Source organism: Oreochromis aureus, linkage group 3 (genome assembly GCF_013358895.1).
Source record: "Oreochromis aureus strain Israel breed Guangdong linkage group 3, ZZ_aureus, whole genome shotgun sequence".
Lineage (NCBI taxonomy): Eukaryota > Metazoa > Chordata > Actinopteri > Cichliformes > Cichlidae > Oreochromis > Oreochromis aureus.
The window spans coordinates 10,200,937-10,273,025 of NC_052944.1; the positions used below are offsets into that span (position 1 = coordinate 10,200,937).

Below are 72,089 nucleotides of genomic sequence, written 5' to 3' on the forward strand. Positions count from 1 at the left end.
AGCACTTTTATAAATATTGCTGAGGGAGTTGTTTCTTGTACCACGGACCAAGAGGAGAATTCACTGTTCGAAAGTTGGGAGATTGTCACGGAGGAAACCATGTTATTCGAACTGTTTTTGCACATCTTTGCTTGTTTGTTCACTATAAAAATAAATAAATAAATAAATAATTAACTCTCACCTATCCAGTCCTGTTTGGGTCTCGTTTTCTCTATTGCATATGACTTTGTTGTTTGCAAAACTTGTGCGTAACTTTTTAAAATTATAAGCAAATATAATTACAAAAAATTACACTCCAAATTGACACCAAGGTTACTCACTGTTGGTTTCACATAGCTGTAGGGGTCCCAGCTTCAAGCGTGTGGGTTTTTTTTCAGTCGGTTTTGTATCTTTCGATTCACTATTTTTCTTTTTTGCATGCAAGCTCTGTCCTAAGAGGTCTTTCTGGTCCATCATGAGTTTTGGTTTGCCCTCATGGATAAGGTGTTAGGACAGAGGCTTTCTACCAGGACTCCAGTCCTAATGACCTACATCCAGGAAGACACTTCAGGGCCTAGTTCAGCAGTGGGCAACCAAGTCCAAGCTCACGAAGAGCAGGAAGATGAGGGCCAGCTGGAGCCAAGAGCAGAAAGAAGGACAGGGATGATGCATTTTTTTTTTTAATTGATAAGAGAGGCACTAGATTATTGGTAATTAAGGTCCAGTATGCACAGGCACTTTTAATCAGGCCTGATACTTGGCTCAGTATGAAGTCTCAAGCAGTGCTGCTGAATCTGCTGGACCAGGACCAAAAAGATGAAGGAGGTGCCACAACTGAGACCCTTGGTTTGCGTTTCCAGCTACTGAGTGGAGCATCACACAGGGTGGTCTCCACAAGGTGTTCAGGGATGCTCTTTTCCATTGTCCACTGCATCATGTATCTCTTGGGTTTGCAGGGCTGATGTAACTAATGGCTGCCATGTCACTAAAATGTATTCAGAACGATGCAAGACCAAAGTGGTGCAAACAAGCCTGTTAATAAAGATATGACACGTAACATTCTAGCACTTCAAAAAAGCACTATTAAAGAATACCTGCATGTTCACAACAATTGTGGTCGAGGGGTACCTCCTCCAGGGCAGACACCTCAGCAGATAGCTGGTCCTGCCAGAGAGCACCACTGACTGCCTCCAAACCAGTCTCCCCTTCATCTTGCACATCAATCTTGGGCTCATCCCCGGGGCCACAATGTCACCAACACCGAGGCAGATGTTATGCAATGTCACCAACACCGAGGCAGATGTTATGCAGAACAGCACATGCTGCTATGACCTGAAACAGATATTTCGTTCTGTAAATAAAGTGTTTATACATGCACATACACTAAAAACAATGACAATTTATTCTAATGACTTACATATGGTACAAAGGTGTGGTGCACCTCCAGCGCTTGGAGGAAGATGGCATGGAACCTCGTCTTCATCATTCCAAAAGCATGCTCTATAATAGACCGTGCCCTGGAATGATGAGAGTTGAAGCGCTGGGCACCCACATCTTGGACTGGCCTCTTGTAGGGAGTGATGAGAGGGAGTGGATGTTGGAGACATGGGTACCCTCTATCTGTGAGGATGAAATGCACTGGAGGTGGGTAAATGGCCTGCCGGTACTGTGGGCTGTTGTGGAGCACCCTGGAGTCATGCATTGACATATGTATTGATGAAGCGGCCCTGATGGTCACAAATCGCCTGCTGGAGTATGGACGGGAACAATTTCCTATTCCTGTAGCACTGACCAATCAGGGCCGCTGGGAGGCTTGATCCGGACATAGCAGCAGTCAATTGCACCAGCAGCTTTCAAAAAGGCTATGTGTCTTGCCAACCCTGCAACCTATGAGCCATGGCATCTAGATCTTCACGGGTCCGAGAGAGGTGGATGACCTGATGGCGAATGGCCACCACCTCCTCTGTGACCCTGTGGACAATGTGTTGAACAGTGCAATGAGGTATTGCAAAAACAACTCTGAAGGATGCTCTGCTGGCCAGCCAGAAAGGAAACACAAGGACCTCAATTGTGGCACCCCAATCGTGTCTCCGATCCTGGTTAAGTAGATTCAGCAGCACTTTCAGAGACACCCTGCTCAGGCAAAAATCAGGCATAGTGTTTTCAATATTAAAAAACTTGTCCAGGACTTGAACACTCAGGTTAATCCTGCAGTAGTGTAGTCTGGTCTGGTGAAGGAAAATATTTTTGTCATTATTATGAATCTTGCTGTTGTTGTTCTTTAGAGAAATGATTTTACATGTGAAAACATTATTGCACTTGAGTAGAATGTACTAAAATGTGCTGGTTCACTGTAAGGTATAAAAGAGCAAATACTCCTATAGTAAAATCAAGTCTACAGTGGTAAATATTGGAGTTTTAAGCTAGTAAACAAATACACATGTCAAATATATGAATGAAAAAAAAAATGACGACATGCATTTTTCAATGTACCTGAAAGTGGTTATCTCTTAGTCGCAACAAAATCACTCGTCTGTGATGAGTGATTTGTTGTAGCCCTTCAATTACGACAAAGATAAGACAAGCGAGAAGGTTGTCCGAATCCATTTCACCGATCGGGAGAAATGGTAAATGGCCTGCATTTGTATAGCGCTTTACTCAGTCCCTAAGGACCCCAAAGCGCTTTACACTACATTCAGTCATTCACCCATTCACACACACATTCACTCACTGGCAATGGCAAGCTACATTGTAGCCACAGCTGCCCTGGGGCGCACTGACAGAGGCGAGACTGCCGGACACTGGCGCCACCAGGCCCTCTGACCACCACCAGTAGGCAAACATGGGGTTAGTATCTTGCCCAAGGATATTTGGCATGCAGCCAAGAGGCAGCCTGGGATCGAACCACCAACCTTCTGATTGGTGGCTGACCTGCTCTGCCACCTGAGCTACAGCCACCCCTACAAGTCACTTGGATGAGTGACGAAACGTTTCTCCCACAAAACGCTACGTCCAGATGAACAGATTCAACTTTTGGAGACATTTACTAAGGAAAAGGAAAGCGACCTGGTGGTGAGGATAGTTGTGATAGTAATGATGGTGTCGGTGGTGATAGAGGTGGTGGTGTTGGCTTTGACGATAGCAAAACACTTCAAATGTCTCCTGTGGCACAGTAGCAGGATATAAAAAGCACCCATCTCACCTATTCTTAACAACAGCATTCAGTACATCTGCATTTCCACAGCAGCCAGGTATACAACCTAATGGCCTTATGTGAAAGTCAAGAGGCTGAAATGCTCACACCAGCCACAATATTTAAACCCCAACGATGTGTACAAGTCCTGCTGGGGTGTGGACACTGGAGCCCTGGGCTCTAGGATGTTGAGAGTGGATCCTTTGGAAGCTGATGTTGGTGGTGAGGCGTGGGTCCTCAGTGGATCAGGGTTGGTCTGGTGTCAGAGTAGTGAATGCAAGACCCAAATGCAGGACTTCCTGTGTGATGAATATGTTTGGCAGGAGAAAACCAAAGAAGTAAGTGAGTTTTGCAGTGTTAAAAAAAAAGTTTAACCTATGGTAAATATGGTTTTACATATGTTCATGTATCAGACCAGGCGACACCAGCAGACTGAAAAACCAGTGAGTAAAATAAGAAATGTACAAAGTGTTATGGAAGACATTTTGTGTAGTTGCCCATCCCTGTAGTACAAAAAACACTCTTAGATTATGTGTCCACAGACTGTGTCCACAACATGACAATGTTGAGCCTTGAAGATAAAATGTAAAGTTCAAAACTAATTGGTGACATCACAATGCATTCATCTACCTTCAATAAAGAGTCAATGGTGCTGCAGTTGTGCATGACTCTAAATTTTTCCAGAGGGAAACAACACAGAGACAACTGGAGTTTGAAAGATTTTAATAAATGAACCATCAAAGAAGCTTTTTATTATTAAAAAATTAGAATAGAAGTGTTGCTGCATAAGAGTTGTTGGTGTTAGACTGCTGCACACAGATGTTGATGTAAAGATAAAGCAGCTGTGTGAGTCTTACGAACTTACGAGCCCGTCCTTCTATTTCTCTCATCAGAGTCCACATTCTGTAAACATAAAACACACAGTCACAAATGTCCAACAGTGACAACAGCCTGTCCTCTATTAATAAAGCAGTCATATCAGATATCTGAGTGTGCAAAGGGAAAATAGGATTCACAGACTATAGACTAAGTGTAAGATAAAATGTAAACAGGTCTTCCTTTTAGCGATTCTGTTCTTTGATGGCAGGTTTAGAAAGAGTGTGTGTGTGTGTGTGTGTGTGTGTGTGTGTGTTTACATATGTGTCCATATCTGTAATTGTGTGTATCTGCTCGCTCTTCTATCTTGTTGGTTTTTTTTACTTCTGCCAATTTTTGACAGTTGAACAACAAGTAGTTTTGTAACCTAACCATGTTCAGGTTTTTTTCATTTTGTTTTTCCAACATTTCTATGTAAGTTATTACTATTCTGCTAAATCATAGTTTTTCTGTTAAGTTATAATATTTCTGCCACTTTTAAGTTTGTGCTAAATATAGTATTTCTGCTATTTTATAGTATTTGTGCTAAAACATAGTATTTCTACTAAATGTAGTATTTCTGCTTAATCATAGTATTTCTATATATTTCTGCCAGGTCCCCAGGCAGCCAATCCTCTGTGAGGGCTGAGACATTCAAATTTGCATATCTGGGCCTTCCTGGCTTCTAAGCCAACCAATCATCCATGTCATATATCTCTAAAAATTTATATTTTTATTTCAAATAGACAACACTTGACGATTCCCCCATCTCTTCTGAACAAAACGGTATAAGAATGACCGCTCTAGCCCCTGCGGTTAGGAAATTATGACCATTTGTTTGAAGGGAATCCTCAATATGAGAAATAGACTGCAAAAACCGGTCTCTCTCTCTCTGTTCCTGCGTGTGTAAGGGTGCACCTATTTTGGCGGGAAAAAGTACACAGCCTCTCTGATTGGTGGATTCAAATCTAGCAGCTCACAGCTGTTTGACTAACCTAGAAACATACAGGCAGCACTATTAACAGCCCCTGTTCACTTCCTACTGTGTGTGTGTGTGTGTGTGTGTGACAGGGAGAGAGAGAGAGACCCTTTTTTGGCAGCATGTCATTGTAGGAATGACATTGAATATATTCAGACTGGTACAGCCAGGATATATTTTTACTTACCTTTCACTAAAATCGCAGTTTCCCTGCTGACTCCAATTATGGAATCAGATGGGGAAGCACAGAGTTTTAGTTGTTGAATAGTGGGTTTGTGTATGCATTTGGTGACATGTGAACAGGATTACTTTGCTTACTTGTAAATAGTCTGTTTCAGTTACATATAAATGGGAAAAAAACATGTATAATTAATATGCAAAATATTGTTGGGTTAATGAGCATGCTGACTGCATCAAAACATCTTCTGACTACACACACGTTTTTCCTCCCTCACCTGGCAGGAGGAGTTTATGAAAGAAGGACACAACAACTCTTCAGTAATTTCCCATTTCCACTTTCTTCACAACACCTCAGTCTTTGTAAGGAGGAAGTCTATCAGATCAAATGGTTGTAGATTGTTGTTACTCTGTCCATCTCTTCTTTCTCTTTATATACAGACCGGGAAAATGCAAAGAAGACCTCACCATAAGAAGGGGGTAGATTCAATTGAAGAACAGCTGGATCTACGCACAAAAGTTCACACCAAACGATACCTCTGTGAGCAGTGTGGGAAAATGTTCAAAACACTATTAAGTTTGAAGGTCCATCAGCGTCTGCACACTGAACAAAAACCCTATTCTTGTGATCAGTGTGGCCAGAGCTTTGCCCAGTTAGTTCATCTTCAGGTGCATCAGTTTAGGCACAGTGGGGAAAAAAAACATTCCTCTGTGAAGAGTGTGGAAAGACCTTCACTCACCGAAGCCCTTTGAAAAGACACCAATACACCCACACAGGAGAAAAACCATTCCCCTGTGATGAGTATGGAAAAAGGTTCTCTCACTCAGGGAACTTGAAAATGCACCAGCGTATTCACACGGGAGAAAAACCCTTCCCCTGTAATAACTGTGGAAAAAGCTTCGTCCAAGCAATTCATTTACAGAAACACAAGTGCATGACACAGGTGTAGGAGGCATCCTGCCCTACATCGGCACTTCCACAAATGTTTATCAACCCATTAAAATAATTTGCAAGCATATTAAAATGTTGTCATTCTAATTTAATTTTCAAATGAAAGCCAATGACATGGAGATATTTTCTTTCTTTTCTAAGTGCATGTCTCATGTGTCTTAGTTATTGCTTCTTTTGATAGAGTTTTCAGATGCACTGATCAAAGCTTCACTCTCTGCAACTTGGCAGAATTGCGAGGATTTTGTTTGACGAGAGGATTTTCTGCTGCAATTCTGGATGAGGTGCTGACAAATTAATTACCAGACAACTAACTGAACCAACTGTTTACATTTTCCCTCTACACTGTCTCTGCTCTGCTCCAAATGACGATGCTCTAATCCTTTTTTTTTTTTCATTAAACCTGACTCGAGTCAACACTAACAGCCTGATAACTGGCTTTTCAAGCTCTGAAGTTTGGTGTTGCAGATCTCTCGGCACACCTCAGCCTGGGAGAAAAGATTTGCATTCCTCAGGTGAAACCATCCCTGTTTATTCTAGTAACATCTAATTTTCTGCTGAAGGATGGCCTCAAGAAGTGCAAAGGTATTAAAACTGCACCAGTGGAATTAGTGTGTTACAGGTGCCAGATATCCTTACAGCTGTTTCTGTTCAGACGTTTACTGTAAGCCACGAACGTCCCAAACCACAAACATGGATGCCTAAATATGATTGAAGATTGTGCTCGTACATGAAAGCATACTCTCTGAATATTACAACATCAATCTCATAACTGTCATGGAAACAGCACAGGGGCTATTATTCATATGATTACTGAGCTGGAGCAGATCGGTGGATGCTTAGACAATAATAATAATAGTAATAATAATAATACATTTTATTTGAGGGCGCCTTTCAGAAACCCAAGGTCACCTTACAAAAATACAATTAATAAATGGAAGAGTAGTCATAAAATACATAAAATAAGTTAAAATGACAAAACAGCGTGACAACAGATAAAATCAGCATTAAAGCGAATAAGCCAGTTTAAACAGATGTGTTTTGAGCTGTGACTTAAATACGGAGAGGGAGTCAATATTTCTTAGTGCAGGAGGAAGAGAGTTCCAGAGCCGGGGAGCAGAGCGACTGAAAGCTCTGTTCCCCATAGTAATAAGGTGAGAGGACGGAACAGTAAGTTGAATAGCAGATGATGATCTGAGAGAGCGGGAAACAGTGGCGATATGGAGCAGGTCACAAATATGAAGGAGCAGATTTATGGATACACTTGTATGTAAGAAGTAAGATTTTAAAATTTATCCTGGCTTCTATGGGCAACCAGTGAAGGTGCTGAAGAACTGGGGTAATATGAGCACTTAACGGAGTACGGGTTATGACCCGAGCTGCAGAATTTTGAAGAAGTTGGAGTTTATGGAGGGACCGTTTAGGGAGACCAAAATAGGAGGGAATTACAGTAATCAATACGGGATGTAATAAGACTATGGACAAGGATGGCAGCAGCATGGGGGGTAAGGAAGGGACGGAGTCGGTTAATATTACGTAAATGGAAGTAAGCAGACCGGGTTATGTAATTAATGTGAGACTGGAATGAAAGAGTATTATCAAGTATGACACCCAGACTCTTAACCTGAGGGGAGGGAAGGGTGGGAGAATTTTCAATGTTAATGGAGAAACTGTGGGATTTGGTTAAGATAGATGTTGTACCAACAAGTAAAACTTCAGTTTTATTACTGTTAAGTTTGAGGAAATTGGAGGAGAACCAGGATCTAATCTCAATAAGACAGTCTGAGAGGGAGGTAGGTGGGAGGGATGAATTGGGTTTAGAAGAAAGGTAGAGCTGGGTGTCATCGGCATAACAGTGAAAATTTATATTATATTTTCGGAATATATAACCAAGAGGGAGCATATAGATAATGAATAGAAGAGGCCCTAATACTGAACCCTGGGGCACACCAGCAGAAACAGGAAAGAGAGTAGAAGAATGGGATTTAAATTGGATAAACTGAGTGCGGTCTGAGAGATAGGAGGTAAACCAGGCAAGGGGGGTATGACTAATACCAATGGAAGCTAACCGGTTCAGGAGAATATTGTGAGAAATGGTATCAAACGCCGCACTAAGATCAAGAAGGATGAGAATGGATAGGAGACCAGAATCAGCTGCCATCAGAAGGTCATTGGTCATTTTTAACAGAGCAGTTTCTGTGCTATGAGTGGGGCGGAAACCAGATTGAAATTGCTCATAGAGATTATGGTCAATGAGATGTAAATGAAGCTGGGCGGCGACAAATTTCTCAAGGATTTTTGAAATGAAGGGGAGATTTGATATAGGGCGAAGATTATCAAAGTTATTGGGGTCTGCACCAGGCTTTTTGAGAATTGGGATAACAGAAGCCTTTTTCAGTGCTTCAGGAACAATTCCAGTGTTCAGGGAGGAATGAATAATATTGGTTATAAGAGGTGCTAACGAGGGAAGACAGGCTTTAACTAACACAGTAGGGAGAGGGTCAAGTTGACAGGTGGATGACTTAGATTTTTTAATGAGATTAGATACGTCAGTTATGGAGGGAAGAGTAAAGCTTGAGAATAACTGACAGGAAGACAATGGACGAACCAGGAAATCTACTTCAGAGTCAGGAGCTCCTAAAGAGTTAAGTTGACGGTGAATGTCTGAGATTTTACAAGTGAAAAAAGAGATAAGAGAGTTGCAAAAATCAACAGAATACATGTGGGAGGGGAATGTGTCTGGAGGTTTTGTAATTTTACTGAACAATGAATAGAGGGACCTGGAGTTACCTTCATTAGAACTAATTAAACCAGAGTAGTAAGCAGATTTGGCTGAGGCAATGCAGTCCTTATAAAACAAAACATGATCATTGTGCATGGGCAAGATGAATGGGCAAGTAGAAGGATGAATGGTGTATTATATGTCTAGTGGGTGTGTGTTAACAGATGGCATTGCAAAGCTTAGATGAGTTCCTTGAATTGGTTTGTCATAATATCGATAGCTGAGGATAGGCACAGTGATGCTGTTTATTGATTGGTTTTGGCTAGATCAGGGGTCGGCAACCTTTCTGATGATGGGTGCCATCTAAAATTTCCTCAGAAGTCAATGTGCCATATGATGTATTAGCAATAAATTTAATAATGCTTTATATTAACATTCACACACTATATAAAACAACTTTATAGAATTATATTTGTTCGTAGATGTTGGCAGCTATCAGCGAATAGTTATCAGCTATTTTGAAACAAAAAAAGACACTTTTTATCCATAACAAGAAATCTATAACAGCAAATGAACTATACAGCAGAAAATGCAAATGCTATATATGGTCTCCTCACAATAATGATAAGAAAAATAAACTGGGCCAATATGACACATGTTAATGTGATCTCTGGTCTCCCACTCAGAGACACAGGTCTCCAAGTGTCCAGCATTGAGACGGCTGCCTAAGGACACTCTTCGTGTGAGAGAAAATCTGCTCACATAGATATGTAGAGCCAAATACTGTCAATAAGGCCTCTGCAATATTCTAAAGCCAGTTAAGCTTGTCAGGTAGTGATGTCCAGCAGGTGAAAATGCAAACTCCATGAACACACACAGCTATGGATTCCAGCTGCGTTCGTAGTTCTGCAAACTTTGACCCCCACAGAGTCGAGCTCTTCAGTTCAGTCAGCCGCATTAATGCCAGCCAGTTAATGCGAGACAAATCCAGCTGCTCATTAAAGCTTTCTGATGTCATTAGAGAAGAAAACATTGGTCCATACACCTGAAAGTCCCGAAAACACATTTTGAATTCTGTCTCGAGTCTACAGATGTATCCGTGTATTTCCGTGGTGCTGATGCTGCGCTGAGCTAAAAGCTCCTGAAGCATTTGAAGTGTCAGAATGTGGAAATTTCAACATTGCTTGAAAAAACTGCCAGCTAGCAACGTCCCTCTTATTTTTAGCCAATTACAAGTTGAACCTGGTAGTTGAGGTTGTTAGCTAAGATACCGTCATTAAGAAGCGGCACAACTAATGTGTCTATGCGAGCTAATTTGCGATGTGCACCACTGGCCCGGCCATTTATTTTTTAATGCACCTTCTCAGATTAATTCACTGCGTGTCGTGCTCAAGGCTGGACTGGGACAAAAAAAATCGGCCCTGGCATTTTGACTAGAGACCAGCCCACCAGGTATTAACGCTATAAAGCCTTTGAATGAAAACAAACGCTGTTGTGAAAATGATGTACACTGTCTGTTGGTATGTGTATGATATCTATACATTTGACATTAGATAAAAACTTTGATTATCTTAAAGCTAGACATTTTAAATGAGAATAAGAAAAAAAAGTATTTCTTTGTGCCCCCCTTTCCCTGTTAAGGCCCTACCTGGCCCCTGGCAACACTTTGCTAGACCCGCCCCTGCACACATAGCCGTCAGCTACGTAGAAAAGGATCCTGGTGTTATTTGTCTCTCAGAAACTAGTGATGGGATTTCTGGCTCTTTTTAGAGATCCGGCTCTTCCGGCTCGGATCACTAAAAAGAGCCGGCTCTTTCGGCTCCCAACCGGCTCTTCAGGTTGTTTTATTACTTTAATTGATTTATTATAAACAACAATATAAAATTATGCACAAAAGGAATTACTAATGTAAAAAAACCCATGGTTTTATTTATATATAAGATAAGATAAAACTTTATTAATCCCTCGGGTGGGTTCCTCTGGGAAATTCGGTTTCCAAAAGCACAGCACCGACAGAAGTTACAGAGCATGAGCAGAATATTATATATATAAACATATATATACAGAGACATATATAAATAAAACATACGAAGGGGATAAATAGAATAAATAGGAATAAAAAATAAAAATACAAGTGAATTGCACATTTCCAGTATTGAAGTCTATTGCACCGTTGACTATTAACAAAAGTATTGCACAAAAGGTATTGCACAGTGAAGTGAAGAGGCACTACAGCTTAGTTGTTCCCCCCTCCTTTGTCCTCCTGTCTCCCCTCCCTCTCCCCTCCAGAGAGGAGTTAAACAGTCTGATGGCGTGTGGGACAAAGGAGTTTCTAAGTCTGTTGGTTCTTGTCTTTGGGAGAAGCAACCTGTCGCTGAACAGACTCCTCTGGTTGTTGATGGCTGTGTGTTTATATATGTTTATTTATAAATATAGAGACAAAGGGGCGATCGTATTATTATATTAATTTACCTGTTACTACCACACACCAAATCCGGTTGTTGGTACTTCCTGGCTTGTGTAGCCACTAGGTAACAAAAGCTCAACACTGCCCCTAGCATCCTGGAGCAATTCTGTTGTGTTTTTACGCGTTTTGTAGTTTTTACGTGCTTCGGAGTTTGTACGTGCTTTGGAGTTTTTACGTGCTATGGAATTTTTACATGTTTTGGAGTCTTTACGTGCTTCAGGGGTTTACACAGCTTCGGAGTTTGTACGTGTTTTGGAGTTCGTACGTGTTTTGGAGTTTATACGTGCTTCAGGGTTTGTACGTGCTTTGGAGTTTTTACGTGTTTTGGAGTTTGTACATGCTATGGAATTTTTACGTGTTTTGGAGTTTTTACGTGCTATGGAATTTTTACGTATTTTGGAGTCTTTACGTGCTTCGGGGTTTGTACAGTTTCGGAGTTTGTACGTGCTTCAGAGTTCGTACGTGTTTTGAAGAAGGGGCCACCATAAATATACTTCTATTTATTCACTCCACATAAAATGTAATAAATAAATCATACAATACAAAAAACAACTATTCACATTTCAACTTTTAACTATTTAAATTTTCAGCTTTTTGCTTTTAAACAAATGAGAGAAACAACACAAAACACTGCAAACCACAACACAATTAAATATCTTTAATAGCTCTCTTCCCAGCGCAAAGCACAAGGCTGGCGTGCAGAGTGAAGCGGAAAAAAAGTGCGAGAGAGGGTGAGAGAACAACAAACCCCCCCCCCCCAAAACCCCATGGCTTGCGATAAGGAGCCGGCTCGCGTCGTTCACTTCAAAGATCCAGCTCTAAGAGCCGTTTCGTTCGCGACCGACACATCACTACATCCAATGCTTCTTTAGCACAGCCAGCAAAAACTGGTCAGCTGATCTAAGCGACGCAGACCGTGTCCAGGTGCAGTACCCTCACAGAGGTAGTGGGGGTGAGACCACTAAAGTCTTTAAAACAATGTCGCGGGGTCCTGTCCTAGACCTCTCCCGAACAAATGCACGCATAGTCAAGAAGTGTTCAATCACTTTTATCTACCAGCCTCCCAAGTGCACGAAAGATTATTTACAAAGAAAAAAAAACAACTAACTTAATTCAAAACAAAACAAAAATCTATGTACAGAACGCAATCGGCTGAGCCAGCCTACATGTTACCCTCACTGTAACATTTCACAGACTGCCCCCGGTGTGCCCCGATGGCCTCCCTTTATATCCCATTGCCCCTCCCACTAGGCATAATTCAGGGCGATCGTGGCTCAAGAGTTGGGAATTCGCCTTGTGATCAGAAGGTTGCCAGTTCGAGCCCCGGCTTGGACAGTCTTGGTCGTTGTGTCCTTGGCCAAGACACTTCACCCGTTGTCTACTGGTGGTGGTCAGAGGGTCCGGTGGCGCCAGTGTCCGGCAGCCTCGCCTATGTCAGTGCGCCCCAGGGTGGCTGTGGCTACAATGTAGCTTGCCATCTCCAGAGTGTGAATGTGTGCGTGAATGGGTGGATGACAGGTTGTGTAAAGCGCTTTGGGGTCCTTAGGGACTAGAAAAGCGCTATACAAATACAGGCCATTTACCATTTATTTACCATAATAGTCATCCCTCCATCATTTCTTTCACAAAACACTCTTTTTTTCCCCACAGCTTATTTCCAGCTGTATTTCTACAATAATTCCAAATACATTTATGGCCACTTAAAAATTAACGTGACAGTTCCCGATGGTTAGGGCCAAATGCAATCGCATGGCAGGCTGCTGTAAATGGACAAAACTTCAGTCAGGAGAACAATCGAGATAATCCATTCATTAATATTAGTCCAGTGGTTCCCAAACTTTTTTTGCTGGGCCCCCCTTTGTTTTACAAGAAAAATATTCGCAAATATTCAACACACACTTTCTGGCACATGCACACATCCTCCAACCACACACACCCATATTTTGCTCCATTGCGGTTTATTTCACACCTCAAATATTTAGTAAACAATTAAGCAAATACGAGTAATCTGAAATAAATTACAGGCAGTAATAAAATACACTAACTCTTTTACGCTACGTCCGCACCTACACGGGTATTTTTGAAAACGCAGCTGTTTCGCCCACACGTAAACGGCGTTTCAAATCACCGAAAACAGAGATTTTTTAAAACTCCTTTTTTGCGTTTATGTGTGGACGAGGAATACAGAGTTTGTCACGCAACGTCAAGGGTATGTCTTTTTTCATGTCACGCTGTGCGCCACGTTATTGTTTATATGAGATGAATTGCAGAATGGGAGATAGAGACAAAATACTGTTAATCTGACTATCTGCAGTTTTACACGCTTACATACACATCCCGCTGTAACTTTACTGTATAAAGAGCTCATTACAAGAAGTGTTTGTGAACTAAAAATCAAGAATGTGGGATACTGTTTGTCCGTGATTTGGAGAGCCCAGCGAGTGCTCCCGACACAAGGAAAGCAATTCTGCAGGGGAGACCTACCTTGGCACTTGTGCAGGTGAAACCAAAGGGAAGCCAAAGACTAGAAAATATGGTGAAGCATATATGCTTCACCATATTTTCTAATCTTTGGCTTAGAATGAAGTTAGTTTGGAAACACATTCAGCTATGCTTCATCTCCTGCTTTGCGTTTGTGTGGGCACCCCGTGATAGCAGTGTCCAAGCGTTGTTTATTTTGTTTTTTTCGCTTTTCATACTGCGCCCCCCCCTGCAATGGCTCTGTGCCCCCCCTAGGGGGCGGGCCCCACACTTTGGGAAGGTCTGGGTTAGTCATTAATATACTGCTGCATGGGCTGGGCTGTAGTTACACCGTCAGGTTTTAAAAACTGAGTTTTAAAATCAACAGTGGTAATAAAACCCTAGAGAGACCGACAGTGATCACTGACTGTTTTTAGGGGCTTGTTGAGATTAGATAGACCAAGGTGCAAAGCATTAAAATGTGTTAAAAGCACAACAGCCTTAAAAAACAAAGTAGTTTGAGCGTGGAAGCAGGATTCATCACGTCATCACTTGTCGACCAGTCTGAAATAATCTTTCATAAACTCCAACAGTACTCAGTGTTTTTCATCTGTGTAGAAAGACCTCTATTCATCTTTTGCTGATGAGGAGTTGGATCGTATTGTAAGTGAAGTCCACAGAAGCCATCCAAATACTGGCTACAAGCTAATGCATGGATTTCTGAATGCAAGAGGTGTGCGTGTCCCTGGTGAGTATAATGAGCCTGTTATTGAAATTTATGAATAACTATAAAGTGATCTGTTAGTGAGCCAAGCACAAAGTTAAGCTCATGTTTGTGTATGTATCCTTTCCTAAGCACCATGATTTGTTATGCAGGTTATTAGACTGACACTATTTCCTCAAAAGTGACCATGACAGTATCACTAACTGATGAATATTTGAAATTCTACTGGTAGATATTTTACAATATTGGTCAGGTGGTTAATATAGGTATTTCTAATGAAGTGACCAGTTAGTTTGTGGTTATTTTTGCCCACCTCTCAGTCTCAAGACTGCGGGAGTCTTTACGCAGAGTCGATACAGAAGGAGTGAACATCGGACGTCTACGGCTGCATGTATTAAGACGACGGCAGTATTCTGTTCCAGGTCCAAATTCCTTATGGCACATTGACGGCAACCATAAGCTAATAAGGTATCAGTGGTATTGGCATATGAATACTTAACCATATTATAGATATTTTAATAATTGTTCTACAAAAAGGTTGTGATTTTTTGTGTTTTACATATTGTCTCACAGATGGAGATTTGTTGTCCATGGTGGCACGGATGGATTCAGTCGACTAATTGTCTACTTGACAGTGGTTGGCAACAACAGAGCTAGAACAGTCTTGGAGAGCTTTGTTGCTGCTGTTGAGCAGTACAGACTGCCATCAAGGGTTCGGTCTGATAAAGGTGGGGAGAATGCAGATGTAGGTGAATTCATGATCAGGAGCTGAGGTACCAACAGGAACTCTCACATCAAGTGTCCACAATCAGCGGTAAATAACATGTTTTGCTGCTGTGACTCTACCAGTTTAATGCTTTATGAAAATTACATCACATCACCACAAAAAAGTCCCAAATAGGTTGTGCAATGACCTAAAGCATTATTAAAGTAGCTGTAACTACAACACTAATCAGGATTATTCCATGTTCAGGTTTCTGAAGACTACGGGATCGACTGGAACGGGCCTCACACTCACCATGGAGGCACTACATCAGTACCTGACATTCAGCTGGGCCGTGAGCTATCAGATGAAGAGCTTGCTACTTTGCCAGTTTCAGGAGTTTCTTTAACAGATGCAATTGGATCATACTTGGAGACAGTCCAAATTCTGTCAAGAACCATAGGAGACTGATATACAACCCAAGCTTTTTATTTAGCATGCTAAAACAAACAGATATGCAATGTAAAACAATTTGCTTCCCTCACATAAAGCTCCTTTCTTTCAAGTTTTTCCCATCATGACATTTGTCACATAACTTTTTAGTTAACATAAAATTATAATTTTTGTTTTGTTGTAATTGGGAAAAAAAAGTAAGACATGAAAGCTTGGGATGCAGAACTGCTAACTGTCTCTCCCATTTTATATCAAAATGTAAAATTGCTTTTTATAAACATGTGAAACATTAAACATGTTTCATTCCCCTTTGCTTGCTTTCTGTTTGAACCATGGCAAATTTTCAGCCTGAAAATTCTTAAACCAGTCCAAAACCTGTGTGTGCACTATTTATTGCAGAAATAAGTACTTCCTCGAAGTCTTGGTATGTCTGGAAACGAGCTGGCAGCTTTAGCATTTCAAAACACGTAGAGGCTGTTGGAAAGGTGCCCCCAGAGCTCTCCACATTGAGTTCAGGAGGAAGCATCTCCCAGCCAACCCAGAATTTCATCAGTTGGGCCAGTCTACTTGATGAAGCTAGAAAGTCAGAAATGGAGTTAAGGAAACATTTAGTTAATTGTTCATAATGCTGCAGAGAATATACAGTTAAATTATGAATTTCATACATTATATAACTTTCAATGCTTATTATCAAGCATTTGCAATATGAGCAATAGCTTTATTTAAAAAAAAAAAAGAAAAAAAAGGTGCCTATACCCGTTTCAATGAAGATCCGTAGAAATCCAGTGATGCGGCACATAGACTCAACATCAAATTCCTCATCTTCATCACTATCCTGAGCTGGCCATGTGATTTTGTCTATTACCATCTGATAGAACATGGAAGAGGACAACTTAGTCTTCAGTACTGGTGAAAAGAATATATAGTTTACCAATTTTATTAATAGGAAAACAAGTTAAGTATATTATTATTTCATGGAAAGTTCTCCAAATACATTTATAAATAAGGTCTCATAAATCAGTGGTCCCCAACCCCTGGGCCACGGACCGGTCGGTGAGTCATTTGGTACAGGGCTGTGAGAGTTGATGCTCAGGTCTGAAATTTATGGTTTTCAGGGTTTTTATCGATAACTCTGTTTCCCTGGGTCTTTACCCGTGTGTTATGAATAAATCTTTTTTTTGGTACTGGTACTGGTTTTATTTTGTTGTATTAATCCACTACAGCTTTAAGGCTGGACTCTGAAAATACTGTCGGACATAAACCATTCCACGGTGCAAAAAAGGTTGGGGACCGCTCTTATCAATGAGAGGGAAGAACTGGCTTACCTGTGGTGTGAACTGCATTTCTGCCATTCGTGGGAAAAGAAGCGGGACAACATCTGGCCTACTTGTCAGCAGGGGCCATACCATGACATCTTTGATTCCCTTTCTCAGCTGTTTGAGTTGGCGCATGGTTCTCCCAATAACCTTCCAGGCAGACAGACCCAAGCCATAGTATAAGAACAAATATCCTCCTGAATTCTACACAAGTTGGCACGGTAGAGGAAATTTTCATGAAGACACACTGACGTGCTTTGCCATATCTATTTACACTGTAGTAGACTGTGTATACACCAAAGACAAATTATAATAAATTTGCACATTTTACAGTAATATATTCTTTAATTCACACACACACACACATCTTTTATGGGGGCTTTGTTATTTTCCCGACATCAAACCACATTCTGCAGTAAAAAAATAAATTAAAAAATTGCTAAGGTTAGCCTTTTTCATTAACTACAATGTGTCTTTAATGCCTATTTAAGTGCAAAACGTGGTAATGCAGACTTGAGATAACTGTTCTGCTGAAGGCATAACTGATGGGTGAGTGGGCAGATTCCCTTTCTTAATCAAGTAGTGATTTGGAATGTGTTTAGTTTAAGAAGGAAATTTTAAAAACACAAACATACAGTAAATTTTTTTAAACTGCTGTCAGTATACTATAGTCTGAAGATATTTTGTAAAGGGATTTCTGTGTTTGTGAAGTTTCCTCTTGTGTGCGCATTTATGGAATTAGGGTGTGAGTGCCAACACTTGCAGGTATGAAGGAAAAGGTCCGATTTTGGTTATGAAAAACTATGTGCATGATTTAAGGAAAAAAAAAAGAATAATAATTTTAACATGACTGGGAGAATGGTAAATGTTAGTGCTTAAAAACCAAATATTTACAACACTAATTTCAGCACTAATAAAAAGAAAAAAAGAGGAAACATGACCATTGCCTGCCAGTGTTGAAGAAAAAGCTACTCTATACAAATCCGTCTGTATATTAATATTAATTTCAACACCTGCAACAATGTCTTTGATACTTAACCAGCAAGAACCTACCGCATGCACTAGAAGTTTGTTATGCAACCATGTCCGATTTGTTTTATTTACTGCTGGGAGATCCCAAGACAGGGAACAATCAGAGACAGTGTCTTGCTGTTCCTGAGTAAGTTCTTCGAGTTCAAGCTAAAATTAAGATTAAACAAGTTATTATGGTAGTCCACACAGTGATTTTAATTCAATTCATTTTTTCATGTTACATACCATTTGTATGATGCTCCTGATGTGCAGATCAGGACAGTCTTCTATAACAATAGTTGCCAATTCCGGGTCACCATTAAACAGCACGTGAATTATTGCAGGACTTAATCCTGTGACACAGGGACCATCATGCAAAAAGGTGTGGGCCAACATCCTTCCTGCAACCCGGAAGAGGCTGCTCTCGATAAGTACCTCTGATGTTGCTGGGACCAGATGGTCCGGTTCACCCTCAAATAGCAGTGTTCGACTAATTCCTCCTAGAAGTACCAAGAGAGCAGGGTGGGTTTTTTTTTTTTTTTATTTATTTATTTTTTTTATTTAATATATACCAATATTATCCTTTTGTTAATTTCTAGAAAATTGATCCAGACCCAAACACCACATAAGAGTAAAATACATTTAAAATGGTGAAATACCACATATGAAAATAGTAGTACACTTACCAAGATCTACTCTGAATCCAAACTGGAGTTTGGATATTATTGTTGTCACAAAGTACCGCATCACCCCTTGTCCAACAGCAGCATCACCTGAAATAAAATACAGATGATTACACTGTACAAAAAAAGCTCATCGTTTTTGTTAAAAGGGAAAGCAATATTATTTTGGTTGTAATCCTAGAATCCTGACCCTGCCAGAAAACAAAAAAGAGGAGTATTGTACAATACACATTTTTATTAGTAGTGATCACATATATTATTTAGGACCACTGGGCCCATTCACAACAAACTTATTAACCTGTAACAAATCAAATTTATTTAAGTTCAATTCAGTTTTTCACTGTAACAGGGCTACTTCTGTGTGATAGCATAAACACTATAACTGTCATTGTAGTTAGCATGATTGGCCAACGGAGCTCATCGTATGATGCATTTCAGCCACATGAAATCAGTAAGCCACTAAGACAACTCCATTAAAAGACATTTAACTAATTAAATTTGTTTAACACAATAGATTTCTATTACTAACCATCAAGGGTACAATGAACTGGACATGCCCATTCTTGTTGCTGTTTATAGAATGAGAGAAGTGCCGGTTCTCTGTCCTCCTCAGAGTCCCTCACATCCATCCTCAGCTGAAGTGGTTTCTATGGGCAGAAATCTGTGCCATCAGAAACTGAATTTGAATAAGCTAAATTTGAATTTGAATTGCTCAGATTGAATCTGAATTGTATCTTGAATAAATGCTTTTGAAAACTGAATTTGAATTAGTCTAATTTGAAATTGAATTTATGGTTTGAAAATGATCATCACTAAATTGAAATTGAATTTTACATTGAAAGTGAATTCATTTGCTTTGAAACTGCATTTTATCTTTTAAAAATTCAGCTCTCGAATAATTTCAGTTTCACTTCTCACCATTCAATTTCAGTTCCAAAATTCAGTTTTTTGGAACTTACATCCGGTTCCGGTTCAAGCGTAATCGAGCGCAGAGTAATCGAACTTCGTTTTACTAGCGGACCGCAAGTGGCAATCTACGACATCTGGAGCTGGAGTAATTCTTATGAAGGCATTCGTGATGTCAAATGACCAGTTGAGAAACTCTCAGGTTGGGAATAAATGTATTACATGTATAAGAACAAGCGTCATGTTAACAAATAATACCCGTACAGTAACGTTCATGCGTGTTGTAGCTGTTAGCTAAAAACGCTAATTTAGCGTAGATTGCCCTGGGTTCAGCGTTGACAAACAAATATGAAAGACTCCTTTCAATAGAATTCCAAAGTTGTCATCTTGTAACTTTCCGGAGTCCTCTACACTTGCAGAGGCCCCTACAGGTAGGAAAACGTGCAAAAGAATGTCAAAACCATTGCTGTTTGGGTTTACTTACGTCTTACACAGCATCCCAACTCTTTAGCTTACTTAAAAACCTTAGCTACAGTGAATATTTAGTCTAACACTCATCAGTGTCTGGGTCATTACTGATCACTTTGGTGTGATATGATATATAACTCTTCTGTTACATAGTGTATGATTAATTACACAGTACTATTAATATACTCCTCAATTGTTGTGTTTGACAGGCAGACAGTTCAGAAATTGTCAGGTCAGCAAGACACCTGCTAAATTTACTAACTTCTACATCTACCACTGTTCAGCCCAGTGTTCAGACTCACCAAGAGCCTCCCAGGTTTTGTGAAGCTAGACACAACACATGCACAGATTACCAAATAACTTTTGAATCATTTGACACGTGTTTTACTGTTGTACTATATTAATTAGTTAGCATAAAATGATGTGATGCATCTTCTGAATATTGTGTCATTCTAGCAGACAGGAAATGAGTCAGGAGAGAGGGAGAGATGGCCGACCAAGTATCCACACAGAAATGACTATGTTCCTTGCTGTATTTGTTCCTTTGTCAGACTTGTTCCTTATATTTACTTATTTAAGTTCTCAATACCCATAACCTGTTAAGATGTACAATTGTATTATTTTATATCAACTTACAACTAGTGATGGGATTTCCGGCTCTTTTTAGAGAACCGGCTCTTTCGGTTCGACTCACTAAAAAGAGCCAACTCTTTCGGCTCCGAACCGGGTCTTCAGGTTGTTTTGTTGCTTTCATTAATTTATTATTAACAATAATATAAAATCATGTACAAAAGGAATTACTAATGTAAAAAAAGTGGGGTTTTTTATATATGTTTATATATAAATATATGCGGTGGCCCCTAGAGACAAAACACGTACAAACTCCAAAACACATTTCTAGCATTAACTGTACTTCCAAAACAGAGCTACCTAGATCACTTAAATTACACAATTGAAAGCATATGTGTATTGTTTGGGTATTTATACACAAGCACTCATATATATTCAAATAATTTTAAAAAAATGTTAATTTACCTGTTATTACCACACACCAAATCCGGTCGTTGGTAATTGCTGGCTTGTGTAGCCACTAGGTAACAAAAGCTCAACACTGCGCCTAGCATCCTGGAGCACTTCTGTTGTGTTTTGTACGTGTTTTGAGTTTTTATGTGCTTCGGAGTTTTTACGTGTTTTGGAGTTTCTACGTGCTATGGAATATTTACGTGTTTTGGAGTTTTTACGTGTTGCGTTTGTACGTGCTTTGTCTGTAGGGGCCACCGTAAATATACTTTTATGTATTCACTCCAGATAAAATGTAATTAATAAATCATGTAATACAAAAACCAACTATTCACATTTCAGCTTTTAACTATTTAAATTTTCAGCTTTTTCCTTTTAAACAAATTTAAAGTGAAACAACACAAAACACTGCAAACCACAACACAATTAAATATAAAATAAAATATGAAAACAAAAAGAAGATGCACATTCTCTGTCATATGGGCCTGCATGAATAAACTTTCTGAATCCTCTATCATCTGCAACTGAAAATAGTTGTGATTGATTACTATACCTTTCTAATGTGATGTTGTTGTCCCTGGCTCTCTCTCTCTCTCCCTCCCGCTCTGTTCCTGTGCTACTGCGTGTAACCCCTCCCCCCTTATCCCAGTGCAAAGCACGAGGCTCGCATGCGGAGTGAAGCGGGAAAAAAGTGCAAGAGAGAGGGTGAAAGAAAGAAAAAAAAAAAACCCCACGGCTCGCGATAAGGAGCCGGCTCGCGTCGTTCACGTCAAAGATTTGGCTCTAAAAGCCATTTCGTTCGCGACCGACACATCACTACTTACAACATGTCTTCACAGGTCTTTTCCTGCTCTTTATGGAAACAAAGCAAAGCGCCGGTGCTTTCGAGGGCCTGCTAACCAATTTACACCAGTTAAAGAGATACAACTTAATTTTTATCTGTTACCCAAGCTTGTTCAGTCTACTCCAAAAGGCAGTGAAGAATTTGTCCATCTGCAAGCTGGTTTGGGACGTAGGTCTACACTGATACCTGACAGCTACAGTCATGATGAGGTAAGGTACTGCTCCATAATTATATTGTACGAACGTGATAATTATGTATATTGTAATAACGTGATATTATGTTGTTCAAACGTGAAAAGTATATTGTACAAACATGATAGTATATTGTACAAACATGAAAAGTATCTTGTTAGAACAATAAAGTTTTCACGTTATAACGTGATATACTTCTATTTTTCTTTTGCCTGGGTGGCAGCTCTACGCTTCCGTACTAGGTGTGTTATTAATGTTTTCAAACTTTTTAAGAAAAACATATATAATCTTTCGGCCTTCTAAAAAACCACATAAAAACAACAAACAAACAAACAAATATGATGTTGACCATACAGATAGGCAGTTGTTGGCCTACTGGAGGAATGTTCTTTATGGAATGTTTTAAGTGCTTTAAAAAGTCTGTTAAGCTTTGTACAGAGCATGCAATGTAACTGTACATTAAAGAGTGTTTTATAAACCATGCTTTCTGTTTCTTCTGTTTCTTTTTATAAACATGAGACTGTTTTATGCATTTTCAGCTATTTATTAGATTTTATCAGATTAAAAAAACACTTGGCATAGGAATGCAATTGAAACTATAACTTTTAAATATTGTTTAAATGAATGAACATAGCAACATGTAATAACAATTATAAAGATATATATAAATATGAATAAAAACAATTTAATTCGTTCTTTGTAATATATCATTTTTCAAATTTGAACATTTTAAACAGTACAAACAAAACAAAGGAACTATATATATATGTATATATATATATATATATACACACACATATATACATATTTATTCTGGGTTTTTTTTATTTCTACTATTAGTTTTCCTTTGATTTTTACACTAACGGTGATCCGTGGCCTTCTCAAACTCCTCCTCGTAGGGCTTCCACAATTTCCCCTTCGATGAAGAGGGTTTCTCCAGTTTGAAGGAGAACCTGTAGTTGGGTGGACTGCAGTGCACTGCACTGCTCTGCAGTGGCCACACCAACTATAGTTACTTCTGTCCTTTCATCTTCCTTTGTCTGTCGATACACAATAAGCATATATTTAACCTTGTAAGCTTGACATTTTTTCATATAAAAATGACACAAATATTGTATTGACGTCTTGATGCATGCTCAATGATCCATGTAAGTAAATCCCAAAAGGTTGATTTTGTTCATCTGGACGTAGCATTTTCAAGTGGGAGAAACGTTTCGTCTGACTGAAGAAGAGACTGAAGAAGTCCAGGTGACTTCTTCAGTCTCATTTACCCAATCTTTTAAATAGTACATTGCATAATGACTGAAACTAGCCCACTGAAGGAACAACAGGCTGGGAGGTCAGTTCCTTGATCAATAATATACAAATTGTCATGGGCACTGATCAAAGACCACAGAAACCTGCAGTGCGCTGAGACTGAAGAAGTCACTTGGATGAGTGACGAAACGTTTCTCTCACCTGAAAATGCTACGTCCAGATGAACAGAGTCAATCTTTTGCACCACCTATAATTCTAAACATTTTGGTAAATAACATTGCTATTACATGTTGGTACAAACATATGGCTTCTTCATACCTCAGTCTTTGTATAGGAGGTCGTCTGGAGCTGTACACCATAGGCAGAGTGGTTTACTTTGACGTGGGAGAACTTTATCTGATCTCCCACATGACATCGTGAATTGATGCCTCCCTCCACAAGGAGACAGTCATGGTATGCCCATCCTGAAATCACAAACATGACAGAATGAAAGATTTATTCATTAACTAATACAAATCTCAAATATGCCTATTTTCACCATTTTCAATACTACACTTTAGTTGCACCATTACCTGCTTTAGCTGGAGCGTTCGTATAGGCACTTGTTGTTTGCCTGCGACAACTTTCCTCACTGCCGAACACTGAAAATTCAATTAAAATACAATGTCAGTTATAGTGATTGCATATATCTGTGTGTGTACATCTAGGTGCTTCTTTCTTGACTTACTACATCTATTATTTTATTATTGTTGTTAATGATAAATCTACAACCATTTACAAAATAATAGCGGTTGATCGTGTTTGTTTGACAACAACAACAACAAATGATTATTTTTACTTTTAAAGACAAAAAAGTAATGGTTTCTTTGAAAACCTAAAGCAATATCAATTCTGATGGAACCACAAATATTTACCTCCACAACCTCCCCTTCCACTGTCATAAGCCCTCCAAACGTTGGGCTCATCTTCAGTGGTGTTGCTGGGGAAGGTGGATCAAGAAGCTCCTCCGCCTTTGTGATGAGGGCCTCTGTTACTACAAGGGCAGGAGCTTTAAAAAACTGTGTCCTTGCCGTAATATTGAGTAGATAAGGGCGAGCTTGGCCCCTCAGCTCATGTCCCCTCATCATATAAGACATGCCCTCTTTGACTTTGGACGAGAATTCCTCAAACAAAGTAATTTTTGCCACTGTCTCTCCATCGGTGATTGCTGTCACCATATTTTTTTTGGTTAACTGTGGTTTGACCACTCCATCTTGGATATCCCAGCTGATTACCTGATAAAAACATAAATAAAGAAATGTATTTCTATGATCTTACTCCATAGCCACGTTCATACATGTGAAAGTCTACATCATATGATTGTTGGGTTTTTCTCTGTATTTATCATTGTACGATCTACTGTACAATATAAAGTGCCTTGAGGCGACTGTTGTTGTGATTTGATGCCATATAAATAAAATTGAATTGAATTGAATTGAATTGAATCACCCTGAGCTGGTCGCAAGATTTTAACACCTGGATGTGAATGGGTGGGGGCCGGAAGTATGGCGTCTCAGGCCGGTTAGCGGTCAACTTCATTAAGGCCATTCTGGAAAAAAGAAAAGAAAGAAAAAAGCAAAACAAACACATTAACAGGTTCATACATTTCTGCTGGATCCAGTTCTGATAGAATATAGTAACACCTGTTGCTTTTATGTCGTCTCTTCACATTTTGATATGAAACAAACACATCATTAACTTCCTCAACCCTAAGTGTGTTTCTGAGGTTCCTGCTTGATATTTACATACCAGAAATCATTTCAATATTTCTGTGAAAACACAAATTATCTTTACAAAATGTTGGTCTGAAAATTAATTTAATGCTTATGAGCCTTCATCAAATACATACAAATATTACAGCACATGTAAGTGTATCCAATTCACTCTGGATGGAACGCAGAAAAGCCCCCCCACAATTTTCTCAGTCAGTAAACTCCAGCTCGCTCAGGTGAACCTGTCTTTCAGCTTTATCAGTGAGAAGTGAACTAAATTGTGTCTTATTTTGCAAACAAACCTACGGAGCCCCGCAGGGGACATGGGAGAAAAAAAATTAAGACGGACTTAATTTTACTTTTGCGAGATCTCGCAAAACTAACTCGGGATCTCGCAAAACTTTTGCGAGATCTCGCAAAACAAACTTGGGATCTCGCAAAACAAACTCGGGATCTCGCAAAACTTTTGCGGGACCTCGCAAAACAAACTCGGGATCTTGCAAAACTTTTGCAACACTGGAATTGTCTCTCAACTGACAATATCCTTTTAATTCAAATGGACCCACAAACTGCCATATCCTCAGAAAATAGCATGCAATTTTGCCATCTCTACAGTATGTAAAGATAGGTGTTTATGGTTGCCTGAATTGATCCATCTTACCTGTGCAATCTGGGTTGCTTCCTTCTGTATTGACTGCATATGGGGTGTGGGCAAGCCATTAGCTGAAGACAATGGGAGCAGGAAACCATCCATAGGTAATCCATTTGTGTCGGCATTCTGAGAAGGAAGTATTGCATTAACTGACAACAGACACCTTAACCCTTCAAGATTATAAGACTCTTCTTAAATCTTCTACCGTGGCCTATTCTAAATCATGAATGTTCTTAAAAAGTCTGCAAAATATGTCAATAGGTCTTAAGAAAAAGATACACCTCTTTATTTTCAGCCTATATGTCTCACTTACAAGAGTAAAAAGACATATTACAGTGGAATTCCACAGGTTTTTATCAGATCTTGATGTACTTCTTACTACTTAAAATGTTGTATTATTGCTGCAACAAAATCAAGTTTTAAACAAACAAGAGATGAATTCTGATTAATAGAAATCGAGCAAGTGTTTCACAGTACTGTAGGTTTTTTCTTTTAAGATCCAAAAGAATAATATTACAGAAAGTAACATACATGCTTAAATTTTGTCCAAGCAGGAATGCATGATCAGCTTTTTTAAAATCAGAACTATGCAAGTCATTGAATTTGAGTATAAATAAATTTCCATATTTTGTAACACTTACATAAACCACATCAACCACAACTGTCCATGGTCTTACCTGTGTGAGATCCTCACTGTTGACATAATTCAGGGTTATCACAACTGTGTCATCACCATCTGCTCTGACAAGATCCTCTTCAGGATTCCATAGAACCGTATCCGCTTCGTCTATGTCTGGAAAACGAAATTCCAAATCTTCTGGAAGTTTGTCCCGGGACTCTAGTTTGAAGGATTTATTAGGAACTATACTGGTCAGATCAATAATTTCAGAGCAGTGGTCAGGGAAATCATGATCACTTGAGTCATTCTGCTGCCGCTGTCCCATGACAGTGTTTTTAATGTCTGTTGGGGTTGAATGCATATGATGTGATTTTCCTGGACTTTGTGTTGTCACTGCCTCACAGAGTGATTTCAGTTTTTTTGGATTGGGTTCCCTCTGGAAATTGTGAATCTGTGAACCAGAAAACAAACACAAGAAACAAACGAACATAATTCAATTATTTTTTCAGCAGCCAATCATTTACTACATGTTAATGAATACGAAGCTGTAATTCTTTCACAGATGTATTAAATGTACCTTACCACACAAGTCAACAAAAAATTCCTGGAATAATTTCATCCTACAGAAGTGAAAGTAATCGTAGATGTACATAAAGCACTTGAATAAGACAACTCTGTATTGCCGTTGCACAGTCATACCTAGTACAATAGTACAACGAAATTAGAAAATGTCGCACGTTACCACCAAGCACTACTAAACACAACAAAATACAGTAACTTTAAAGTGATCATTATTTTTAATAATAACTTTCTTATTTTAACAAACCTGTTTGCCAGTGTCACTGTCAGATGAATCCCCATGGTCAAGTAGATCTGGGACAAAATCATCTGTCTCACTGTCAGATCCAAGTAATGTCACCGGTGAATCTTCTTCAGTTATGCTGACAGAAAAATCCTCTACAGATGAGGACTGAACTGTTGACGGTGTTTCATCTTTCGTCCAAATGTAAAATCTCAGGATCTTCAATTTGGTTTGTTCATAAAGTTTGCCAACAGTGTCATCTAAAGGAATCGAATTTCTTTTAAAATCACAGACATCAATGTCAAAGTCTTCAACTCTCCCTTTTGGCGAGTTCCCATCTGGAAAAAACAGGTCCTTTCCCATTTCCAAAATCTTAGCTACAGTTGTAGTTTTTTCCACAGTTGCATGTCTTGTTCCTCCACCATTTCTGGTTCTCACTTGACGGTATTCATTACTGCTAAAATGAAGCCATCCGATTTCTATTTTTCTGCAGGTCTTCTCTCCTGCAGTATTTCTCTGTCTTGCCATCCCTTCACCTTGCTTGTGGAACACACCTGATGAACCACACAGCACTCCTTTGGTTTTGATCTTACTTTCCGTGCCGCAATTTTATCTCTTAGGTTCTGCAGAAGAGTCTCTTTATCTGTGCTGTACTTAGTTTGTTGACAGAAGGACTTGACAGCTACTCTGTCACCATATGTCCTTATGTATTTTGCCATTTGTCCATCAGTCATGACGGACAGCACTGCCTTATCCACCTGCAGACATAAAACATTAGAGAAATGCTATTAATGCCACACTAGCACACATGGAATGCTAACTGTATTAGAAATAGAGTTCTTAATCCAAACAACATCCAAATTCATGGGCTGCAACCTCTTTTTAAAAAAAAATTTATTTATCACATTTTAGACATACAAGCTGTGTCCAAATTCATGGGCTGCATCCTCCTGAGGACGCTTTTGTAGACCGATTACGTCACAGCGATGCGCGAAAGGCAGTCAAATCGTGAGACTCCTCCGAATGCAGCGGACAAATGCGTCCTCCTTTTCACCGAATTTGAAGGATGGGTCGGGTGTGTGCTTCGTGGCCCACCATATCCCAGAATTCATAGCGCGGCCCAGCCAAACTCCAGTTTCCGGTAATGGCAGCCGCTAATAAGTTTTGAAATTACTGTTATTAATCTTTCTGGGTCACAAAATAAACTTTTAACATATTTTCAGGCGAGAACGTGGGCGTGTACACTTGAAATATCTGCTTGGTTTATCAAGGTATCGCATATTTGCAAGTGCTTCGACGTTTTTGTTGACGTCTGTTACCCACCAGCTCGATAGCTTGCCGAGAGCTCAAGGGTCACTGAAGCCGCCGAGAACGGCACAACTCCCGGCACATCATTATAATACCACATTGTTATACTTTATGTAATTCCTGTTTTACTTGACTGTATGTGTAAAATGTGATAAATAAAGTTTAAAAAACAAAACAAAACAAAAAAAACCTCCCGGCACATCATTTTCAGATCACCGCGGACTTTTGCTACTCAGGTTAAACGTAATATATAAAACATTTAGACAACCTAAAAATTTTATTGTTTGGCATTTTTCAGCGTTTTATTTGTTCGTGAGTAAACGGTTTGGCTGAGATTAAAGTTATTAGATTAAATTAGATCAAATAAAGCTTTATTAATCCCCCGGGTGGGTTCCTCCTTGGTTTTTACACCGCTGAATAAACATCAAACAGAAAACTGATTAAACAGAAGCGTGAGATGGTCGGGAATTTACTCCAGTGTCCTGTTATATTTTAGATAGCAAGGAGCAGACGGCCGAGTTTCTTAAACTCCACCGAGACAGCGGTGACGCTAATTAAAAGGCTAGACCGTCCAACTTCCGGCCTACCCGACCTTCTGAGGACCCGGCCCACGTAGACCACGAAGCCCGGGTCCTCAGGAGGATGCAGCCAATGAATTTGGACGCGATTTGAAATTTCAAAACATATGTGGACTTAACGAGTTATGTTTAATGAACCTGAACATATTTACAAGAGTTAACATTAAAGGCATGCATATACGACCTCGGTTTTTCAACAAGTCACTCGCCTTTTGAACCACGGTGTTTAATGCTTTGTTGTTTATACGTACTTTGTCTTGTTGCATGTGCATGATGTCGTCGTGTGGGACCTCTCTTGACCGCAAAAAATGTTCTAAATCCTCCTCCATGTCCGCACCCTTCAACTGAACTGCTATCAAAAAGGAGCGGGATAGTCCGTCTTAATTTTTTTTTCTCCCATGTCCCCTGCGGGGCTCCGTACAAACCAGAAGGGAGACGGTGGAGGGAGCTGAACACTTTTATAAATATTGCTGAGGGAGTTGTTTCTTGTACCACGGACCAAGAGGAGAATTCACTGTTCGGAAGTTGGGAGATTGTCACGGAGGAAACCATGTTATTCAAACTGTTTTTGCACATCTTTGCTTGTTTGTTCACTATAAAAAAAATAAATAAATAATTAACTCTCACCTATCCAGTCCTGTTTGGGTCTCGTTTTCTCTGTTGCATATGACTTTGTTGTTTGAAAAACTTGTGCGTAACTTTTTAAAATTATAAGCAAATATAATTACAAAAAATTACACTCCAAGTTGACACCAAGGTTACTCACTGCTGGTTTCACATAGCTGTAGGGGTCCCAGCTTCAAGCGTGTGGGGTTTTTTTCTGTCGGTTTTGTATCTTTCGATTCACTATCTTTTTTGCATGCAAGCTCTGTCCTAAGAGGTCTTTCTGGTCCATCATGAGTTTTGGTTTGCCCTCATGGATGAGGTGTTAGGACAGAGGCCTTCTACCAGGACTCCAGTCCTAATGACCTACATCCAGGAAGACACTTCAGGGCCTAGTTCAGCAGTGGGCAACCAAGTCCAAGCTCACGAAGAGCAGGAAGATGAGGGCCAGCTGGAGCCAAGAGCAGAAAGAAGGACAGGGTTGATGCATTTTTTTTAAATTGATAAGAGGCACTAGATTATTGGTAATTAACTTATCATTAAAGTCCAGGATTAACCTGAGTGTCCCAGTATGCACAGGCACTTTTAATCAGGCCTGATATTTGGCTGAGTATGAAGTGCTGCTGAATCTGCTGAATCAGGACCAAAAGGATGAAGGAGGTGCCACAACTTGGCTTGCGTTTCCAGCTACTGAGTGGAGCATCATACAGGGTGGTCTCCACAAGGTGTTCAGGGATGCTCATTTCCATTGTCCACTGCATCATGTATCTCTTGGGTTTGCAGGGCTGATGTAACTAATGGCTGCCATGTCACTAAAATGTATTCAGAACGATGCAAGACCAAAGTGGTGCAAACAAGCCTGTTAATAAAGATATGACACGTAACATTCTAGCACTTCAAAAAAGCACTACAAAGAATATATAAAAAATACCTGCCTGTTCACAACAATTGTGGTCCAGGGGTACCTCCTCCAGGGCAGACACCTCAGCAGATAGCTGGTCCCGCCAGAGAGCACCACTGATTGCCTCCAAACCAGTCTCCCCCTCATCTTGCACATCATCCTTGGGCTCATCCCCTGGGGCCACTCTTCTTCCCTTGGAGGAAGATGGCATGGAACCTCGTCTTCATCATTCCAAAAGCATGCTCTATAATAGACCGTGTCCTGGAATAATGAGAGTTGAAGCGCTGGGCACCCACACCTTGGACTGGCCTCTTGTAGGGAGTGATGAGAGGGAGTGGATGTTGGAGACATGGGTACCCTCCATCTGCGAGGATGAAATGCACTGGAGGAGGGTAAATGGCCTGCCAGTACAGTGGGCTGTTGTGGAGCACCCTGGAGTCATGCATTGACATATGTATTGATGAAGCGGCCCTGATGGTCACAAATCGCCTGCTGGAGCATGGACGGGAACAATTTCCTGTTCCTGTAGCACTGACCAATCAGGGCCTCTGGGAGGCTTGATGCAGATATGGCAGCAGTCAATTGCACCAGCAACTTTCAAAAAGGCTATGTGTCTTGCCACCCGTGCAACCTATGAGACATGGCATCTAGATCTTCAGGGGTCCGAGGGAGGTGGATGACCTGATGGCGAATGGCCACCACCTCCTCTGTGACCCTGTGGACAATGCGGTGAACAGTGGAACGAGGTATTGCAAAAACAACTCTGAAGGATGTTCTGCTGGCCAGCCAGAAAGGAAACACAAGGACCTCAATTGTGGCACCCCAATCATGTCTCCGATCCTGGTTAAGTAGATTCAGCAGCACTTTCAGAGACACCCTGCTCAGGCAAAAATCAGACATAGTGGCGCCGGTGCCCACCTCTCAATTTTAAATCCATGTAGACATTGAGGGTTCTCGGGAGGGGCCGTGCTAACACCTGCTGCTCTCTGGCAGCAACACCATGCCCTCCCTTGTTTTAAATGCACTTTAGAACAACACGCAGCAACACTACACATGAGCGGGAGGAGGGAGGTATGGGGTCTTCACACACCCCCGTTCTCTACTAGCCATCGGGGCGGGGGGGTTGGGAGGAGGTGTTGGCCGTCCGATTGGCCTCCCTGCTGCTGCGGAGCCTGGGGCGGTCTGCTTGCCTCCACCCCGGGGGAAAGGGTCACATATCTTGGGTCTGGGTGCCGTTTCCCCTCTGGGGCGAGGGTACCTGGACCCGGGGCATAGAGTATGTTTGGGAGTATGATTGTGTGTACATGTCTATGTATGTCTGTCCCTACGTTGGGTGAGTGCTGAGTGTTTGTATATGTGTGCATGAGGGTGGGAAAGCATGTTTATGTCTGTGTGTGCCTGTTTGTCTGTGTCTATATGTCAGGTCGGGTCTTAGACTCCACCTCCCTGGGTACTCCCAGGCCCTCAAGTGTGGAGGCCTATCTCCCCTCACCACACTCCCTGCTGGTAACTGATGCCCTCAGGGGTTGGTGCATTGGTGGTTCTTGGTGTCCGGGGCTGGGCGCTCAGGTATGCACCAGCTCACTCCCGGTGGCTAATTGGCGGGGCCTGATGCCTGTCGCTCGGTCAGGCCTCTTCCGGAGCAAAGGGGGCCCTCGGGCCTCCGGCCTCGGGGCCTGCAACTCGGCTCACTCTGGCACAGCTGGCTGCCGGCAGAGCCGGCGGGCACGCCGGTGCAGCCCCCTCTGGCTTCTGCTCCGTGGCTACTGGGTGACCCCCTCATCTGGGGATCTCCTCAGCCCTTCCCAGGAAGGTGGCACGGATGCCCCTCCGGTGGTCCTCCCTGGGCTCTCGCACTCTGGGGCCTCTGGAGGTCTGGAGCCTGGATCTCCTCCATGCCTGCTTCATGCCCTGGGGGACGGGGCTATGGGCCTCCACACCCTCTAGCAGACCGTTACATGGGGAAACCTTTTGTATACAAGCGCATTGATCCACACAGGTGTACACACGGGTGTTCACTGTTCGTAGACAAACTACACCTTTCGTAGCTGCTACTTCAAAGCACATTGTGCGCTGTCTGTCCTGTGTGCTGCACAACAACTTTCAATATTTAGTATTTACTGCTGTTCACACTTAGCTAGATTAACGTGATGGTGTTGTGTTTAGTATGTTGCTTTGGTTTTTTTTTTTTTTGCTTGTCTTCTCCTTTTTCTCTCAACAGGTGATCCAGGAGATGGTTTTTTTTTTTTTTTCCCTCTTTGTCTTTGTAAGTGCCCTTTCTCACTGTCCCTTTTCCCTTCTGTTTTTCTTTTCCTTCCTCTCTTTCTTTCTCCCTTTCCTATCCCCCAGTCATGTCTGTCCCATCTGTAACAACTGAAAATAAAATAAATAAAAATAACTAAGTTTGATCAAATGGACCAATACGGCAATGCCATGATGATCCATTTGGCAAAATAAATCCATTTGGTATCCTTGTTGGTCTTCAGACAACAATTCTGACGGCTAAAGAACCAAATGGGACAGACAAAAAAAAAAAAAAAAAAAAAAAAAAAAAAAAATCAGACATAGTGTTTTCAATATTAAAAAACTCGTCCAGGACTTGAACACTCAGGTTAATCCTGCAGTAGTGTAGTCTGGTCTGGTGAAGGAAAATATGGAAAATAATAAACATACTTTTATTTTTGTCATTATTATGAATGTTGCTGTTGTTGTTCTTTACAGAAATGATTTTACATGTGAAAACATTATTGCACTTGAGTAAAATGTACTAAAATTTGCTGGTTCACTGTAAGGTATAAAAGAGCAAATAGTTCTATAGTAAAATCAAGTCTACAGTGGTAATATCGGAGTTTTAAGCTAGTAAACAAATACACACGTCAAATATATTAATAAAAAAAATGACGACATGTATTTTTCAATGTACCTGAAAGTGGTTATCTCTTAGTCGCAACAAAATTACTCGTCTGTGATGAGTGATTTGTTGTAGCCCTTCTATTACAACAAAGATGAGACAAACGAGAAGGTTGTCCGAATCCATTTCACTGATCGGGAGAAATGGTAATGGCGGGAAAAGCTGGTGACGCAAATCTGAAGGCTAGACTGTCCAATTTCACAAGCCTCGCACTTCCAGCCTTCTCGGTCTTCAGAGGATGTGGTCCACGTAGACCGCGAAGACATCTGAAAGATGCAGACCCTGAATTGGGACACAGCTAGTGTTTACACTGCAATCTGCCTTTGTGACATTCATTACCCAGATAGCAAGGAAACATTGAAACAATGTTGAGTCAATATCAGGCGATGTCATTGAAGCAACGTTGAAGTGTGACGTTGACCCAACATCATTCTTGCACCCATTTTTAACGTTGAAACAACGTCAGGTTTTGATGTTGAATCAATGTTGAAACCTGACATTGATTCTATGTTATATTTTCTAACACTGTTGACATTGAAACAATGTCAGATTCTGATATTGAAACACTGTTGAGCTATGGTATTGATTTTCCACCTCTTTCGTACAGTTGCTTTTTATTGAAAAAAAACAAAAAAGGTCAATAGACATTATCATTTGCAAAATACTTTATTAAAAGACAAAGTTTCCTATTTACATTTCTATGTTTCACGTCACTTTTTATTATTTACTCCGGGATGGGGATGGATGATGTGCGTCCTGCGCGCCACCCGTGGAGCATATCTGAGCCATTTCTGGACTGCTTGAGCAAAGACCAACTCAGACAGAGTTCGCCCCTAGCTGCTGCACCAGGCCATCTAGGACAAAAATAGACACACACACAAAAAAAACAAAGACAAAAAAAGGGAATTAGAGCACATGAATAAGCTCTTGTTAATTGTCTTCAGCAGGGAGAAAGTATGTAAACTCCTAGGCTGATAAACATGAAAGTCACCAGGCGGAAATCAGCAAACTGCCGCATTTGATTCCCAAAGAGCTATAAGCTGAAAATGTGATATGTCTTAGCATGGTGTGCCGTGTATCCTTTAAAAAAAAAAAAAAGAAAACATAGGGTCCTCGGGCTGTACAAAGTGTACAACCCGAGGACAAAACAAGTCAAGACCAAAGACTCCACCTCCAGATTAACTGGACATGAAAGTCTTGTTATTAAGAAAGACAAGGTAATATAGCAAAAAACAGACATAGGAAATGTGAAACGCACCCAGCACATCAATTGATCCCTTTATTGTTCACTTTAGGCTCATAAAACTACAATAAATGTTAAAACTTACCAAATATGCATCTGCACAGCGCTGTCTCTTTAAATGCCCTTTTTGCTTTGTCTGGTCCTTGGTTTTTTTCCCTGCCCAGTTGAGTACAGAGGCCAGCTCCTTTGTAATGGCATAAACCATTACACGGCGGACTCGCACCTCCAGTGTGGTCCAGCAGCACCAATCAACATAAAGCGTCTCACCTATAGACACATTTTATGAGATGGAATTAGCGTGTCTCATGTCTTAAATGTGTATGCAAGTGCTTGTGTGTTTACTTCATGTAATTGATGATAGAAACATGTCATTTAGTTTTCCCTAAAGCCTGATTTTCAAGTCATACAAAGAATAAACCAAAGTATTGGCAGTACAATGTATTTCTATTCCCTTTGTTGGATATTCATTTGTTAGTTCTTGTAACTGCTAAAAGTGTTTACTAGTTTTTGCCTGTCACATATATTTGTCATACCATGTAAACTGTGAAATTCCAAGATTTTCAAACTTGCCTTGTAATAGTGGCCTCACAGAGTCTCTGGAATCTACAGAAAAAAAAAAAAAAAATCACAACAAGATGACATTCAGGAGTATAAATTGTTTTTTTTTTTTTTAGATAAGAGTACAATGACATTGTGATGCAGCTTTAAAGCTTTTTAAAAGCATACCATCTATAGGGAAGACATCAGACTGCATGCTGGCGAGATCGCAAAGCTGTGTCGGTTTGTGCCGGAGTGGCGAAAGGTGCGGAAGCTGGGTGGGGCATTATGATGGTTGCTATCAGTGGGCTGGGGGCAGACTGCGGAGTGATGAGGGCTGTTTAGAAAAGATAATTTTTAAGTATTTAAGAATACAGACAACTTGTCAAAAAGTTTCCTCGTGTCAGACACAGATATGTACACAGACACTAGACAGTATTTTATTACCTGGTATTTTCACCGAGAGGGCCTGGGGAAACCGTTTTTTTTGTAGGCTGCTCATCCTCTGAGTCCGTATATGTGTACAGGGATTTGGTCTAAAGAAAAGAAATTAAAACGGTCTTAAGTAATTGTAAATATGCTTTTGGCATATTGTTTCCTAAAGTTAGTTTGATTTCTAACAACACACACAGGAAACAGAGACGCAAAGAAGGTACAGTATACAATGAATTTTTGAAGTGCACAAGTGTACACGGCTTTGCATTTTTAAAAGTTTACAAACTTCCACTTTTTGGACTATATTATGTGATGATATTGCAGTATGCAAGCACCACAGATATGTATAAAAGACAAGATCATAAATTCTTAACAATCAAAGATATGTTTGTGAATAAAAAGGTTTTACTTGTGCTTTCTTTTAAGACTGGTCTGGGTTTCTTCTTCGGACTGAAGGTCAGACGTATCACAGCCGTTCACGTGGATATCTCTGACGACTGCGTTCTGCTTCGTGAAATGTGCCTGGAAATACAAACACAATGTACGGCCAGACATACATTACGTGTGGACAAAAGGTGCAAACGCATAGAAAAATCAGCGGTTTCAAAAATACGCTGGTGCGTGTGGACGTAGCCTTATTCATTATTCAAGGCACAAACGGAAAGTCGTATGCGCAGCGTAAAGTTAGGTGACCGTGCAGCGTACAGTCACGTGGGCATGCCGCGTGAGCATTCAAACTGAGTCTAAAGTTTTCGTTTGCGAATGGAAGCGGGTGCTCTCCAATCATCAAAAGTAACAAAGTCATTGAACACGTTTATACAGTTAACTTTACGTTTATCAATCATATATCACAGATTTAGAATTTTTGTAGTACTAAGCAACTACAGAGCGAAAGTCTGGGTCAAGCGCCGAGGCCACGGCAAGAACAAAGGAAACCTCGAGCGTTAAAGCTAGCTTTGTAAGGGAATATAACGAAGAAATTATGAAACGAAAATGTTTTCTTTGTTGATATACTTTGTTCGCAGTGCAGTTTATTTGTTGCCGGATTGTAAGAAGTAGACACAATTTCCAGCTCGTAGAATAACAGTAAAAACTCGTTAATGTACAACATTAACGAGTTTTTTACTATTATTCAAATGCAAACATGGAAATAACGAGTAGGAAAAAAAAATCATTCATTCTTACCTTATACTAATCGTGGTGCAGGCCAGTGCAGTGCATGACCTGATGCCTCCTCCGGTCAATTCCGCTGAGTGTAAATCAAATGTCCCGCTCTACTGTAGAAGACAATGAATACCTGGGGGGATGTACCAATGTGAGAGGGGTGCTGCGGAATAGTCCAAGTGATCGCTGCTTTAATTTCGGTCAACTATACATAAATTGCACGTAGACACGATTTTTAAAGCTGGTGAACTAGACCAAGTCATTGATAACAAATGAACAATAAATCTACTTTCTCTGGTACTTTATACCTGATCAGTTGCAATGCAATTTAATGCTCAACTACAAATCGATAGTTTTTGATGGTGACCGGAGCCGAATGATCGTCAACTATAAATAGACGTTTTCTCGACGTTGTTGTTGTCACCTGGTCGACTATAAATAGATCAAATATCAATGACAAAAAAACAACGGTGAATCAACATCGTTACAACGTCTCTATAGTAAGACCGTCGGTTTACCACAGTATTTCAATGTTGTTACAACATTGGCATTTCAACCCCGACCATATACAACGGTTTGGATGAAAAATCAACATAGATTCAATGTCGTCTTGCTATCTGGGTAGTACCCTCACTGACACACAAAAGAACAAATACAGTACACACTGACTACACAACACAACACACTAACTATACACTCCCAACATGCTAAAAACCACAAATCTCTAACATCTCAAAACTCTTTCTCTCTCTGGCTCTCGCTGCTGTCACTCCCAAAACTTTCCCCTCTACCTAAACAACCAAATCCTACATGTTGCTATTTTTTTTATTGGTCAACATGGTACATTAAGGACTTGGCACTAAGGGTGGCAAGAGATAGTTTTAGGTTGGTACATGCCACCCCTCTAGATCTGCACCTGTCGGTTGCACTCTGTGTCCTAGGGTGTCATTCAGACCTATCGTGATCTTGTTCTTCTTCTACTTAGTAACCATCGTATTCGTTATCACTGTGGTGTTCTTGTATGTGTTGGTTGTAGTTGATGACGACGACGACGAGAGACCCTGCACTTGGGACACCATGGTCCAAGCTGAGAGATGTGTTCCCTGACATGAATGAGTTGATCTACGAGCGTGAAAGTGAAGAGGCTGAAATGCTCACATCAGCCCCAACATTTAAACCTCAAAAATGTGTACAAGTCCTGCTGGGGTGTGGACACTGGAGCCCTGGGCTCTAGGATGTTGAGAGTGGATCCTTTGGAAGCTGATGTTGGTGGTGAGGCGTGGGTCCTCAGTGGATCAGGGTTGGTCTAGTGTCAGAGTAGTGAATGCAAGACCCAAATGCAGGACTTCCTGTGTAGAGTACAGTGAGTGTTTTGTCTTTTCGCAGACACTTAGTGGACATTGACACGTGTGGCACATAATGAATATATTTGGCAGGAGAAAACCAAAGAAGTGAGTTTTGCAGTGTTAAAAAAAAGTTTAACCTATGGTAAATATGGTTTTCCATATGTTCATGTATCAGACCAGGCGACACCAGCAGACTGAAAAAACAGTGAGTAAAATAAGAAATGTACAAAGTGTTATGGAAGACATTTTGTGTAGTTGCCCATCCCTGTAGTACAAAAAACACTCTTAGATTATAGGTCCACAGACTGTAAATAAAGGAACACTGACATTAAGTTTATCCACTCATGCAAATCACTTCTGGCTCTAAAACCACAACATGACAATGTTGAGCCTTGAAGATAAAATGTAAAGTTCAAAACTAATTGGTGACATCACAATGCATTCATCTACCTTCAATAAAGAGTCAATGGTGCTGCAGTTGTGCATGACTCTAAATTTTTCCAGTGGGAAACAACACAGAGACAACTGGAGTTTGAAAGATTTTAATAAATGAAACATCAAAGAAGCTTTTTATTATTAAAAAATTAGAATAGAAGTGTTGCTGCATAAGAGTTGTTGGTGTTAGACTGCTGCACACAGATGCTGATGCAAAGATAAAGCAGCTGTGTGAGTCGTACGATAAAGGAAGTGGTAAACTTTGAGACTTTGCAGAAAACAAAAGCCAGGTAATACATTTCTACAGTAACAATACTATCATCATCCTTAAACCTTCATGAATAATCACTCTTTATGAGAATTGCTGTAATTGAGTTTCCTCAATCAACATTAGATACTCATATCAGCTTTTAATACTTATTTCACTTTAATATTTAATTGAGAAACAAGGTAGTCTCAAGGTACTTTATATCATTCTCAGTTTACTATCAGCTACACTCACACTGTTCTTTCTGTTCTTGTCTCTGTACGACTCTGCACTTCTCTCTGTGAGGCCGTCCTTCTATTTCTCTCATCAGTGTCCAGATTCTGTAAACATAAAACACACAGTCACAAATGTCCAACAGTAACAATAGCTTGTCCTCTATTAATAAAGCAGCTCTCAGTCAGTCATATCAGATATCTGAGTGTGCAAAGGGAAAATAGGATTCACAGACTATAGACTAAGTGTAAGATAAAGTGTAAATAGGTCTTCCTTTTACAGATTATGTTCTTTGATGGCAGGTTTAGAAAGAATGTGTGTGTGTGTGTGTGTGTGTGTGTGTGTGTGGTTAGCGCAGTGAAACTGTTTAATACTGTAATATTATCATTTAAAGAGCTTGTTTAAGAGAAGCAGGTAAATGTGGTTTTTAAAGAGGAGAAAAGTAAAGGAGAAATTCATTATAACAAAACAAAAATACCTTTCTTAAGCCTTTTGATTTGAAGAGCCAAACAAATGATAGCTACAAAGAGGATAACAGTCAGAGCACCCAGGATCATACTCATCACCTTTGGTAATCCATCCAACACACCTATGAGGAAGATAACTGAATTAAAGTCAGAGTGACAAATTGTGCAGCAGTAATTTATGTGGTAGGCAGAACTTTAAGGGTAGATGATCTGATTAATCAGCAATTTTAAACTTAGATCAGAGGTGTCAAACATAAGGGCGGGGGCCAGATTTGACCTGGCAAAGATTTCAGTCTGGCCTACAAGATGGCTTTAAAAAATATGAAAAACAACTGAAAGTTTTGGACTTTTAAATGTATTTTAATAAGTTTTACAGATTTTTCTGCTGATGATCTGAATGTTTTGCATGTTTTCATGACATTCATCAAAATGACATAAAGAGTAAATTCTTACCTTGGACCTCTACATTTGTTGCTTCAACAATAACTGGTTGGTAGCTCATTCGGAATCCACAGAAATAGAGTCCAGAGTCCAATAAATCCACTTGTTTGATTTTGAGAAACACAGTCGATATGTTGGTGCTCATTTGAAATTTTTCACTTTGAAATCCAGTGCAGAATGAAGCAGGTTCATGAGGCTTGAACATCGAGGCGATGCAGGTGAGTTTGGCTCTCTTGGTCACTCTGAACCAGGATATCTGTGTGGGAGAACTGGAAAAGTTGGAGCACAGCAGCGTGACTTCTTCTCCAGACTTTACCTCTAAAGTCTGAGAATCAGAAACAGAGAACCAGCCTAAAAACAAACAGAAGATGGGTTTTTTGGTGGGCAAATTAATAAACAGAATCCTAAACAACAACTTTTTAAAAATGTAGTCAGTTCTGTGTTAATGAATTTCACTTACCAAGGCTGAAGAGAAGTAAACCTGTAACAAAAGTGACGTTCCCCATTCTGCACACAAATGACACCTATAAATGGCGCTCTACAACAGTCAGTGCTTATAAGTGGTTTTGAAGAGGCGGGCTTTCAGCATGTAGCTTCTGTCTATGTTGGGTTTATCTAGGCACAAACCCCACTGGAACACAAAACCATCAAATGCACGGCAAACTGTGGCGCTCTCTGTGTTTTTGAAGTCAGCCAAGGTCAAGGAAAAGATCTCTTCACCTGAACTGCCAGTTTTATTCTCAACAAGCAGTCATACATGAATATGCAATTACCAATACACGTGACAGTCTTAAGCAGGCGTGTGTGTGAGCAACATCAGTGTCTGTATTCTGTGTGGGTGTGTGTAGGTGCATGTGTGTCTGTGTTTTCAGCCATACCATACATAGACATATAACCTTTCAATGAACTTAACTTGTGTGTATGAGGTATGCTCAAAAACAGAAATAAGCGTCTTGCTAAACTATAAAAACACGGACTTGCAATAGGTCATATCTCAAATGAACATCTAAAGATGTGAAGTCTTGCACTTTAATAGAACAGTCTGGTTTCTAAAGTTATAATGGAAATTATAACGTCGAGGCTGCTTCCTCTCATCTCATGGTACACAAGTGCACACAGAATCTTATCAGACCTAATAAGGATACGATATTTTATCAGCATACAAATGATTATATATTTCTAAGCATAAATGACAATCTTAAATTATTAATTCTGACAGTCTATACACTGCAGAAAAAAAATCTGCTTGTCCAATATGAAGAAACCCCAAATGACAGGGCCAAATGTCAGTATTGTTCCACAAATCACTGCTTCAAATTCACATGCATTGATAAAACACAATGCTCCTGAATGTCTTGTGTATAAAATCCTGTGCAAATGTTCTGATATTCGTAATGTTGGGCAAATCTTTTGATCCATTCTTTATTTCTTTATATTTTGCTTCCAAAGAGCCAAGCTTTCTGAAGGTCTTTCAAACTTTCTTTGGACGTTGGCTGTTTTTCTCTTATTTTCAGTCAATAATTGTAGCTAACAATTTTCAGAGGAGTGCTTTGTTTGTCAAGCCACTTAATACTAAGCTATGAATTATTCAAATACAAAAAGGCACCTAACTTGAGGGATGAACCAGTGTTTGTCATGTAACATATAACATACATGCCATAGATAATTCAGCCAAGAACCAATTTAAAGGGTGACTGTCAAGAAGCCAGTACAGAAGAACTGGACAGAAAATCAGTGGCAGTAGGTCTTATGGAGTTGTCTTCTTCTGTCTGCTGCTTAAGTGCCACCACAGCAGATCATTTGCATGAATCTGACCCTATTCCTAGCATCCTCCCCTTTCACATCAACCCTCTGCATGTCCTTGTTCATTACATCCATGAACATCCTCTGAGGTCTTTCTCTTCTCCTCCTGCCGGGCAGCTCCATCTTCAACATCCATCCTGCCCATTATATGTAGAAAGAGAGAGAGAGAGATTGGGAAAGAGAGAGAGACAAACACTGAAAGTGCAAAAATAATAATATACAGCAACAGTCCATAATCAATGGCCTTATTCCAGGTTTGATCAGCACCATGGACAACAACCTCAGTCAGAGGTTGGGTGAATAGACACATTTATTTAAACTTATGTTACAAACTCACACCATCTCCTGAATCTAGGCTACCACAATCCCCACTTGGTAAAATAACATAAAGACCACTGTAATGTACAGGGTAATAAAATGGGAATGGTTGGTGATATTAAAGTCCTGTTTGTGGCACATTAGTATATGTGAGGGGGCAAACTCCTCAAGATGGGTGGTGACCATGGTGGCCATTTAGAAGTCGGCCATCTTGGATACAACCTTTGTTTTTTCAATAGGAAGAGGGCCATGTGACACATCAAACTTATTAGTAATGTCACAAGAAAAACAATGGTGTGCTTGGTTTCAACATAACTTTATTCTTTCATGAGTTATTTACAAGTTTCTCTTTGTTCACAGTCATTGACATGTCAAAGAGGTTAACACGTGAGGTGCGGATCGAAATTGTGTTGATATCTGGTGAACGCAGTAACCGGGTCATTGCAGCAGATTTCAATGCAAGACACCCTACGAGACCACCCATCTCCCATGCTACAGTTAGCAAACTGCTTGCTAAGTTTCGTGAAACTGGTTCAGTGTTGGATTTGCCAAAATGTGGATGCAAGAAAACTGTCACTAATGAAGAAACATCAGTGGCTGTCCTAGCTTCATTCAGCAAGAGCCCACAGCGTAGCACTCGCCGCATGTCACTGGAGAGTGGCATTAGTCGAACATCCCTTCGGCAGATATTAGCTACTCACAAATGGCACCCTTACAAACTCCAACTACTGCAGCATCTCAATGAGGATGAGCCAGATCGGCGCACAGAATTTGCAGAATGGGCAAAACAAAAATTGGAACAGGACCCTCAGTTCATGCAGAAGATTTTGTTCAGTGATGAGGCAAACTTTTATGTGAATGGTGAAGTTAACAAACAAAACCACCGCTATTGGTCTGACACTAACCCACATTGGATGGATCCCTCCAAGACTGTCGGAACAACAAAAGTGATGGTTTGGTGTGGTATATGGGTTACAACGATAGTGAGTCCATTCTTCATCAATGGAAACCTCAAGGCCACCGGATATTTGAAATTGCTACATGATGATGTGTTTCCCTCTTTATGCACTGAAGCTGGCATGTTCCCTGAGTTTTTCCAGCAAGATGGTGCACCACCACATTATGGGTGCCAGGTCCGAGCATTCCTAGATGAACAGTTTCCTGGAAAGTGGATTGGTCGTCGTGGGCCAGTTGAATGGCCCCCAAGGTCTCCCGATCTGACCCCCTTTGACTTTTATCTTTGGGGTCATCTGAAGGCAATTGTCTATGGTGTGAAGATACGAGATGTGCAGCACCTGAAACTACGGATACTGGATGCCTGTGCTGGCATTTCTCCTGCGGTGTTGCTATCAGTGTGTGAAGAGTGGGAGAAGAGGGTTGCATTGACAATCCAACACAATGGGCAGCACATTGAACACATTTTATAAGTGGTCAGAAACTTGTAAATAACTCATGAAAGAATAAAGTTATGTTGAAACCAAGCACACCATTGTTTTTCTTGTGACATTACCAATAAGTTTGATGTGTCACATGGCCCTCTTCCTATTGAAAAAACAAAAGTTGTATCCAAGATGGCTGACTTCTAAATGGCCACCATGGTCACCACCCATCTTGAGGAGTTTGCCCCCTCACATATACTAATGCGCCACAAACAGGACTTTAATATCATCAACCATTCCCATTTTATTACAGTGTATCCATATAAATGGCCCACCCTGTATATTATCATAGAACTAAAGAGGTATATAATTCCCAAACAAATGCTTTAAAGCAGATAACTCTAAGCCTGCCATAAATCTATGACATCTTACTGTTCATCACTGATAATAGCACTGTAGCCACGGTGACACAAAGTCAGAACTCATTTGAGCCCTGCGTCCCATAAATGGCAAACATGTGACTTCATGAATTTCTTCACAAATTAAACTTAACCCTTAGAGAAAAAATAATTATTAACTGTCCCAGCTGCATGCCATTACATACATCAACTTTAATAATTGCCTGTATTCACTTAGACCGTTTGTCTCCAACAAGTCTTTTCAAGTTAACTTTATTAATTACTTCCTCTATGCCACTAACATGTCTGTTACACTCCATTCCTACAAGAATGCTCAAAACCTCTTATCATTATTTACTGCTTTAATTTTAAATTAGTAATGTTTAACATCAATTTTGCTTGATTTGAAAAAAAGTGGGGGCAGGGCAACTTCACCTACATCTGTTAGACCTGTTGTATTTGACCCACACAAAATGTGATAGAATTTGAAACTGCTAAAAACCAAAAAAACATGCCTGGAGCAACCCACTTATCAAATACATTGAAAGATTGTGTGCCAGTAAATGGTTGTGCAGTCTGAAGCCACATATAGATAGCTTATTTGAAGCAGCAGCTTATAGGCAGACTGTGTACTTGTGCACCCGCACCTTTGCTGTGGCTATCACCCTGGTGCAGACCGGAGAATATAATCTGAGGCTGTGCAACTGCCACGCCACATCTCACACTTATAGACAGGTTAAATAACAACAGGAAGTCCACCAAAAGATACAGCGGCTTGCTGTATGTGGCTGTGATTCAGACAGCTGAAGACCTCATTCAAGATATAGATAGAAATACCGCACTGGTGTGAATGTCACCACAGAGTAAATGCAATAATGGACAGGTGAGGTCATATGCAAAAAATAGATAATGTCTTACAAAAACACAAATATTAAACACTGGATAAAAGGTCAATAAATGCTCATTTATACACAGAAATCTTAAAATGAGTTTAATCTGAAACATTAATGGTTTATTCCTGAGCTGCAGTTACATTTATGGTGAAGAATAAATAAGATGACTCTGCTTCTCTCTCTGATCAAAAAGTTTCTGAAAAATATGTGGAAGTGTTACACAAAAGTTCAGTAGGTCTTTAAGGATTTAATTAGTAATTAAGTTTCAATTAGAACTAGGGTAACAAAAGAAATTCATCCCTGCACGACTGAAGCTTTGCTTTGTTTGTTAACTGGGCAGATAAATGCTAAAAGGGAGATACTACACTTTTACCCATACGATGGACAAAAAAATCTCTTTAGACTGTCAGGCTTGTGCACAGAAAAAAAATGGATAGATGAAAACATCTAAGACCCTGCACCTTTGTGTATACTGGTTATGAAGATGAAAAATGTTACAGAAATTAAGATGATAGAAAGAAGAGCATTTGGTTAAAATACAGATAGTCGTCATCATGGTTGAACAATAATGACTGTAGGGAAAAAAGAAACAATTAATCTATTCTGGTCCCCAAACAGACTTTGTGTGTCTTTTACCACTATCTTAGTTATGTTTTAATTGCTGTGACCACTAGAGGGTGATATCTGTACAACTAGTAACTATATAAGTTGTAATTAAAGAGCAGTTTATGGGGCTGGAAAATGAAACAAACTAGTAAAGGGCTAAAAACTGCAGTTCTAATGTCCTCTTAAATATGGCTCTAAAAGGAGTAATTTCCCCAAGACTACCTCATCCATTTAGACATTCGTAAGGCTTAAAATGATGGACTTGGCCACTTTGATTGACAGGTATGTCAGTGTAGGCAGCTAGGCCTCATGTAACAGTACTAAACCCGACTTGTCCATGATGTTCATTTGTTGGAACATTTTCAATATAATTATCCAATAAATAATATGGCTGCGAATGAGGTACAGCATATCCACGAAGTTTGTGTCAGTGCAATGCACACTCACAGTATATGAATGCAGCTAGTTAACAGAGCCAGCTAGCATTATGTGAGAAATAGCACATAGTGCTTTCTCACCTCAGATGCTAAAACCCCAACGTGGTGACCCACAGAATGCAAACGCTCAGGCGTTAAAATACAGAAACCAATGGGATGGCAACTTTTTTTTACAGACTTATCTATAGCTGTAATAACTTTCCTAACAATGTAAGGCATGCATCAAACATACAAACCACCCACCAAAGGGTCCAATCTAGAACAGTGTATGAATCTCCAATAAACATTGCATACTTCATTTCCTGGATTGTTGTTATACTTTTATTATTATTATCATTATATTATTATTATTATTGTTAATATTTGACCTAAGAATCACTGTGTTGCAGCATCAGAATAGTTGTCCAAACCCAAAAAACCTTTTTTGTTTTTTTCATTACACCAGTGTTACACATGCTCTGTCATGGCATACTGAAGACAGGTGGTTCTGTTGAGAAACAAAGAAAGTGTATTTGTTTACATCGCAACTTTATCTTTTGCTTTGAGTCATCAACGAGTGCCTATAATGATATTAAACTGATAAGTGCAATTTTTGTGCTGAGAACATACTGGAATTTCATATACGTTTCTTAACTGTTTGCTATGTTTTGGTTGTCTCACTAAATCTTTTACTTACATACATTTTCATTTACTTAAAGAAAGAAATAGGTTAAATAAGAATTCTGTAAACCACGGTGCACATGAAAATGTTTTTTATTCAGAAAAAAACCCAAACAAGACAACAACAGAAGAAAAAGAGACAGATATTTAATGTGACAGACCTCACGATCTCAAAGTCAGTTTTGCTCAGACCACACCGTGTTATTGTTTCCTGTTGCTCATGATGTATATCTCAGTCTCTCCTCGACTGCTGCAAACCTCCATCTAACTCTCAGTGTAAGAAACACTTGACAGTCTTTAATGTCCTGACTTATGTCCTTCAACATAAAAATTATTAAAGACAACAATATCATGTTCATCATATTTATTACAAGCTTAACTTTTTAATCACAATACAGAAGCGATCTTATTTTTTGGGACAGACACAATATTTCAACGCTAGCTTGAAAAAGTTAGTTGTGTTCGGGCTGTCTGGTCACAGCATGGATAACACGAGTTTCTTATTTTTTCCCTGTTGCTTGCCTCCTGGTTTTAGTTGTTCCATGCAGATGAAGTGTTGCATCCTGATGATCATGTCAAGAGCTGAGTCATAAGAGTCAAACACGATTTCCCTTTATGAGATGCAACTAAACAATAGAGCTTAATAGCTCTCAAAAGAGAGAATTTAAGCTCATCATCATAAAGTTATGAAGCAGTTTTTCATGATTTCCTTTTAAACTAATCCTCTTGGTGCCCTCACTGTCCTTTTACGCTAACTTTCTATTGATTGGCTGCCCTTCATAAACAGTAGGTTTTGACGACTTTTGTCCTCGCAACCAGACCTGTGTAGGTGAGATTAGTTATATCTGTTACATCAAACTGATGCAAGGGTTTAACGGCTAAATTTATCTCTGAACAGTCAGCCGTCTGTCATTATGACTCACGGGGGTTATTCGTACATAAGACGACCTCATTATCTGAAACTTTGGCCATCTGAACATACACAAATGTACCAGTATATGTGTGACAAATGGTAAGGAGATTTATGAAAGGTCCTCTTTAAAGATATGCATTAATTTATTTCAGATGTATGTGTTTGTTATGCTGTGTCAAGTGTTTATTCACATCTCTACATTGTTTGTTAACATCCTCATTTACACCTAAATGATAAAAATTATGCACCCAATTTATTATTTACTACAGCCATTATTACATTAATACTTTGGATGTATATATAAATTTGGCTCAAAAAATCTGAGCATAGGACAAATAGGACTGCTTCTGTTTATGTATTTAAGGCAGAATATCTGAGAAGAAGAAGTTTGGAGTAGAGCAGTTTGATTTCTTCACCATACTGAACTGCCTGGGCTGAAACAAACAGATAAATTCTTTGGATGATAAAGAAAAAAAATAAGCAAAAGAAGTGAAGAATAATTAATAAAATCAGTGATTTGTAGGTATTTCAGTTCCAGGACTTAGGGAAGCTGCAGAGAAGTAAAGCTCTTACATAAGTTTGAAAATCGCCACAGTGTGTGAACAGTGGTTGCTTGTTATGCTTGATTTCTCAGAGAAGTCATGTGTGTGAAATTAGGATATAAAAAATTCAGTTTGCTATTTGCCTAATTAGCAGAAATATAATTTTAGTTTAAATATATATATATTTAATTTTACCTTTTACCTTATTACCTTAGAATAATACTTTAGAATAAAAATATTTATATTATTATAATTATATACATGCAAATAGAAACTGAATTTTCAGATAGTGCTCAAAAGCTATTTTCTCAGTTACAGTTACAACTAGAAAGTTGTGAAAATGGCCCAATGGCCCGAAATTCTCTGGCTCGTTCTTTCTTTTTTATAGATAAAGCTTGAAAAATGTAAATAATATTATTATTATTGTGTTATACAGTTATAATGATAATATAGTATAATATAATCATATGTTATAATTATAATCCTTGAGATATTCATGTTTATCCGTTCAGTTCATCAGATTTTAATACTCAAAAAACAGGCCTGAATATATGCGTGTGTGTGTGTTTGTGTGTGTGTGTATAATTTGAGACTGAATGCCCCTTCTCAAACTCATACAAATCTAGCCAATTTTTCCTTCTTCTAACACATTTTAACTTTGAAGACAAAATGTTCATTTGCTTCCTAATATATCCCACTCATCTTCTTCTTTCCATACACTAAAGGTGCAAATCCCTCACAAGAGATCAGTGTGACAGCTTTCACTCTGTGTTGATGTTCCTGTTGTTTTTCAAGTGTTTTGTAGAAGCATACACCACATTTGTGTCCAGCTCACTCTGTGGTACAGGCCTTCTGATTTTAGCTTTGGGATGGAAATTCAGTGCTGCATAGTTCATGTCATCAGTATCCACATTCTGTAAACGAAAATGTTCAAAGTCACTAATCCTGCACATTACTTGTTAACCTCTTAACATCCAGAAGGTCACAGGGAACCCCATCTACTGTTGGGGTCCAGCTACTGAACTTTCATCATCAAAATGAAAGATCTTTTGACAGAAAAACTGCAATGCCAAAATGAATATGTGAGACTTAATTTGGATGGGCATATTCAGGCATGGTACGGTCAGGCATGGCCTCCAAAGGTTACCCTAAATGGGTTTGAAGTTTAATATCTTGCTTGGTGAGAATAAATCTTCATCTAAAGCCAAAATCTAACATCAAAACAGATTACCTCACTCTGTTGTGGATTCTGTCCATCATCTTGAGCTAAATGACAGGAACAATCCAACTGTCAGTAATTCGCTTCTGCTTTTGCATTTGCAATTTAAATGAAATCAAATCATATAAATACCTGGATGAAATTTCCTGATTTGGGCAGCCAGACCAATGATGACCAGTAGAAGAAGAACAATTAAACTGCCCAGGATCACAGTCATCACATTTGTTAATCCATCAAACACATCTACAAAATGGACAATTTAAATAAAACTTTGTGTAATATACTGCCTATGACTGTAAAAAGTCATGCAAAATGACAAGATTTAAATGACAGAAAACATAATTACACTCTTACCTTGCACCTTTAAATATGTTCCACTTGAAATTACCGTCTTATCATCTTTGTACTCTCCACAGAAATACAAGCCAGAGTCAGATGAATCCAGGTGTTTGATATTGAGAAACAGCACAGAGGTGTTGGACGTCATGTTAAATTTGCCAGCTTGAAGACCATCTTGGAGAGAAGCATTTCTTTCAGCAGTGACCATAGATGAGATTCTGCTCACGTTGGGTCTGTTGGTCATTTTGAACCAGAATATGTGACCAGGATGTCTGCTAAAGTTGGAGCACTCCAGTGTGACTTCTTCACCAGGCTGAACCTCCACAGCATAAAACTGTGTGACTATGGAAGAGATCCAACCTGAACCAAACAACAAAATAAACTTCAAACTCCACCAAAACCAAACAACCAAACAATGCCTATGAACTACACTGTCCATTCAGTGTCTCAAGATTCAGTTCTCTTGGATTACTCAACAAAAAGTAATTCTCGTATGAGGAAAAAAGTGACAGGTCTACTTACTGAAAGTGTAGAGTAAAACTGCAATCCACTTAAATTTCAGCATTGTGTGTATGACCACTGCAATGTTGCTAACTGAACTGTGCTCCAGTAAAAGTGATCTCTACATAAAGAGGCGGGCTGCTCTTTTATATGTACCGTTCCTCAGCCTGACGGTGCCACCAGATTTAGGAAAATGGTGCAAACTGACATCTTTAGGAACAACAGAATATCAGTATTTTATTTTTTGACAGCATTTCAGATAATGCTGTTCAATAGGATATATTTATATTTAATAGATAATGTATTTTGAAAAGTTTAAAATACATCTACAAAAGCTGTCAGTCTGTATAATTTTGATATATTAGATATTTGTTGTCTTTACCATGAGATATTTTAAATAAGACTTAGCGCTAGTGGTTACGCAGCTCTTGAAAAAGGTTTAACTCTACATTTTTATGCTCAGTATCAGATGTGTCAGTAATAATATGTGACAAATAATTCTGATATCAAGCACTCGCTGAGGTTCTCTGTTGATTCTGTAACTGCTAACATTGCATGAAGCAGACTATTGGGCCCACACTAAATAAAGTATTAATACTATAATCAAGTATCTTTTTTCATCATGTGTGATTATATTATGTTAGCAAGGCTTAGTAGGTTCAAGTGCATCTTAGTGTGGAGCCTTTAGGTAGTGTGGGTTTGAAACGTGCAGCCTGTGGAGGAGTAAACCCTTTGATATGAGGCTGTGCAAGTGTCACCCTGCTACAGCAGAGGGTAGTGATGTGAGTTTGTGCGAAAAACAGCGTGAGATTGATTTACCACGAAGATGTGTCCTGATCTAGATTTGTTTAGCATGCAGCAACACAAATGCTCTTCAAGTGAACTGACTGAATCAGTCCTGAATAAATTAGCAACTTCTCCTCCTTCTCCTTGTTGATTACAAAGAGCTCAATTGTCAGGTCAGCTGGTGCACTCATTTACTTTTTCGAATCAACAAGTCCTGTTTGTCGAGTCTGACAAAATATGGGTAAAAATGCATTTAATCAGCTTTAACTTGGAATGATTGTTGGTACTAAACCCACTCATCTAAAAATTATAAAACTGCTGATCATTGTTAATTTTTGCATATCGATGATTATTCACTCAGAGTGATGTGACCAATATAAAACATTTGGTGTCTGGGTCTGTCTGAGGGATTTATTTCCTCCTCTTCATGTTTTTTTTTGGCTGCTTATTTCAATCAAACGCAGAGGTCACTTTCAAAGTCCTTTCAGAGACGCAAAGAACAACCAGGCAGCTCATTTAGTGATGGAAGTGATGTTTCAGTTAAAACACATGTCGGTTCTTCAGTATTAGTTAATGTTCAAGTGTTATGATACATCATAGCAGTTTCTTTAGCACACAGATTACCTATAAACTATGTTCAGACATTCAGATGATGTATTCAGCCCACTCCATTGTGTTAAATAAATAATTTTATTGGAAATGAAAAAAAATACACTTCAAACATGCAGTATGAAAAATGTCTCAACATAATAAAATAACATGTTATTAACCTTTTTGTGCTGACTGTCAAGTCTATTTCATATAACAACAGAAGCTGACCCAAAGTGCTTTAAACACAGATTTGCATCACAGGTCTCCAAACAGGCATTTTCACAATGAAACTGAAAGGCGTGTTTTGTTGTCTTAACTCTGGAAAGTAAAAGTCACAGAGGTTCAGTTGTCATTCAAATGTGTTCAGATTTGGCAAACTGATTATTATTCATCTCATCAGTGAGGACAGACCACCCTCCCCTACATAAGCGGCCTTTATAAGTTGGAAGTGTTGGTACCACTATTACCCATTGTTTCATTATGAATAAGACACATTGGAATATTCTCATTGTTTAACATAAATGACACAATGTTACATAAATGTTATCTGAATTAGATATATGGACTGATTCTTATACAGCGCTTTTCTACTCTCCCGGATTACTCAAAGCACTCTATACAACATACCACATTAACCCAATCACACACTTTCTCTAAACTGAGTGCTTCCTAACTACATGCATGCACACTCTTGACATGCAGACTGGAGGAGCCAAACCACTAACCTTCCGATCAATAGGTGACCTCCTCTACCACCTGAGCTACAGTCACCCAGTGGTAAACATGAGTAAACCCTCACTAGGTTTTGGATAAAGTGTACACTCACAAACCTGTAAAACTTGCATTTGAAATGTTGGCTACCATAGCAGTATAGTATTGCAACATGGCATTTGGGTCTTCTAACTAAAATAGGAAAATAGAACATAAATAGTGCCATCAATGCCAGACCTGGCCCACATCTGGTTGACATACACCCTGCCATGACACCAGTCAGTCAGAAGTGCCAGCTTGATGCCGGATCTGGGCCAGACCTGTTTTCTATGAGCCTGGGCCACATACACCAAACCACAATCGGGCCAGATGTGGCATGCCATCACATAAACAGTGCCATCATTGCCAGACCTGGCCCATATCTGGATGACATCTCTTTTGCAGTAGGAACTGCAAAAGAGAAGAAATAACTGGTCACCATCTGTAAATGTGCTATTGGATTAGTTCATCATTTTGGTACAACATAAATAGATCTAACCGTAGTCTTCATCAAATACCTATCTGAAATCTCCAGAGTTTTACAGCCATAGCTGTGATAACAGGGATGAGAACAACAGTCACAACAACCAGTTTCAGTTTCATTTGGCATGCTGGCAAGCTGAATTTAGCACATCAGACTTACAATCATCCCCTCCCAGTCTGCCAGTCAGCAAGAGTTTGTGGGTCACATTCATAATGCAACTTTGTCTTCTGATTCTTCCAACACTGGAGACATAGCTCAAACCAAAGTTGTGGTAACATCTGCAAAGTCAGTTCATCTTTCATTTTTGAACTATTTTTTTAACCATGGCAAACAAAACATGAATGTCAGCTGATGGCTATTCAGAATTATGTGTCATGGTTCTGGGTCATTTGACTGACCATTTTGAGAGCGTGTTTTTGTGATTTATTTGTGTTGTAATGTAATTTCTGGTTTATCTTCTCTTGTTTCTTAGGTCCATTTTGTGCCTTTGTCTTTGTGTCTCCTTGGAGAACCTCTCTTGTTGTCTGTGTTTATGTGTCTGTATCGCTCCTCGCACTTCTGTGTGTCTTAGACGGGTCGTTGTGTTTCTTCTCCCTTTCTTGTTCACATTTCAGTTCAGTTCAGTTCATTTTTATTTCAAACATATACATTCACCAACATTTCATAAAATCATTCCATGCAGTTGTTTGAAAAGGAGTAGGCTGAAGTATATACTTATTTAGCCCTACCCCCATTTCCCTCCTTGTGTTTCATTCCATCTCTCCTCTTCCATCATGTGGATTCATGTGTCCCTCTCCCGCAGTGTCTCGTTTCCCTTAACTGTTTCTGTGTCGCCCTGTTTGTGTCTCCTCCCTTTGTCTCCCCAGTCTGTCTTGTTTCCATGTGTGTTCCTTCCTCCCCGCCCCAGAGTCCAAAACAGAAGTTTGGTGCAGAAACCTCTGGTCGCGGCTGTGCAGAGCTCACAGCAGGCTCTGGATGCTGTGGCTGGAGCTCATGTTGAGGGCTTGGCCATCTATTCCTGGGAACCGGAACGGGTGGAGGAACTGGCCAAACCCCATCCATTACCACCCGAGAAACAGGTACGGGTGCGGGGAAAGGTTCAGGTCCTGGCCACGCTCACCCTAGGAGCAGGGGCAGAGGCAGGTACAGGAGCCTGCTGGACACCGGCCACCCTCACCCAAGGAACTGGTACAGGCCCAGAGGTGGCCTCGGCTGGCCTCACCCTAGGAGCAGGTGACGAAGGACACTAGCTGCCCCCACCTGAGGAACTGGTATGGATGCGGGGACACACTGGGCCCTAGCTGCTCTAGGAACCAGGACAGATACTGGCTGGGCCCTAGCCACCATCACCTGAAGACCTGGAATGGAAACAAGGCAAGGCATGGTCCAAGCCGCTCTGCAAGCAGGAATGCAAACAGCAACAGGAGCAGGCACCGGCTGGGCCCTAGCCACACTCACCCGGGTGCACCCGGAATGGGTGCAGGGGAAGGCAGGGTCCAAGTCACACTGCGAGCAGGAACAGGCTGAGAGACATGTCTTGATGCACGCTCAATCATCCAGGTAAGTAAATCCATAAAAGTTGATTCTGTTCATCTGGACATATTGTTTTCAGTGGGAGAAACGTTTCATCACTGATCCAAGTGACTTCTTCAGTCTCAGCTGACTACAGGTTTCCCCAAACTTATAAACAGTACATTTGCACAATGACTGAAACTAGCACCACTGAATGAACAATGGGCTGTGAGGTCAGTTCCTTGATCATTAATATGCACATTGTCATGACCACTGATCAATAGCCATGAGCACCATTCACAGAGAGTTGGGAAATGGCTGCAATCACAGCATTTTAAGATGGGGAATAATGTACCCTTAGGCCTCCTCCTCGATTCAGAGATGGTTTTTCCCTTTTCACGTAAATGGCCTCCTTGACTCCCTGCTCAAACCAGCATTCCTCCCTGTCCAGGATGTGTACATCCTCATCATTGAAAGAGTGTCCACTGGCCTGCAGGTGTAAATAGACTGCAGAGTCCTGGGATGATGAGTTAGCTCTTCAAACGTGTTTCCCATTGAAACCGCTGAGAGGCTGAGAGACAGGTTCTGAGATAAGCACAGGAGGATAGAAATGATTAGTTTCAGAAACATGTAACATGTCTGTAATTAGAGTCTCAGAGGGCGGAATAGTGTTTATGGAAGCAGGCTGATAATGACCAGTCTTCTGAGAGCCCAGCATGGGCTAGCAGTGTGTTGAATAGTCATTAATGCTTTTGCAGCGTTAACAGGAATTTTTGACTGATGGTGAGCAAGAGGAAAAAAGTGAGTCTCACTCACCACAGGAAACTGCTCTAAATTATTCTACCTGTGCTACTTCTGTCTCATTGGTGTGTATGAATACTGTGAGTGTGGTGCGTGTTAACCTCACCTTCGTGTTTCAGGGGCGGGACCTTTCCTGGGTTCCCACCCTCTACATCCACACACTTTGAGGTAACAAGTTCACCTATTGATAACCTTATTTCCAGCTATTACTTAAGATTGAGGAATTCCTTCAGTCAGTACTGGATTGTTGAACTAACTGCATTAGTGAAGCTGGCTCTTGTTGCTTGAATGTTTGCTCAGTATTTGCCCTGTGAATTATTAACCCTTTTTCCCCCTCTTCTGCACAGAAATCCTAGAGTTTTGTCTGAGACAGAGAGAGAGAGAGATTGATGAAAGAAGGTTTTGCAGAGAAAATAATTTGTGATTTATTCCTGTGCTGTAAATAAACTTGCGAAGTTTCTTGAGTTGCATCTGCACTCCAGAACTACAGTTATGATTCAGTGGTTTCTTTCAGGAAAGAGACAACTGACATACATGTAGCACTATAATTTTACTTATAACTGAAATAAGAATATTCTCATAACGTTTGGTCTGCTGTGGTTTGAGGCAAGTAATTATTCTAAAAATGAGTAAAATATGAATATGTATTTTATTGGGATGTCTTCAAAAAAGCCATACCATGAATTGTTAAACATGTTGCACTGAATATTAGTGTTAAATTCTCCAAAGAAATAAAACACGTCAAATAAGTCCAGCACAGCACAGTGGGCATCATGTTATATTTGCCATTTTTGAAGCGTTGCTATCAGCACTGTATATAAACATGATGTAGCTTGTGTTGGGTCTGTTGATCATTTTGAACCAGAATATGCGACCAAGAGTTGGAGCACTCCAGTGTGACTTCTTCTCCAGCCTGAACCTCAGCAGCATGAAACTGTGTGACTATGGCAGAGATCCAACCTGAACCAAACAACAAGTTTTCATAAACTTCAAATTCCACAGGAACCAAACAATGCCTATGAATTGTTGTCCAAAAAGTATCTAACGATTCAGTTCTCTTGGATTACTCAACAAAAAGTAATTCTTTCATGAAGAAAAAGGTGATAGGTCTACTTACTTAGGGTGTAGAGTAAAACTGCAATCCACTTAAATTCCAGCATCGTGTGTATGACCACTGCAATGTTGCTAACTGAACTGTGCTCCAGTAAAAGTGATCTCTATGTAAAGAGGCGGGCTGCTCTTTTATATGTACAGTTCCTCATACTCACAGTGCCACCAGTTTTAGGAGAATGGTACAAACATTAGAAAACATCTTTAGGAACAAAAGAATATAATAATTTTTTGATAGCATTTCAGATAATCTAGATCATATCTTTTTAGAAGTTTACATACATGAAAAAGATGTCAGTTTGCATAATTTTACACAGCATTTGTTGTCTTCACCATTAGATGCCAAACAGTTTTTAAAATAAAAACTTACACTAGTTGTTACACAAGTCTTTGCAGAGGTTCAGCTCTACTTTATGCCAGAAATAATACATGATAACTAAATCTGATATAAAGCACTCGTTGAGGTTCTGCTTACTGCTAACACTGCATGAAGCTGACTATTGGCCCCACACTAAAAAACAAATTAAACATGTTTTTTCACCATGTTTGATTATATCATGTTAGCAAGGCTTAGTAGGATCAAGTGCATGCTAGTCTGGACCCTTCACCTAGTGTGGCTTTGGTGTGCAGCACGTGGACGAGTAACCACATTGATTTGAGGGTGTGTAGGTGTCACCCTGCTGAAGCAGAGGGTAGTGATGTGAGTTTGTATGAATAACAGAGTGAGGTTGACTTACAGTGAAGATGTGTCCTAATTTAGGTTTTGTTAGCAATCAGGAACACAAATGCTCTTGATTTCTTCCAACTGACTGAATCAGTCCTCACTCTCAACAAATTAGCAGCTTTTAACAGTGAAGCTCCTTGTTGATTATAAAGAGCTCCGTTGTCACGTCGTCTGGTGCTCAGAGCACACTCACCATGTACATTTTTTAATCAACTATTATTTTTTCTATTTATCCATTAATCAAGTCAGATTAAGTCAGATTTCTAAGATTAAAGTGGGGCATATATACATATATAGTCTCTCTCATAGATTCTGGTATAATGGTGGATGTTAAATATTGGCCACAAAGCTCAAATCATTTGTCTACAAGGGACCTTAGAAAAGATGATCTAAAACAGACTGAATCAGATAGAACACGAATGAAGTACACATATGCTGATAGATGATATATAATTCTATAAATTTACTTTTATTAGCAGAAACATTTCAGATTTTATAATAACAGTTAAAATATTCAGTCTTGAATGTGCAGTGAATAACATGAATATTTACAGCTGGTGTTTACTGCTTCCTTTTCAGGTTTGACTTTTGCTCTTACAGTCCTCATTCTCTTCACCTCAGTTGTGTTCAGACCACACCATGTTGCCTCTTCCTGTCAAACACTCATTTCAGCCCTACTGCAAACTCCCCTCTAATTCTGACTTCTGACTCACTGCTTACTCATATGACTTGCATGTCACGCATTGAAACACAAAAACAGACAAAATTAATTAGAATAAACACAAAAGCAGACAGGTAAGATCAACACCTGCTGCTGGTATAAAGAGCATCTCTACTTCTCCTCCTGCTACAGATCTCCTGCTTCTTATTATGGATTTGGGCATGCTCAGTGCTTTCAGGTCATTGGAGCCTAGGCTTTATAAATAAAGTACATGCACTAAATAACTGAGCTGACAAAATTAGGCTATAGAATATTATGTTAAAACATATGCAATAGATTAATCTTTACAATGCATGAAACATGATGTTGTATTTCCCTTGTGTGGAAGGCAAATTCTGTGGTTGGGAAAACCAGCAAAATAACATCGCAAACTGACACCCGGCAAGTTGATCATGATGTTGTATTGCTGACTGATACTGATACTCATCAATGTACTGTTGGTGCGACTGTCCACATATTTATAAAGAAAGACATGAAAAATGTCTTTCTTTATAAATAAATAGCTCACCAATGATATTTTTCATCTCAGCCTCATATTAAGCAAATGTTTGGTAATATATGTCTCATTTCAACAGCTCTAGTTAACTGTAGCTGTAGATGAAAATATTAACAGCTACAAGCAATGTACTGTAACAAAGTTACTTGTCTCTAGTTTTCAGTATCTAAGCAATTTTCTGCAAATAAGAGAGAAGATTTTAATGTGTCTTTGGAAAGTGTATAAAATACAAAATCTCAGTTCCATAAAAGCTGTGATTCTATATAAAATGTAAATAAAACTGCTTACATTGATTTGCAATTTCATAAACCCATATTTTATTAACAACAGAACATATAAAACATCTAAATTTTTAAACTGAGACATTTTATTGTTCCGTGAAAACTGTTAGCTCATTTTAAACTGATGACAGCAGCACGTGTCAAAAAAGTTGAGAGAAGACAAAAGAAGGTTGGAAAAGTAAGTAGCACCAAAAAAAAAACAAAAAAACAGATGGAGAAATATTTCACAACTAATTAGGTTAACTGGCAACAGATCAGTAACATGACTGGATACAAAACGAGCATCTTAGAGAGGCAGAGTTTCAAGTCACAAGTCACTCTCCACCTACCCCCCAAAACTAGAGCCGTTTCTATAAATTGTTGAATACTTTAAGAATCATTTTTGAGTATCTCATTATCTACAGTAAATAATATTATGATAACATTAAGGGAATATGGAAACTTCATCCCTCATCTATCATCCTCAGGTCCTCGGGGCATGATTCTGTCATGGAAACCACTGCAGTGGCTCAGATACACTTTGAGAAATCATTATTTAATTATTTATATATTTAACCTTTATTTATACAGGTAGTCCAATTGAGACTTTGTGTCTCATTTACAAGAGAGAACTGTTTCAGACGAACATATTAAAATTACAACAATAAAAAGAAACAATGAAATAGCTAAAATTATCTAATGTTTACACAGTCATATCAGAAACAGAAAGAAGTTCCCAGTAATTATTTCACAAGGTCATTTGTACATCTTTTAAAGTCTGGAAGTGAAAGCAGTTCAGAGAACTTCAACTTCCGTAATGTATTCCATGAGGACGGAGCTCTGATGGAGCGGTGAATCCAAGGAATTCCAGAGATTGTACACTATAAATAAAATGTTTATGTAACATCTAACATCTGTGAACACAGTTAAAGTTGGAAATTGTGAGGCAAAAAACATCTGGAGCTTCAAAATGGTCTTAATCATTTCAGTTTGATTAAGGCCGAGTTTCCTCTTCTGTTTTGCTTGATGACAATCAATACTCGGGGCTCAATCTGGATTCTGCAAGGAAGAGCCAGATTTTTTTCATAACAATCCCCTAAAACAGTTCACTTTATCTTCCACTGAATATTACATTCAGTATTGAATATTACAAACAGATTATCTGGTTGATCAGTTATTTAGAAACAGAGAAATTAGTTATTTGTCTTTAAATTGAATTTATGCCGGCTTTTGATGTGCTGTTGATACAGAAATTTTTAAAGAAGAAAGAAAATGGAAAAAATATTAACAATTCCTTGAGCAGTACCTGTCTGAAGCCTCATTTTAACAACAAGGAAAATGATGACCTTAGTGAGAACGACAGTCACAGCACTCAGGATCAGGGTTGTCAGGTTTGTTGTTTCACCAGCTTCTTCTACAAGAAACGTGCCTAGACTTGATGTCATGAATGATGTTTTGTTGCAAAGATTGACAAAATTCTTCAAATGTGATCCAAACTCTTTACATTACCACATTACAATCTGACTGTGGTGAAATAAGTTATGTATCTCTTTCTCTTTGTTCGCTCTTATCTCACCATTCTTACCTTGAACCTGTAGAGCCGTAGAATTAACAATCACTGGGAGTCCGTTCGTGTAATATCCACAAAAATAAAACCCAGCGTCAGACAAATCCACTTGTTTGATTTTGAGGAAGATCGTCGAAATGTTGGATGTCACTTCAAATTTTTCCAGATCAACTCCGTTGCAGAATGATGGTGGCTCAATAGAATTGTAAATGCTAATGCAACAAGGCTGGGTTCTGTTGACTAGTCTGAACCAGACTGTGTGAGTAGGAAAACTTGAAAGTTTGGAGCACAGCAGTGTGGCATTTCCTCCAGGCTGGACTTCCACAGTCGAGGACTCTGAGTGGGAGATCCAGCCTGAAACAAATGGCAAAGAAATGTATTTTTGATCCAGTAAAACCAAAACAGAAAGTAATACCCTCAAAGGTTTTGGTAGCTTTTAAATTCAGGTTTGCTGCTGGTTATTAAGTTAAACACACCTTTACCACAAACATTTTGAGAGAAAATGAGATCTGTCACTTACCGAGGCTGCAGAGCAGCAAAGCAGTTCTTATGGTAAAGCTCATCACTGTTGATATGAAATCAGGGAGCTTCACTAAGGAAGGTTCAGCATAGAGGAAGGTTCCTATTTTTACCCTGCTGCTCAGACAAGGTAAGTTGCCCACACAACAGCTCTAAAATCACTCCCACGTTACGCGCCACAAGTACCAAAATGAGCCAGGGGTCGTGAGGTGCCCTTTTCCCGTCTGGTATTATGAGTAACCAGTGTTTTCACCACTTCACAACTTTCTTTTTTGTTGTTGTTGTTTTTTCTCCGGAGCAAAAAACAAAAAAATAAAAAAGATAAAAACTGTACATTAGTTTGGTAAAGGAGGAAATCGTATGAGAAGAAAATGAGTTTACTACTCATTCAAGGCCGTTTGATTAGGTATACCTTGATGGTATCGAGCTGGACCAGATGCTTTAGTTTAGACACAGCAGGGGGCTGAAAACATTCCTCAGAGACTGTCATGCTGTAGAACTGATGACAGGACCTTCATAAAGCTAATCGTCAGTTCCATCACGTCCCCAAAAAATGTGATAGGTTGAGATATAGTCACCTTACTAACTATTTGACTACAAAAAGATATGCTGACGAGAGCATTCTGAAATGATATAAGCTTTGTGACATGTTGCATTGCTGCATGCTGCAGTGGTTTTCAGACTTCTGATAGGGGCGCAGTGTGGATGACAGAGTGAAAAATACAAAGTGAAAGGAAAATAAACATTTGTAAAAATGGATTTTAAACCCTTTTTAATTGCTAATAATTAACAAAAGTTGTGGGGTCTGCTTCTGAATAAAGCAAGAGGTTTCCTCTTGCTTTATTCAGGCCATTGCACAAATGCTCAAAACTGCTGTTTTTGAAGCAAATGCTGCACGGAAAGCACTGCAGCATTTGTTGCATGGGGTTTTATTGCAAAGTTAATGCTTGTCTTTCTGTGGGTTTCAAGTTGGGTGACACACAGTGTTGTCACGGCGATGGAAAATGACAGTAGGAGGGGGCAAAAAAAATGTTGCTTGCCCACAAAGCTGCCCCCATTTTCTTTCGTATATATATTCACTGTTTCAGGTTACAATAAAAAAATGAAAAGGGCGGTACACACCAATCATCCATCCTAAGTAAAATCATCTGTGTGTGTATATTCTAAAACTTTACTTACTTTACTAAAACATCCTTTTTGGTGTAGATTCTATAATTTCATTATTCTTTTAGGAAGACTGTTTTTCTTTATTGCTCACATATAAGCAGAACAGCAATGAGATAACTTTAATTTTTTAAGGTGGCGTTACTGCCAGTCATCCGCTGGATGACATGTAACTGATAACTATGGTAAATGGCCTGTATTTGTATAGCGCTTTACTAGTCCCTAAGGACCCCAAAGCGCTTTACACATTCATTCATCCACCCACCCATTCACACACAGGTGATGGCAAGCTACATTGTAGCCACAGCCACCCTGGGGCGCACTGACAGAGGCGAGGCTGCCGGACACTGGCACCACCAGGCCCTCTGACCACCACCAGTAGGCAATGGGTGAAGTGTCTTGCCGAAGGACACAACGACCGAGACTGTTGGAGCCGGGGCTCGAACTGGCAACCTTTCGATTACAAGACGAACTGTCAGCTCTTGAGCCACGATCGCCCCCAATCTTATCACGATCGGATAAGACTTTTTATCCAGTATTACAAGTTGTCAGGTATATTTACACTGCACACTTCTGATAACATACACATTCTGAATACATATTGTAGATTGTAGCAGATGTTCACAAATCTTTTACAGGTTTAGAGATGTATTTATACATTTACAAATCTACAAACACGCATGTGATGCATGATATGCACAAATAGAACTCAGTACACACATACACATCTGGATACACACACACTAATTACAATATGCACACTCACAGATAGTTTTGCTATAAAAATAGATTCATATTCTTCTTCTGCACCTTGAAAATTGAATAATTCACAGAAAAACCTGAACTTACACATGCTCTGTCGGTGAATTTTAAATCATCATGAGGACTGCAGTGAAGGAGACCTAACAAAAAACCAAAGCGTGTAGTACAGCACTCTCCATGGCTTTCATGATATATTACTTGATAAAGTTTCATGACATTTTTTTCCAAGGTTAACTTTGACCTTCTGCCCTAACAGTGAAAATCAAGGTCAACCTAGGTACTCTTGTCCCCCAAAGCTTAGTACTTTGTTGAGAACTTCTATAAAATATTGTGGGTAATATGAACTTTTCACTGATTTTCACATTTTGGACTTTTACATTACCTGAGTTTGAATAAAATAAATCAGCTCAAGCTGTTATTGTGGATGCAGACAGACAGACAGTTAAGTTAATGTTGAACATATAGACAAACAAACAAACAAGCAAACAAGCAGAACTGACAACATAATCTCTCCCTCTCTAAACAAATGAAATCATAAACAACAGAGCAATGCAATCTCCATCCTGAGCTTGTTTTCAGTTTATTATATTCATAAATATGAATAAGAAAAATTATTTCATCTGCTCTAACCTTTATTAAGCTCCTTTATTTATTCACCTCCATATTTCCATCTATACAAAACTAAGCCCCGAGGGTCTGTTACTTTTAGAAGGCTGATGTAACCTGTAAAACTATTTATAATAATGTGGATTAATACTGTGGATTTTTACCTTTACTGTTTCACAAAGTGAAAGAGGGACCGGAAGGTGTGTTCCAACTACAGGGGGATCACACTCCTCAGCCTCCCTGGGAAAGTCTATGCCAGGGTGCTGGAAAGGAGAGTCCGTCCGTTGGTTGAACCTTGGATACAGGAGGAAAAATGCTGTTTTTGTCCTGGTCGCGGAACACTGGACCAGCTCTTTATCGTCTCAAGGATACTTGAGGGCACATGGGAGTTTGCCCAACCAGTCTACATGTGTTTTGTGGACTTGGAGAAGGCATTCGACCATGTCCCTCGGGGTGCCCTGTGAGAGGTGCTGTGGAAGTATGGGGTGTCTGGCCCATTGCTATGGGCCATTCGATCCCTATACAACCGTTGCAAGAGCTTGGTTCGCATAGCCGGCAATAAGTCGGACTCGTTCCTGGTGGGTGATGGGCTCCACTAGGGCTGCCCTTTGTCACCGATTCTGTTCATAACTTTCATGGACAGGATTTCTAGGCGCAGCCAAGTGGTGGAGGGCTTTCACTTAGGTGGCCTCAGAATCCCATCTCCCCACATAGCAAAATTGGTATGGCCCAGATCTGGCCCACACAATGTGCTTACACATGGCCCACATATGGCAAAGAATGACGGCCCTTTGGTGGCCCGGATCTGGTTTGCCAGAGGTGGCCCACAAATGGGCAAGCACAAGGCCAGTTGCAGACACACTGCTGGCCCTGTGCTGGCCCAGAACAGTTTCAGCTCTGCCCCCAGATGTCAGCCTACTGTGTACCTTAATCAAGCCATGTAATAACAACATGTGCTGGAACATGATAGTGCAAAAGAAACATGACGAAACTCTATTCAGACAGTGAACGGACTGATTCTAATATAGCATTTTTCTACTCTCCCGGATTACTCATAGTGCTCTATACAACATGCCGCATTCATCCATTCACACACTTTCTCTAAACTGAGTGCTTCCTAACTACATTCATACACATTCACACTCTCGACATGCAGCCTGGAAGAGCCAGGGATCGAACCACTAACCTTCCAATCACTAGATGACCCGCTTAACCTCCTGAGCTACAGCCACCTGATGGCAAACATGTGTAAACCCTAACTAGGTTTTGGATGAAGTGTACACTCGCAAAACTGGCAAACCTGCATTTGAAACGTTGGCTACCATAGCAGTATAGTATTGTAACATGGCATTTGGGTCTTCTAACTGAAATAGGAAAATAAATAGCACCATCATTGCCAGACCTGGCCCACATCTGGTTGACATACCACTTACCATGCCAGAAGTCAGCCAGCAGTGCCGCCTTAACACCAGATCTGGGCCAGACCTGTCTGCTATGTGGGTCTGCTTTTCGCGGATGATGTGGTTCTGTTGGCTTCATCGGGTGATGGCCTCCAGCTCGCACTGGAACGGTTCGCAGCCGAGTGTGAAGCAGCGAGAATGAGGATCAGCACCTCCAAATCTGAGGCCATGGTTCTCAGCCGGAAAAGGGTGGAGTGCCCACTCCGGGTCGGGGACGAGTTCCTGCCCCAAGTGGAAGAGTTCAAGTATCTCAAGGTCTTGTTCACGAGTGATGGGAGAAGGGAGCCGGAGATGGACAGACAGATTGGTGCTGCAGCTATGCTGATGCGGACGCTGCACCGGTGAAGAGAGAGCTGAGCGTAGAAGCAAAGCTCTCAATTTACTCCAAGCTTACTTTAAAAATATATACAAATGTAGACCTGTGCCTTTGCTTTATTTAGGTTCAGGGAGATCCTCAGGATTTTCTATACAGGGGCTGTGGAGAGCATCCTCACACAGAACATCACATCCTGGTTTGGGAACAGCTGTGTTAAGGAGCAAAAAGCTCTTCAGAGAGTGATCCGTACAGCCGAACGCTGCTGCAGGATTGCTCTCCCCCCGCTTCAGGACACCTACACCAGGAAATGCCGGACTAGAGCAGCGCAGATACTGAAGGACCTGTCCCATCCTGCTAACAACTTCTGCAATCCGGTAGAAGGTTCCGCATCATCCGGGCAAGGACAGAGAGACCGGCACAATGTACATTTCAAATTCCTTTAATTTTAAATATGTTAATTTTGTCTATTCTGTAAAATAGTCAGATTGTCTATTCTTATTTAATTCACTTAATGTACAGAATTCACCTGCTTGCTGCATACATGCTACTACTGCACATTCACCTAATGTATATATTATATATAATGTTCTTCTTCTCTCCCCCCCACTTTTTGCACAAGTCGAGGAGCGTGTCAGGTTACATTTCACTGTGTGTTATACTTGTATAACTATGCATGTGACGAATAAAGAACCTTGAACCTTGAACCTTGAAAGGCCCTGGAGAAACAACAACCACTACATTTCCTGTGAAAATGACGTCTCCTCCGGTTTTCTCAAGTAATGGTGGGCGTAGTTTGTGCTGACAATGTGCTGACATTTATTCCAATGTAGGAAGTGCTATGAACAGTTGATCAGATTGGCAAAGCATGTGTAAGGATTACAATGATTTTATGCAATTTTTGCAAACCCATTAGTGGAAGGAAACCGCTGCCTTGGACAAGTTAAATGCATGTAATGCAAATAAAACTTCTCTGTTTTTATATGCAAAAAATTAGTGCTCTAGCTTGTTTGGATGCCAATTTTACCGAGATTTAAAAATAGTTACGCAAATGGGATCGCAGCTGCTCCACTCGGCTTTTAAGGGTTAAATGTGTTACCATATTCTTTAACTGTGTATTTCAAGTCCTCAGGCTCCGACACTGGAGGTGGACCTATCAGAAGCACTCTTCTGGTTTTTGGATAATCAATAAACAATATAACAAAAACAGTAAACCACTGGTGGTAATCAAAGTTTGCTTTAGAAGTCAACATGCTCTTCAGTTTTTTAATTACAAGTTAATGTCTATTAGTTATGTTCTTAAAGCCTTTATTTGTTGGTTTCAGGGATTTATTACGCATGTTTTCATATGGACTTAGTACAGTTTCCTTTTAGCATAATAAACATGGTTAAATTACCATGAAAGTACCAAGGAAGACTGGTTTAGATTTACAGTGTGATGTACCGATGTTCCTGAGTGACAGTCCTGTGGTTCAGAGTGAACTAACAGTTCCATTTTACCGCCAACCATAGGACAAACTGAGTGAGAAGACACTGCTGGGATGTGGACAGAATGTCTGTCAAATATCCGAGCTAACGCTAATGTCAGCGCAGCACCCTGATCAGTATATTTATGTTGGATAGGTAGTTAGCTAGCACCATTACCATTAGCTAGAATGATTGTTCTCTCTGGTTTTCACTGCTGGTCCTAATGAGGAATGAGGGATTTCTGTGTCTGTGTTAATTCCCTCATTAATCACAGTGCTAAAAAGCCTGGAATAGAGTACATCTACTCAGATAAAACTGTAATACAAACTGTGAATCGTAAGAGCTATAGCCCTCACGTTTGTAGTCATGATGTTTTTGGGCTGATGGTGTCCTAGCAAATCAGAGACTGCCTACCGTTCTCTCTCGACACCTACCAGGTTTCTTACAAAGAAAATCAGTCCATGGAGGGTGTTATCACCTTCATGCTTCGCAGAGCACTGAGCCATCTGGAGAACAGGAAGAGCTACGTGAGGATGCACTTCGTGGACTATATTTCAATGTTCAACACCATAATCCCAGACATCCTCACCACCAAACTGGACCACCTTAAGATTCCACCTGCACCTGGATCAAAGATTTCTCAACCAACTGGCCGCAGTCAGTCAGACTCAGCCTGAACCTTCCCCTCCCATTGTCACTCAGCAACGGATTTCCACAGGGCTGCGTTCTCGACCCCCTACTGTACAACATGACTGTACACAAATCCATCCAACCAACATCATCTTTAAGAATGCTGATGACACCACCATGGTTGGGCTGAAGTCCAATGGAGATGAGACAGCGTACAGGGCCGAGGTAGAGAATTTGTCCCACTGGTGCTCAGAAAACAATCTGAATCTGAACATCCTTAAAACGAAAGAACCTATCATGGACTGGAGGAGACACAGACAGGTCCACTCCCCTCTCACCCAGATCTCTGCTTATCTCACCTGGACCCACAACACCAACGCCCTGGTAAAGAAGGCCCAGCATATTTTTTCTGTAACTGTAAATATAAAACACAAGTGTATAAAAAGGTTTACATGTGAAAAATACAAAATACAAGTTAAAATTATTTCTACACATTTTCACTTTTTATTCTGCAAGCTCTCACATCACATCAAAATATTTACCTTCACAAAGAGTAATTAATACAATCAGTGCTATGTGAATGTCAATGAAGATCATCGTGGTTTGTGGAACTGTGCCTCTGCAATTACTGAGTACCAGAAAAAGTTTTTCATTCTTGAGACTTGAGCTTCTGTTTTTCTTTTGTTTTTACTCTGTCATTCCACTTTTTGAACTTGTTTGGATAAACCAGAATGAATGGATTAATAATTTGTTTTTAATTTATAATGTAGTTATGTTGCAATGGTGGATGTTATACTGAACATGGCCAACATTTTAAGCAGGCTGCTCCAAGATTCAACAAAGAGAAAAAGCTTATTTTCAATTACGATTTATGTACATCTACTCAGATAAAACTGTAATACAAACTGTAAGTGTAAGAGACAATTTGATAATATCAATAGCTGATATATAAAAAATAATAACAGCGCACATTTTGCACTAGTATTTATAACCCCCCCCCCCACAAAACACAAAACCTAACAAACACACCAAATGCAGATACCCCACAAACTCAATAAGCACATCAATTTCAGAGCTACTGTTTCTCCTGCTTGGTCAATCTATCGCGTAGCAGCATACACCACATTCATCTCCAGCTCTCTCGGTCGTACAGGCCTTCTGTAGTTTGCTTTTCGATGGAAACTCAGAGCTGCATAATTCATGGCATCAGAGTTCTCATTCTGTTAAAGAAAATGATTCAGATTCATTCAAAGTCACTAATAACAAATCATTACATGTTAACGTGTTAACATTTACCACGACAGGACAAAGCCATCTAAGGTTAGAGGCAGGGTTTTTATTTAGATAAATGTCCACTGCTTGCAGTTTGAATTGAAGGGTTTTCACCTGTTTGTCAGCACGCAAATGGAAAACAAAATGGTGATGGAAAAACTGTAATTTCTAAATAAATATACAGTATGTGACTTATTTTGAAAGGTAATATTATCCTAAGCCTGGATAACTGTATTATCTGTTTACAAATCTTAATTCAAAGTTATAATTTGATATGAAAATAAATTACCTCACTGTGTTGTGGATTTTTTTCATCATCTTGAGCTAAAAGAGAGAAACAGTACATCCTTAAGTTATGAAGTGAATACCTTTGTATCTGCTATTTAAATTAAATCATATGTGTACCTGTATGAGATTTCCTGATTTTGACAAGCAGAACAATGATGACCAGCAGAAGGAAAACAGTTAGCCCACTCAGGATAATACTTAACGGATCTGTTAATCCATCAGATAATTCTAAAAAATTGAAAATAGAAAATTATAGTATATTACCTAATTTAGTGTCTGCACGATTCTTTTTGGCTCGATTACTGTACAGAATGTACAGAATGAAGGGTTGAAACTGTACTGAGAAAAAAGTGAAAAGTGTACTTACTGAAGGTGCAGAGCAAAAGTAGCATCAAGGTAAAGTTCATCATTGTGTGTACCACCACTACAATGTTTGTAAGTGAACTGTGCTCCAGTAAAAGTTATCTCTATGTAGAGGCGGGCTGCTCTTTCATATGGGCGGCTGCTCAGTGGCAATGCTTTTTTAGCAAATGGTGAAAACTGACAGCTGAAAACAAAAAGCAGAATATCATTATCATTACTGTATGACAGTTTTTATATAATGTAGATAATATTTTTGCTGAAGCTTACATGTCTACAAATGATATGTCACTCTATATATTTTTATACATGTTATACATTTTGTCTTCACCTGATATAAACACTATATGTCTTGATTTTGTAACTATTAACATGGCATGAATCAAAATACTGATCTCATAATCTTACTATATTATATATGCTTGATCGGGTTGCAATTTGTCTTTTGCACCAGACAGCCTGCGAGTCTGCATTTTCCTTCATAATTTAGAACAGCTACTTGTGCAGTGATGCCTATGTTAATTATAGAAGTTATTAGCTTCATGGAATGAACACTGGTATGAATGCGCGTGCCATTCAATTTGATGACATGTTCACGAAAACCAGCAGAAGTCTAACCTGGTCAATGATAGCTACGAGAATAATGTCCACAAGGCTTAGTAGATTCAAATGCGTGTTAGCATGGAAACTTCAGCTGGTGTGGTGGTGTATTAGCTTGAAATGTGCAGCCTTTTAAGAAATACGTGCTTTTGGCTGTTTGTCACCTTGCTGCTGTGGTGAGCAGTGATGTGAGTTAGTGATAGTAAGACAGTAAAGTGTAACCAAAAGCATAATCTTGATTTAAAACAAGAATATGACTGGATATGTCCGTCTAGCACACAGAAGCAAAAAAGACGCAAAAAAGACGCTTTTACCAGTGGAGCTCCGTACAAAATACAGGCTTCACTGTCTGGTCAACTTGTACTAACAGCACACCCACAATACTTATTAGAAACAAATGTAGACCTTCCTGTTTTTGCATTAACACAACCACTTTCCAGCTATGAAACTGGTGATCATTGTAAACTTCTGCAAAGCAGTCACAAAAGTTAACTCAGGATGGCGTGATCAACAAAAAACATAAAATAAGCCGCAGCTTTGTCAGTCATCTGCTGACATCCTGTAGATGGGCACAAGGTGACCTTTGTGACTGATGCCTTAATGCACCAACTATCGTAATATCTGACACTTAAAGATAACAATTCTCTTTTCAGTGAGCTAAAGTCAATCAGAAGGATGGCAGTTGAGCAAGTAACAAAGTTTTATTTGATTTTTTTGTTTAAACAGGTCCTTTCAGATTAAAACAGATTTTTCAAATAGTACTACTTGTATCTGTGTCCACATTCTAAAAATCCTGTCCTTATATTGAAGTATGTCAAAATCATTCAGAATTGTTATATTGCAGGTTATTACATATTTCTGTTGAATGAGTTCATTTTTTCCAGTGACGTCATGGTGGAAGACGTTGCCCGTATGTCAAATTGTGCATTTGTTTGTGCTTTTGGTTTTGTTTTGCATTCAGAACACGTTCATCATGCCATCACGTTCATACATTTTCTAACACTGCTGGTACTCCATGTAACAGATCTAAGTTTTTTTTTATAATTTAGTTCATTACATGTGTTCAAGATTGAATAGTAAAAGTCAATTTTTCTTTTAAGCACACTCTGGTTGTGACTACAGCCTCCTTATTTAATGTCTCCAGTTAAATGTTATGTATCTCAGCGGCAAGGTGGTTCAGATATTAGTTTTTCTACTATATCTGACCACTAAACATGCTATTATGTTATTTCTATGCCCCTTTTCAGTGCTTTCTAGCATTAACATGCTTTCACACTCCAATGGATGGATTGGAGAGCAACTGCCAAGGATATTTGTCATGCAGACTGGAGCAGACAGGGATTGAAACGCCAGCCTTGTAAATATTAGCTGACCTGCTCTACCAAATGAGCTACAGCCACCCCATTGTGACTGACAGGAAGGTTCTATATTCAAAGCTTTGTGGGACTTTTCTACCTCTTGTGCTTACTGAGTTTTCTCCAAGTACTTTAGCCTCTTCTATCTCTACTTCCTGGAGCTCAGCAGCTATAGAAGGTCATCTACCAACCGGAAGGTTGGTGGTTCAATCCCTGGCTGCTCTAAATATCCTTGGGCAAGATACTAACCCCAGATTGACCTCTAATGCAACCATTAGATTATGAATGTGTGAGAATCTTTAAACAGAAAGCACTTACGCATAGAAAAAAGTGCTTGTATTAGTGGGTGAATGAAGTTGAGCAAAGTTCTTTGAGTGTTCACAGAGAACAGAAAAGTAGAGACTGTATAAGGACCAGTCTCTCTCACAGCCCTAACACAGGCACAGTTAACTACACATTCTAAACTGGATGCAGGTGTCAATAAATAAATAAAGTTTCAACTTCTTAACATCAGCCAGATCTTCAGGCATGCATTTAAGGTTTGGTTATGTTTTGGATGTGTTTACTGTATATCTGAGTGTCAAACACATGAAAATTCCATACATAAAAACACATAAAAAGAGGTACGGTCAACCTTACACCTATTTCTTTCACAGTGAATGCCTGGTGGATGTCATGAGGTTAGTAATAATTGACAACAGTGGTCAGTAATACTAGAAAAATACCTGAAGTAACAAAACATCTCAAGCGCAAGTTGTTGTGTAAACAAGGTATTTAATCTTCTAAGAATGAGCACATAAAAATGGATTTCATGCGTGAGTTTAGAGCTGTTGGAAAACCTCCTGGATGTAATTAGACCAAACCAAAGAAATTCATATAACTATAATCTAATATATATTGTTGGAATAACTAAATGTACTGTGAGGGGAGTGCATGTCACAGGGGAGATGGACTGCAGCTGCACCCGCTGTAGCTCTCCTTTGATCTGTTACTGCTGGAACATTCACAGTGTGGACCAGAGTGAGTGGTTTCAGATGAGGCTGTAAATGTTTCACGCTGCTTTAAGCACTTCACAAGTTCACAAGTTTTATGGACGCTTATACATGTTGAATCAAGTTACTGTAAACCTGTTAGACTTTAACACGTATACATCTGACTAATGCAGACAGTGCCGAGTGTTACAACTGTCAAAATGCAACAGCAAGCTTGTGTCATTCATTTGATCTTTTTAAAATTCTGTGCATATCCACAGCTGCAGATTATGCAGCTGTGACAATTGTCTTTGCACATTTCACCCTAAGGAGACTTCAGCCCCATATTCCTCTTTCTTCAAATAAAAGTTTTACTTTTCAAATAGTATTAGGCCTCAAAATAAAAAAAAGCCAGGGTAATAACTACAACAACAGCTTTCTGAAAAAGAGCAGAGTAAAGGCACAGTTCCACTTTGAGCTG

The 72,089-nt window shown here is 39.7% G+C and overlaps 3 protein-coding genes across 4 annotated transcripts; all 3 read right to left on the reverse strand.

Moving 5' to 3' along the window:
• Positions 1 to 15,416: 15,416 nt before the first annotated feature.
• LOC120435464 (G2/M phase-specific E3 ubiquitin-protein ligase-like) lies at positions 15,417 to 19,263 on the reverse strand. The gene is made up of 7 exons (XM_039605147.1): positions 19,201 to 19,263; positions 18,675 to 18,761; positions 18,235 to 18,488; positions 18,031 to 18,156; positions 16,987 to 17,127; positions 16,418 to 16,529; positions 15,417 to 16,237 (listed from the first exon to the last, which is right to left on the reverse strand). Exons 2-7 carry the CDS (start codon positions 18,733 to 18,735, stop codon positions 16,020 to 16,022), a joined length of 912 nt encoding a protein of 303 aa, XP_039461081.1. The 5' UTR covers positions 18,736 to 18,761; positions 19,201 to 19,263; the 3' UTR covers positions 15,417 to 16,019.
• Positions 19,264 to 25,653: 6,390 nt separating this feature from the next.
• On the reverse strand, positions 25,654 to 27,758 carry LOC120435461. 2 transcript variants are annotated; one of them, XM_039605141.1, is made up of 3 exons: positions 27,206 to 27,758; positions 26,438 to 26,830; positions 25,654 to 25,886 (listed from the first exon to the last, which is right to left on the reverse strand). In XM_039605141.1, exons 1-3 carry the CDS (start codon positions 27,707 to 27,709, stop codon positions 25,689 to 25,691), a joined length of 1,095 nt encoding a protein of 364 aa, XP_039461075.1. In that variant the 5' UTR covers positions 27,710 to 27,758; the 3' UTR covers positions 25,654 to 25,688. The 2 variants fall into 2 exon arrangements, with proteins under 2 accessions (XP_039461075.1, XP_039461072.1); XM_039605138.1 differs by lacking the exon at positions 25,654 to 25,886 and having other exon boundaries at positions 25,984 to 26,830.
• Positions 27,759 to 48,339: 20,581 nt separating this feature from the next.
• On the reverse strand, positions 48,340 to 50,137 carry LOC116316824. The gene is made up of 5 exons (XM_031735465.2): positions 50,061 to 50,137; positions 49,554 to 49,898; positions 49,332 to 49,442; positions 49,212 to 49,246; positions 48,340 to 48,894 (listed from the first exon to the last, which is right to left on the reverse strand). The coding sequence occupies exons 1-5, from the start codon at positions 50,101 to 50,103 to the stop codon at positions 48,742 to 48,744; spliced, it is 687 nt and encodes a 228-aa protein (XP_031591325.1). The 5' UTR covers positions 50,104 to 50,137; the 3' UTR covers positions 48,340 to 48,741.
• Positions 50,138 to 72,089: the final 21,952 nt, after the last annotated feature.

What these genes read in the sequence shown, in the direction of transcription:
- LOC120435464 (XM_039605147.1), bottom strand. Translation starts at nt 18,735, where the DNA reads ATGCGGTACTTTGTGACAACAATAATATCCAAACTCCAGTTTGGATTC. An exon ending in AAATGCAGTTCACACCACAG is followed by an intron (nt 16,530 to 16,986) that starts GTAAGCCAGTTC and finishes ATGTTCTATCAG; the next exon opens with ATGGTAATAGACAAAATCAC. An exon ending in ACGGATCTTCATTGAAACGG is followed by an intron (nt 16,238 to 16,417) that starts GTATAGGCACCT and finishes CTGACTTTCTAG; the next exon opens with CTTCATCAAGTAGACTGGCC.
- LOC120435461 (XM_039605138.1), bottom strand. Translation starts at nt 27,709, where the DNA reads ATGGCAAGACAGAGAAATACTGCAGGAGAGAAGACCTGCAGAAAAATA. An exon ending in ACAGTGACACTGGCAAACAG is followed by an intron (nt 26,831 to 27,205) that starts GTTTGTTAAAAT and finishes TCTGGTTCACAG; the next exon opens with ATTCACAATTTCCAGAGGGA.
- LOC116316824 (XM_031735465.2), bottom strand. Translation starts at nt 50,103, where the DNA reads ATGCTGAAATTTAAGTGGATTGCAGTTTTACTCTACACTTTCA. An exon ending in AATCAGGAAATTTCATCCAG is followed by an intron (nt 49,247 to 49,331) that starts GTATTTATATGA and finishes CCTGTCATTTAG; the next exon opens with CTCAAGATGATGGACAGAAT. An exon ending in AGAATCCACAACAGAGTGAG is followed by an intron (nt 48,895 to 49,211) that starts GTAATCTGTTTT and finishes TTTCGTTTACAG; the next exon opens with AATGTGGATACTGATGACAT.